The 72,089-nt window shown below is 40.8% G+C and overlaps 1 protein-coding gene across 1 annotated transcript; it reads right to left on the bottom strand.

Moving 5' to 3' along the window:
* Positions 1-31,323: 31,323 nt before the first annotated feature.
* LOC122802123 (calphotin-like) lies at positions 31,324-66,117 on the bottom strand. The gene is made up of 2 exons (XM_044071805.1): positions 64,172-66,117; positions 31,324-31,762 (listed from the first exon to the last, which is right to left on the bottom strand). The coding sequence occupies exons 1-2, from the start codon at positions 66,115-66,117 to the stop codon at positions 31,324-31,326; spliced, it is 2,385 nt and encodes a 794-aa protein (XP_043927740.1).
* Positions 66,118-72,089: the final 5,972 nt, after the last annotated feature.

Raw genomic sequence — 72,089 nt, 5'->3', positions numbered from 1 at the left:
TTGATTGAATTTTCAATATCACTGCATGAGAAATAGCTGATAGTTGGATTGTGCAAGTCAGTGGCTCACTTTTAGTATTTTTTCCCTTTAAGGGGTCCCAAGCCATGGGTGGAGTCAACATTTTTGTGAGTATTATTTTTATATGTTTTAAGTTACACTTTTTAGTCTTGAAATTTCAGAGCAATGAAACTCATTCTGTTGTAACTTTATAAGACATAGAGAAACCCACACTACACTACTTACTTATCTGTGTCTTCCTCCATCCTGTGTCACTGCTTCACTTCTTACAGCCACCATTTTATGCACACCCTGTGATTCATACTTGCAACTATGCACCTTATGCCTGAAAATTACTTTCTTCCTGTTATTTTTCCAGTCGCACATCCTCTTAGTTTATACTTTGATATTCTAATATTTTTCAGGAGCCCCACCTCCCTGTGGTCCATCCCAAGCCTGATCATCCAATGACCTTTGAGGATCCCTCTGTATCATGTTATTAGTACTTATGCAGCATGTGGAATGGTTCTTACATTTCTTACTACTCTGAATCGGAGAGTTTTGCAACTGAGTGAGCACATCACGGCACTCACTCTGGCTAATGCATCTGCATGAGTGAAGGTTTTTGCCTTTAGTGAGGAGTTACATCAGCAGAAACCTCCAGAAACCCTTTGCAAGAAAAAGTAGAGCTGGATGCAGGCCAGTTCATCTTGCATCTGCCTCCACCAGCCAGCTGCACAAGTGGTCTAGGTACATTTCCAAACCCAAGTAGTTAGAAATGTTACAACCTATCTTTCTGTATGTCCATTTCCAAACCAACCCAGTTAATCATAAATGTTACAACGTATTTTTTGGAGGTGCATTTCCAAACCCAAGTAATCAGAAATGTTACAATGCATCTTTTTTTAGGTCCATTTCCAAACCCAAGTAATCAGAAATGTTGCAGCATATCTTTTTGTAGGTCCATTTCTAAACTCAGTTAATTAGAAATGTTCCACCCCTTATCCCCTCCTAACTTACAACAAACTTTCCCCCAAACTTTCCCCCCACCCTACATATCTGAAGAACAGGTCCTCAAAGCCTTGTCCAGGGCAGAAAACACAGCCTCTGTGGGTCCAGATGACATCCTAGGCTGTCTTCTAAACAGGCTAAAACATGATCTAGCATCACCACTAAGTACCCTTTTCAATCATAACCTAACCACAGGCTTTGTTCCTACAGAATGGAGAACAACAGTAGTTATTCCCCTCCACAAAGATGGCCTAGCAACAGACCTGGGGAATTACAGACCCATTAGCTTGAGCAGTCTCATCTGTAAGGCCATGGAATATATCATTATGGACCTCATAAATAAAGACATAGGTAACATCTGAACCCTGGATCCTACCCAATTTGGCTTCATGAAGGACAGATCCTGCCTGTTAAATCTGGTGGATTTCCTTGTAAGTGTGAACAAGGCCATTGACGAGGGCACGTCTGTGCACACACCATACCCTGACCTGGCAAAGGATTTCAACACAATCCCACATTCAGGCATTACCGATTAACTTAACAAACTGAATGTAAACCCCTTCATTGTAAGATGGGCTGCAAAATGATTCACAAACTAGACACACACTATCAAAGTGGGTGACTCCACATCTACCAGCAGACCTGTTACAAGTGGGGTGCCACAGGGGTCAGTGCTGGGCCCCCTACTATTTGATATATACTTCTCAGAAGTTCAGGTCAAAATTAAGGGATTGTGGCTGACCAAGTTTGCAAATGACTGCAAACTAGGTACAGTCATTGAATCCCCAAATGATGTCAGTATACTCCAGGAGGGTCTCACTCAGACCAGTGACCGGTGTGTTAGTCATGGTCTCAAAATAAATGCAAAGAAATGCATCATCATTCCCTTCAGCACAAACAATGTCCCCTCACACTATCCAATCAACAACAATACCCTAAGTACCCATGAAGTGGTAAGGGACCTGGGATCACATGTTGACTGTGACCTTAACTTTAACCACCATGTGTTGAGTGTAGTAAGGAAAGCTTTCTATGTAGCACATTTGATTATTAAAGACATCTCTTCAAGAGCAAAAGAAGTTATAACCCCCTATACTTGACACTTATCCAGCCCATAATTAAGTATAATGCCCGGTTTGGCATGTACTGTAGTAAGCATTTGCAGCAATTAGAGTGACCTCAGAGGTAGAACCGAAGTGGTAAAGTGGTAGCGTTGTTGCCTCACAGCAAGAGGTTCTCCTGTTCGATTCTCGGCTGGAGTGCCTTCTGTGTGGAGTCTGCATGTCCACCCCACGGTCGAGTGGCCTCCAAAAGACATGCGTGAATGGGCATGCCTTTGCTAAAGGTTGGGCATTGGGCTGGCAACTCCGCACCATAAAATCAACTGCCAATCATTAGCAGACTGGAGTTCCACTGTGGCGAACCCTAACCGGGAAAAGCCGAAAAGACAAACAAGAGAGACCTCAGAGGTGTCTAACAGAGAAGATCAAGGGGCTCCAGCATGTGCCTTACACAGAGTGACTAATATCCCTGTCACTATACTCCATGTTATATAGACTTCTTAGGGGAGATTTATGCCTGGCCTACAGAGCAATCCAAGATCCAAACCTAATGAACTTGCTGCATATCCATAAATCAAATGGGACTAGGGCTACCCATGCCAGGGACTTAAATATGGCTTGCAACTTAAATAGGATATGCTGGAGGAACAGATTTATCTCCCAGTAACTGCTGCTTCTTTGGAACAAGCTACCAATTCATGTGAAACAGAGCACCTCTATGACACTGTTCAAGAGGAACCTGGACGAGTAGATGGGGCACTGTAAATTCTTACCGGGAACAACTTCCACAACCTTCCTGGACATGGGCAGCCATTACTAAATGCAATCCTGGATATTGACTAGCATTTCTACGGTATTACATTGGGATGAAATGGCTAGGCTTAAAATGAAATCTAGATCGATGGCCTAGTAATCCTCTATGATCCTATGATCATATGTTACCACATATTTGTTTTGTAGGTCCATTTCTAAACCCAGTTAATCAGAAATGCTACAACATATTGCTTTGTAGGTCCATTTCCATACCAAAGTAATCAGAAATGTTGCAACGTATCTTTTTGTATGGCCATTTCTGAACCCAGTTAATCAGAAATGCTACAACATATTGCTTTGTAGGTCCATTTCCATAACGAATAATCAGAAATGTTGCAACATATCTTTTTGTAGGTCCATTTCTAAACCCAATTAATCAGAAATGTTAAAATATATAATTTTGTAGGTCTATTTCTAAACCCAGCTAATCAGAAATGTTACAATATATCTTTTTGTTTACGTTAGCACATATCTGCTTTTCTGATACTATGTCCCATTTAAAAGATTCTTGCTTCTTTCGGGAATTGATAGGCAATCTGGTACCACCACAGTCATTGTCCTCTTGATGGAGTCATATGGTGTTGGGCCACTATTTCCATTGTTGTCTCTGTGTTCACTGCTCTCTCTCAACACTATACTTACAGAATGTCTTATGTTTTTATACTTTCACAGCCTGCGCCACTGTCCTTCTCCAAACTTACATTTTTCTGCTAAGTTGTGCACCTCTGTCTTATAGTCCAAAGTACTTTCATGTCTCATTAGATGTCTTTAAAGAATTCTAAAACTATTTGCAGTTATCAATAGTTTCAAGGTAAAATCTTTCCATAATTTTTTTATAATTTCTTTGAAAAAAATGGTGACTGACTTTTCACATGGGTTAGGTGGCCCTGTCAGACTACATAATAATCTACAGATAATGGTTCCCATTACATTTAACACCATCAGCACTTTCTTATCCTCTGAAATATCATTTGTCAATAGTGCAGATTCTCTTGTACAATATGAGTTGCCCAATACCCTCTAGCAACCATACAAGCATTCTTATGTCTCACTTGCTCATCAGTTTTAGAAGCATCCACATGTTCAGCTTGTTCAGAATGTTCTGCCACAAGAAATGTAAGATTTATTTATGCACTGGCTTTGAAACAGTTGTCATTGTCTACCTAATTCAGTATTTTATAATGTCTTCACTAAGTTTAAAACATTTCTTACTCCATTTCACTTGTTTAAATAGCCAGTTATCATTTATGTGTCAAATTACATCAGTCTGATGGCAGAAAGAGGCCATGAACTTACTTAATCTGCCCTTTGAGTGTATTTAACACTTTAGTTCACATCCATCCCTCACTTTTCCATCACCTTTTCTCTACCTGTCTCATGTCCTACTGAATTCTGCTGTGGTTTCCCTTCTCTGTCTGCGTAGAAGTACTTCAACGTGTCCTATGCATGGTTCGTTCCACCGCCTTCTCCTGCTGTTTCTTATCAGGTGACACCTTCACACTCCTGAACTGATTTTGTCCAATTATATTATGGTCATATGAGTCTTCTGTTGTCTAGTGACAAAAAAAAATACAGCAGTTCTAGTCTCTGGCCATACTCTTTCCTCTCCCAATACCTTTCGTTTGGCTTTTCCTTGGTCTCTTTGCAGAAAATTTTTGTGTGTTGTCTGCAGAATTGCACTCAGAAGTCAAGATTTGACCTGATCAGCTCTAGTAAAGCAAAAGCATTAGCACTCTGCTTCTGGAGTCTGTTCTCAAAAGATGTACCCCAGCATTTTGTTTGCTGCTTTCATTGCCTTTTTACTTTGCTCCCGTTGTGTCCCATTAGTTTTACTGTCCCCAGTTAAAAAATTGCACAAAGGGATACTCAGCATTTGCTTGCAATAAACCTTAACTACCACCTTTCTGTCCCCATGGCTAGCCCTTCCAAATCCATGTTACCTTTTCTTTACTATAATCTGCTACAATCTATTGCATTATTTCTGTATATAGATGTAGAGTTCTCTATAATTACTGTTGCTTTTTGCCTGTTTGACTGTTACTTATTTTTGAGTTTCTATAGCGGTCTTATCATCTGCAAAGAATAATATTGTGTAAATATTCTCTGTGGTTTACAATTCCTTCTGTGTATTGCTTCATTACTGGTAAAGCTTTTCTTCTGGAAAATGAGTCCTAGTGGAGAACCTGGTTAACAAAATATTATAAATCCTTAGACTCTGCCCACCCACCACTGCTGCACCTATTATAGTATCATCACTGAAGAGGACCATCTTGGTTTCTGTTCCTCTGTTTTCCCTTTCACCTCAACCCTCCATGTCCTTTCCTTCAAACTAGCAGCATGCCAGTTCTTCAGTCTTGGTGTTCTCCTGACACTTCCTGTTTGGTGTTTTCCTGACACTTCCTATTTCCTGTAATTTCTCCTGACACTTCCTGTTTCCTGTAATGTAGCAGTACAGCCAGATTGGCATTAAAAGGATGACAGACCAATGTGCACTGCTACTATCTTCTGGTTTTCTGCAAATGTGTAAAATCTTCTTAAGATTATTTATCAACACTTCTTCTTTTCGGGAGATTAATGTAAGGATAGATGGTGATGCTCCCACCATTGTTGAATTTGTTCTTTGGTATATTCAGTAGTCTAACCAGAAGAATGAATATAGTTATCCTACTTTTGGAGATCTTCCTGGACCTCATGGCTGCAGTTCAGCATTTCTATGCAGGACTGTGAATTTGAGGAGTCATTCTGTTTTTGAGGCTGTTCCTAACTGTTCCTGGTAGTTGTGGTTACAATAATGGAAGTACTTTTCTAGAACTTTGGACACATTGTTTATTATAACATCTGTATCTCCCATTATTTTTATTTTTTTTTGGGGGGGGGGTAGATTTTGCATATCTTTCAAAATGCAGTGGTTACCTGTTTTAATTTTAGTATTTTTTTCTAAAATTTTAAAAGTAATAATCCTGTGAAACATTTCTTGAATCTTTTGTCAAGGAACAAGTCTATAGTTGATTTTATTTTGTCTATTTTTTACATTTTTGGTTATTAATACATTATTCATTATTTAGTTTCCTGTGATTCTGAAAGTGCCTTTTAATAAAGAACTATAATTTATTTATTTATTTATTTAAATTTGTTGACCGGGAGTGTCCGACTGGACGTAGGTCCATTTTCAGCGGAGGCCCGGGGAGAAAAGCTCCACAGTTAAAATAAACAGACAGTAGTTACATTGGATTACATAGCGATTAACAATTTACATAACAATTACTTACAACATATTTACAGATGAAGAACATAGTACATCAGTAGACACCTAGAATCTTTATCTGTGAAGTGCATACCAGACATTAACAAATGTTACAAGAAGAAGAAGTTCTTGCTGTATAATAAGTACTGGCTTATGAGCATCTGAGCTTGCTATAATCAAGGTAGTTAGTGGAGTGGAAAGAAAGGTAGTGGTTGGATGGGGTGGATGATATTAGAGTGGGAGTTGCAAGGGCATAGCCAGCATGCTTTTAGTTGTGCTTTTAGTAAAGTTTTGAAGTGGGTGCATGATGGATAATTAACTTGAACTTGGATGGATCTGCTGAATTCAAGGTAGACCACATTTACTAGTACTTTCAACAAGTTCTTTTGTAGCCCCATCACAAAAGTGGGGTAAGGATCATATAGTGACTTCTATACTGTTTAATGCCATGGGAAATATAAACAGCCCACCTGTTCTTATGTGCATTGTTGATGCTTTCTCCTGCCACTGCTGTTAAACTAATAGCCCTATAACTCTATGGATTTTTGTCCTGTTCTGTACCTTTGTGCAAAGGTACCACACTTTCAGTCTTCCCTTCATCAGGCAGTTCTAAACTGACCAATAAACTCTTCAAGATCTAGTCTGTAGGTCTGCTAGCATAGTGGACAGATTCCTAGGATCCTGGAAGATAGCCCATCAGGTCTTTGCATCTCATTTCTAATTATCACAACCTGCTCCCTGCCCTTCTTCTCCATCACTGTGCGTTGATATGTCCCCTGCTGTTCTCCTGCTCTGATCTTCCTTTCTCTCAGCAGGTCTATATTAAATTAGCAAACGCATAAAAAAGTGAATGCTGATTTATCGACCCCATGTAAGCCAAAGCTTACAATTCGAACACTTAGAACGCAATTTCTTTCCAAGGGAAAACAATCGCTGTTCCACAAAAAAAAAAAAAAACTTTAAAACATTACATAAAGTGGGGGGCTTCACCTCCCCACACCCCCCTACTTAAATATACCAACTCCAAGATCACAATACAGTGATGAAAACGGCAAAGTAATGGAGGCAGCCAAGCAATTTCTTTCCCATTGAAAGAAATCGCTTATACGCCATTTAGCTATTTTGCCATTTCGTGCTTTCAAGTTCAATCAAGATGCATTCGAAAGAATGCGTCTTCGATCATATAATAGGAACCCCCTCTCAGCATGGCACTCCTTTCTTTTTTTTTTTCTTTGTGAAGACCAAAGTAAAGCTTTTATTTAGTATCTATTTTTCACAGTTTTCCTTGTCTATCCAATCCTTGTTTTACAATACAAATACAAATAATCATTTACCCTGCATGGCTCCTCTTACCAGCTTCTCTTTCCCTCATGCCCTCACCTCCTTTGTTACCCCACTGCTACTCCCTCACCTCCTCACTAGGTCCATCTCCAGAATTATAATTAGGTCATCCTGCACCCTGAACAGATCCCCAAACTGGTGCTAAGTTGCGAAGGAACAACAAATAAAGAGTACTTCAGCCACGACTGCAAAAGCAGTACAATTCCTGCATCTTTGCAAATATAGCTATAGATATAGATACAAATATATATATATATATATAGAGAGAGAGAGAGACGGAGGGAGAGGCTTCCTAAATTGGAAGAAAAAGAAGGTCTTCTGCTGTAAAACTGTAGCAAGTTGCTGACTACTAATGTAACAAGCAGCTTGTTACAGTCAAGCTATCACACAGAGAACTTTGGCCAAGACTACAAATGCAGTCTCAGCATGATTACCCCCCCAACAGTTTGTGCCCTGGGTAGCCGCCCCCTTTGCCCTCCTCTAGTTACGCTTCGTCCCTTCTACTTGTACGCCTTTCTTTTGCCCTAGTCACTAACATTACATTATCATGTAAAGGCATTACTTTTTGTTTTCCCTGTTTTGGCCTCTTCCTAAAACTCTTGTTCATAGCACTGAGTATTGCATCCTTGACCCATTTCCATGGCTTATTCATCTCTCACTGTGCTTCAAGTTCTTTAATTCATCTTTAACTCTCTCCCAACAGCTCAGCTTAATCAAACATCCTGAAATCGTGCAACATTATCCTCACACTCTCACTCTTCCTGTCAACTTTAAACCAACAGCAGCACATTCATATTTGGCTAACAGCATCTTCTACACAACATCCCAACCCTCTTCTTCCTTCTTTAAGACAAAACCAGTGTTTATTCTTTTGGTATAATCTTGCATCCGAAGGCTGAGTCCTTTATGATTCAAGATGTCACAATCAAATGTCTCCATGCAGGTTTATATTCACTTAATAAGAAAAAATGTCTCTAATTGCTGCTATGCAACTGAGGAAATAGTTTCCTTTGTCTGAGCACCTGCAGTAAACATGCAACAGTTAATACAGCTTTATATTCTGTAATGTGTGAGTCTTGATTTGGTGTGCTTTATATTCTGTAATGTGTGAGTCTTGATTTGGTGTGCTTTATATTCTGTAATGTGTGAGTCTTGATTTGGTGTGCTTTATATTCTGTAATGTGTGAGTATTGATTTGGTGTGCTTTATATTCTGTAATGTGTGAGTCTTGATTTGGTGTGCTTGCACCATTAGTTATTTTCCAAAATACAACTTTTTGCTCGTTTTGATATTCAGTCATTAAAATGCCCATTTTAGAGCAATATTTACTGCATATCACCATAGAGCTTTTCATTTACACTGTTATGAAAACTGCTGAACACTATTCAGTTTCTTTTAAGATTATTACATGTAATTTTATGTACTTTGATGCACAGTTTAGCTCTCTGGTGAAACGTTGAGACTTGCAACACTGAGCCAAAAATACTGGGAAAAAATCCCAAAAATACAGGAGAACAATGACTAGCGATCATCTCTTTTCTCCATTGAAGTTGTTTTTGCAGGAGCAAGACCCCTTTCCCTCCCGATGTGAGGGAGCAAGCCCCCTAAACTTAAACATACCAGTTACAAGATCACCATACCTCATAGTAAAGGGAATATTGCAAGAAATGGCAGTCTTTGACTTAATATACATAAATCCAATTTTCAATTATTCAATTTCAGAATTCTGGGACTTACAATAAAAAGTCTCAGCATTTCAAGTGGTTGTCCAATAATTTCCTTTACCAATAAACTATTTTGTACTATACATACATACATTCACAGCATATTGATCATTATGACATTCTACTAATATGTTTAATTATAAAAATTCATGCACACCTTTATTAAACATTCATACTCTGTTTATTAAAATCAGTTAGTTGTGTCTCCAAAAGTCACAAAAATGTTTCCAAATGTTCGTTATGTTATACAGAATCAGTTTAGTCCCTGTTTATGTATTTTTTACTCACTTAACTATTTGTTTGACATTTTGAGTGGTATGAAGATATTTTTCCTCACATTGCACACTATTTCACTACCTTTTTCATAAACGTTTAATGTATTTTAAATGTACATTACTCCTGCATTGATGAGCTGACCAAATCATCATATGTTGTGTAGTTGTCGTCAAACTATTTTCACAGTAAAACTTTAATAAATACACAGATGATGATGATGATGATGGCGATGCTACAATGTGTGCCTTTACTCACAAATGCTGTGTTTCACATATGAAGTATCCGATTGGTAAACACTCTTCAGCACTTGCATAGCTGAGTAGACACAACAACGTTGCTTCCTTCTCTCACCGTGTATAAAGCCTGCATATCTATCAGTCATTTTTGATAGATGTGTTAACAACTACCAAAACAACAAAAATACTTGTTGTCTGATTTTTATTTCTGTTAACAAGTTAATGTTTGGTTGTCTTTTTGGATGCTTCAGTGTCAGAACATTTCCACAACATGCCCCAGAAGCAAGTGTGTGTGTGTGTGTGTGTGTGTGTGTGTGTGTGTGTGTGTGTGTGTGTGTGTGTGTGTGTGTGTGTGTGTGTGTGAGAGAGAGAGAGACAGAGAGAGACAGTATTAGTGCATATGTTTATGTGTGCATATGTGTATGCATGTTCATATGTGTGTGTATTTCTATATTTGTATCAAAGGAAGAAGATAAAAGTACCAGCTCTTAAAAAAACACACACACACACACACACACACACACACACACACACACACACAGTGTGGTTTATTGTTGAGCTGTTCTGTTCACCACTTCAAAAATAATCACACACCAGCTTTTTTCCTTCACAGGAAAGTAGTTACTCAGAACTTAAACACATACTTGATGCAAACTAATACATAAAAACACATTTGATGGTTTCAATCATTAATGACAAAACTGCAGAAGAAAGCTATATTGTAAATATGCAGTGTGACATTTAAAACCACATGCTACTGAATATAAAGAAGGCAGGGAAGCACTTTTGCTGAAAATTATGATGAAGCACTTTCTGGAATGTCAGGGACAGCTGTTTTACACAAGCTAGTTAAGTCTTTGTTTCTGAATGATGTGCTCAGCGTACAGAAGGCAGGCTGCCTGTCTTGTGACACTGAACTCTGAGCCGTAACTGGACCTTGCACTCATCAGCTTACTGACAGGAAGGTCTGGAGACAGACTTTGACCCAGGGTTGTGTGAGCTGCCATACAGGGGTTAGAAGCAGAACAACAGCTGCACTCAGCAATGTGAACTTTGTACTTCAACTAGTGCAGTTTAATTGCTATAACAGGGCACTTGTCTTTTACTTATTAACCTGGCTTCCTTGAGCTTCATCAACTGTGTCCTTTGTTCATGGAACCTTAAATCATTTTCCTGATGGCAGGACAATGTGTAAACAGTACTGACCAGAGAGAGAGAGAGAGAGAGTTAGAATGTCAGTCAGATTCTACAGTACACGTACACACACACACACACACACACACACACACACACACACACACACACACACACACACACACATGCGCACGCACACACACAAACACACACACACATATGCTCACAAGCGTATGCAGACACACATATGCCCATGCACACCTACACACAGGTGCTGTTTTTTTATCTGCTACTTAAGCAGCTAAAGCCTTTCTGAGCTTCATTCACTAATTAGACTTGCCAGTGTCAGATATTTCTGAAATGGGGCTGATATACTTTAACTAAGGAAAGACATAGTAGCACACAGCATGAATCATGTACTGTAGAGTCACAAAAACATTTCATCACAATATAAAAGAAGACAGTCACAAGTAATATCCAACCAAAACTACATGCAAGAAGATAAAAGGCATAATGCTGTGCCCAGTATATTAAGGTAGACTATCATCAAAAGGGCGTCTTTATCCCCAGTACATAAAGAGAAAGATGGAATTCTTTCTTTATTTAAAAATGTGAAAGGAGCATACTACACTAATTATCTGAATTGCAGTCAAATATATCAATTACATTTAAAAATCAAAATGCATAGCCTGAACAAAAATAATACAAAAATGAGCATAAGGAACTCATATTCAAAGTCAGCAGAAGTACAATACATAAATGCAAAAAAGTATAAGGAAGAGTGGGACGCACCATAAATGGAGTAAAGAGTTTATTAAATAATAACATTAAAGGGCATGATACAGGAGAAAGAGAGCGCACTACAAAAAAGTTGTATAGTATCCAAGAGTTGTGTACTGTTCAAAGGCAATACTTTTCACAAGTCACATGCTGCTTCTGACTGCGAACTGCACTCTAGTTATATGGTACCAAGGTGTATTCTATGGTTCTAATAGGCATTGACTGCATTGTCAGCACACATCTTCAGAGGATGCTGTAAGACAACAGCACCAGGGTGAATTAGTAAACCAAACAGGCAGAATGACAGGGTGCTGCTTAAGCAAGTCATACCTACAAAACACATATACATGCATGTGCGTATGAGCATACACACCCACTCACAAATGTTTCTGATGTCTCTGTCACACACACACACACACACACACACACACACACACACACACACACACACACACACACACACACACACACACACACATATATAAACACACACACACAAATGTTTCTGCTGTCTCTCTCTCACACAAACACATACACACACACACACACACACACACACACACACACACACACATAAACACACACACACAACCACACACATATAAACACACACACACACACACACACACACACACACACACATGCACACACACATACACACACACATATAAACACACACACTCACACACATATAAACACACACATACACACACAGCACACATATATAAACACACACGCACAAACACACACACACACACACACACACACACACACACACACACACACACACACACACACACACACACACACACACACACACTGGGTCATATGAAACAGGAAGGAGTACACCATCAGTAATGGACAGGTGCTGTTGCCTATGTCTTTGGGTGAGCTAGTGAACAAAAATACAACGTAGTTAGCAGCATCATGTGGCTAAGGTGAAATATGGTGTTGCGATATTTACATGGTGCCCTTTCTGGGTGTGCACTCTCCCTCTCTTTTAAAGTTTGCAGCATCTGGATCCCTCTATTGCATGTCTGACCATCTCCAGTGGCACATTTGTCATTTCAGGTGATGCCACTGATGGAGCTCACCGCCAGCATGGCTGGGTCCTGTTTTTCAATACCAAAACTCTGTCCAAAATATGGTAGACATAGCCCCACAAATAGCCTAGTCTTAAAGTCAGTTCACACAAGGACTAGATATAATCTTTCTCCATTACTAAAGTGTCACAACGCCCCATTTACCCACTCGTCATATGAGGGAGTAAAGTGTAAAGTTTCTTCCTCAGGGAGGAGAGACAAAGAATAGATTCTCATTATTGTTGGAAAAATACATATGAATGTCAAACATGGTTCCAAGTCCTACTCTAGTGTCACTGGCTGTACTTATATTTAGACTTTGCTTTGATTTATCAAAGAAAAGACAAGAGAAGACAGAGTTTACTCTTTATTTTCACCAGTGTTGTGAATTTTCATTCACTGTACATTGTATAGTAGTGTTGCCGTTTTTGCCTGTTTCATATAATATTCACTAACCCCTCTCCTTTTGAGTATTAAGTTTAATTTGCTTGTTTCCCTTAATTTATAAACCTCAACCCCAATGGTCTCCATAGGCTGGATTCAGAAAACGTTGTCACTTCATGCTAAATGAATTTGTGTGATGAGCAGCCAGGCGCACCCTGTGTGTGATTCAGAAAACATAGCTACACAACGTGGTTAGGCCAAGAAGAGTGATCAGACACAGGAAATGCTAATGCCTTAATAATGAAGCTCGATGTATGATAGTGATATAAAACAAGAGGCCGGAGCAGTTCAGAAACTGCTAAATACAGCTCAGTGATGCGGCACTCGCTTTAGATTTGAACTCAGCCATATGTCCATGTTCAGGCGCAGTGCCTAGGAGAAACATGCTGTGGGGCGATGCAGCCATAGTAAATGTATATCTGCAGGAGGCTCTCATTGCAGCCATTTTGTCTGACAGTGCACAGTATCACCCACAGAGGTACAGGTTCAGTCAACCACTATTAATATTTCATGCCCTCCACAACACCAGTATAATGGACTGGTACCATGTGGACAAAAACATTATGCAACAAGCTAGAAATATGTCAGCCACATCTGCAGTCCCATGATAATCTTGAATGACCCGTCTGACTGGATATCAAGGTATGTGCAGCTTTACATATATTAGCTACAGCGACCTTTCAGTGACCTATGGAAGACACAGTGGGGGTACCTCTGGCTTCCACCTCCAGATCAAGAATCTGTTTCTTGATGTCACACTTCAGCATGTAGGGGAGCATATGTGGTTACCACATATCCCAGAGGAGAGAGACAGCACTAAGGGGAAGCTGCATGATATTGCCTATTTCCATGAGGTTCTGGGCACCATAGACTGTACCCACATTGAAATAAAGGCTCCACCCGGTGAATTGGGAAGGAGGTGTGTGAACTGCAAAAGGTTTCACTCCATCAACTGCCAGGTGGTCTGCAATGTCCAGGGTATCATCTATAATGTGTGCACAAGACACCCAGGTAGTTTTCATGACTTCCATATATGGCATGCATGTGACCTGTTACTAGTTCTTACCAGGGATGCCTTCCCACAGAGGTGTCTTGATGGTGATGCCATATATGCCCTGGAACTCAGGTTCATGACACCCATCAGAAATCCATATAAACTGACCAGGGGTACAACCATGCACTACTGCAAATCAGAAACATTATGGAGCATTTTTTGGGTTACTGGAGGTAAGCTGTCATTGCCAAGATTCATCTGGTGGTTACCTGCAGTACAACTCCACCATGTGTGCTAAAATACTGACTGAGTGTATAATGTTATAGTTAGGAAGCAGCTACAGCAGAGTAACCTCTTGTAGGGCCAGCTGTTCCCAGCACAATGGTCAGTGGAAGCTGAGACAGCAAAAGAGTCAGAGCAGGAGCCAGCAACAGGGGATGGCCATGCTAGATGAAGGCGGAGTCAGAGGAGGAGCCAGCAACAGGGGATGGCAATCCTAGATGAAGGCGGAGTCAGAGGAGGAGCCAGCAACAGGGGATGGCCATGCTAGATGAAGGCGGAGCCAGAGGAGCAGCGGATGGCAATCCCAGATGAAGGCGGAGTCAGAAGAGGAGCCAGCAGCAGGGGATGTCCATGCTAGATGAAGGCGGAGTCAGAAGAGGAGCCAGCAGTAGGGGATGGCCATGGTAGTTGAAGGCAGATGCAATACAAAATGACACTAGCAAAGAGACATTGGATTGCACATAGCTTTATAACTTAACTATATAAGAGGTAAGTAGATACACTAGAGTACAAATGATGCATGCAGAAAGACCAGGTTGTGCTTACCCATAGATAGGCTGGCCATGCTGTGCATCAGACATGGGCAACCCAAGTCAGAATGTGTAAGGCAGAGCACAGTTATCATCATTTCCATAGGTGGAGAAGGGAATACAGAAGTGCGTGTCTTTCACAGGGAAGTGTGTGATTCTGAGTGCTGACCTGTTGCAAAAGAAGATGCACTTCTATGGGAACTGTCAGAACAGATAAGGGGGGGTTAATGTTGAGAAGGGGCTAGGTGAGTGCATGTGTGGGATGGGCAGAGGACTATGGTGGCATATGTGTGTATAGGCAGTCACACAGCCTCAGCGGTTGTTGCAGCAATGTAGCTCAGCTACTGGACAGGTTCAGGGCATGCATGGTAGAGGGTTCCACGTACCATGCACACCCTCGCTTATAAGAGCTACCTCTACCAACAGCTGTACTGGCTATACCATGACCTTGGCTACATGCTGCTGTGCTAAGTGACCTTGACCGATGTCTGAAAGGAGATGTGTCAGCATGACAACAGCCATGACCACAGGGATGCCCTTTGTTGGAAGTACACATCTCCACAACAGATGTTGCTGTGGAATTTTTACCATAGCTGGCACAGGATTTTGTTCATTCATGGCCGTGTTGGCTAACACCTGCGGATGTAGCAGATGACTGACCATGAGGACATCTCCTCAGCCCTGCCAGATGACACACTGAAAACAATGCATAATCCTATGCGTGATTCAGTCTATTCAATGATCACACAAGCAGGAGATGAACTCCCTTAGGTCATCACCCACATCCTACATCACTTTTACTATCTCTGCCGTGGTTTGCTGGGAACTAGCCTGAGCCACTATGATGTCTCTGCACCTACTTAGGTTGTGGCCACAAACACATCAGCCTCAGTGGGGAGGGTGGTAACCGCATCTCCAGTGAACACCATTACTACCACCACTACCCTGTATGATCCTCTCTGCCCATGATTGCTAGGGAAAAAAATTAAATATCTATCTACTGGAATACAGCACAATCCCCTGATTTGTAACATTTTTGTATGTTGCATATTTGTAAGTATAGAAAATGTGCTTATCCTTTGTGTAGGGGATGCAGTAGTCATAATCTCTGTGTTGAAAACACAACTTGCACCTCCAACTGTTCCAGGTCATCCCCATCATCATTATCAGAGGCTATAGATCCTTCAACATCAGATGGAGACAATTCCTCAATGCTGGTGTTGGATAAAGAATCAGTGTAAATATAGTTAGGAATCAGTTACAGCATGGTATTCTCCTGCAAATATCCAGAGTAAGTTTGACCCAGTAGAACAACTACACATGCGACTGATATCTTTACAACTGTAAACATGAAAAAAAACTAATACCCTGGCTCATACCTTGTGCAGATAAATAAATAAATAATGTACCTCCACTGGACCAGGAATCAAGGAGCCTCAATCCTCACCACTGGCGACAGTGGGGGATATTCACTGAGAGGATGACAGGTACACATACCATATTTTCATATGCAGCTCTCTGCATCAAGTGCAGTTTTGCTTAAGACCACACAGAGACCACAGTCAGTCTGGGGTTAGTTTCTCCCTCTTTCTTCAGATCCCCAGTAAGGGTCGCCAATGGCACAGCTATAGACCTGAGATCCCAGATGAGCAGTCAAGCCGAGTCCCCCAGCACTCTCTCTGTCCAGCCAGTGCTTCATGTTCCTACCCAAGTAACTGACACACACACTCTTGGAGATTTGTTTTACACACACACACACACACACACACACACACACACACACACACACACACACACACACACACACACACATGCACCTGGAAAAGGCTGGCTATGTCCCCTTCTGCCCAGACTATAAGGTAGTTACCACTGCCATCAGAACCTCTTATCAGCTACTTTGAGCCCTTTAAAAAGGCTGTCCAATTTTAGTGTGTAATATTAATACTAGTACAAATGGCAGTTTGACCAAGAGCAAGGCTGTTAGGAGTGACCCACACAGTGTCACCAAATAAATATGCAAGTACTCTCAAAACTTAAATATCTCTACAAACATCAGCCACAATGAAAGATTTAAATATATTTAATAATAAATAATAAAAGAACGATACAATACTAAATATATATTCATAGGGTTCCCCTTTATAATCTCGAAATACTGAAATATCGAATTTCAGTATCCTGAGACCATAAAGGCAAAACTTCAAAATAGCAAAAGTGCATGATCGCAAATCAGGATATCTCGAATTTGTGATTATGCATTTATGCTATGTGATGGGTAGTGTTTGGCTGGGATGGTGTTCGGTGTACTGAGTGAATTTATGTGCAATTTCAGGTAAGTGAGTGTATGTGAGTGTGTTTGTAAGTTATATGTGTGGGTTAGGGTAGACAGGTGAAAGTATGAGTGTGTAAATGTTGGATGTGTTGGTCTTTGTATATGTGTGATGTGTGTGTGTGTGTGTGTGTGTGTGTGTGTGTGTGTGTGTGTGTGTGTGTGTATGTGTGTGTGTGTGTGTGTGCATGAGGAACTGTAGAATGTTTGAGTGAGAGTTTGCTGTCTTTGTTTCTTTGTGCAATCTCAGAGTTAGTATATATAAGTAGGGGGTGGGGGGTGCAGCTTCCCACATGGGGGGTGCAGGGGGGCTTGCCCCCCTGCTTATCTGTAGTGTAGGGTTGTTTAGTTTTTATAGTGTGGGTAGAATGGTGTATGTGTTGTGTGATATATGCTGTTTGTATGTTCGTGGTTTTGTGTTTCGCGGTTTTGGGTTTCGGGATTTTTGATTGTTCTCCTTTATGGTCTCGGGATACTGAAATTCGATATTTCAGTATTTCAAGATTATAAAGGGGAACCATTCACAGTGATGTCAAAGCTCAAAGCCACAGGAAATATTTAAAACAACATTGCAGGACAGTCTGAAATAAATAAAGAAAAATAACTAAACTAAACTTCACTATATTCCTGACTGTATCAAAGAGAATTTTACTGTTCCCTAGAAACTTACTTCATTAGAACAAGGCAGATGTGGTGAATGGATCTTGTTGTTGTCAGGTCCAAGACACAATGCAGAATGCTTTGTCTCACTAAGAGACTTCTCAAAATAATATCTAAAATATTACTGCTGGGATAGCTTGCAGAATGACATCACTTCTTGTCATCTGACCCTAGTTCTCAGGCCAAAATCTCCATTGCTGAAGCTGGCAGTATTTAGCATCTACCGGTTAAAATATACAGACAAGGGCTTCTCCTCAGATCTCTGGTAGATGCTGGAAGTATCTCCTTTCATCACACCCTTGTGTGCCTGTCTATCATAAGTCACACAGATTTAATGATGTTTAGAGAGACTATGAGGTAAGGAGGACCTGCAGATGTCAATATAATGAACTAGGACTATACACATTGGGCATTTGCAGTTAAAAGTCTCTGGGGCCACCCCAGGTCTGACCCAACACCCATCACCACATTGTGGGACTCTGTGGAGTTCATACTGCTTTTAGAGAGGGCAGACACTCCACTGTCTCTATAACATGTGGTTCTGTTGATGACCCTACATTCCCATGCCAGGGCTTCTACTCTGCAGGTGTCACTTCAGACCATATTTGTGACCCTGTGCCAGACCATATCATACCTGCAGCCTTGTGCCAGACCATTTCATACTTCCAGCCCTGCCTACTCATCACATTCACATTGATGGCAACCTTAGCCCAGGCAGGGTCTCAGTAGGGCTGGTTGTCAGCATGGATGTCAAACAGCTGCCAGTCATAGAGGTGGGACCTGGAGTGCCACCTTCTTCTCAGCATCTGGTAATTTGAGCTTACAGATGGATGTCAATTATCCAGCATATGTAGCAGTTTTTCTCCTGAGTGTCTGATATTTTAGACATTGCTCTGTTAGCATGGAAAAACAGTGGGATTAGCAGCCTTGTTCCTTCATGGACATTACGATTCCTTACACACTACATTCTAGTAATTTATTTCTATTTATATATTTATCCTTTGTTGACCAGGTTAGTCATTAGCAGTCTCTTTTCAAGGGATCTGAGGTGGTATTTATACTACTGTACTAAGCTATTTACTATGCTGTATTTGTGCCCGAGCAGTATTTATACTACTGTACTAAGCTATTTACTATGCTGTATTTGTGCCAGAGCAGTATTTATACTACTGTACTAAGCTATTTACTATGCTGTATTTGTGCCCGAGCAGTACTTATACTACTGTACTAAGCTATTTACTATGCTGTATTTGTGCCCGAGCAGTATTTATACTACTGTACTAAGCTATTTACTATGCTGTATTTGTGCCCGAGCAGGTTTATACTACTGTACTAAGCTAAGCTATTTATGTGTATTTGTGCCAATAGTATATTATATTATCACCTACTATTTAATATGCTGTATTTGTGCCCGAGCAGTACTTATACTACTATACTAAGCTATTTACTATGCTGTATTTGTGCCCGAACAGTATTTATACTACTGTACTAAGCTATTTACTATGCTGTATTTGTGCCCGAGCAGTATTTATACTACTGTACTAAGCTATTTATTATGCAGTATTTGTGCCCGAGCAGTATTTATACTACTGTACTAAGCTATTTATTATGCAGTATTTGTACCCAAGCAGTATTTATACTACTGTACTAAGCTATTTATTATGCAGTATTTGTGCCCAAGCAGTATTTATACTACTGTACTAAGCTATTTACTATGCTGTATTTGTGCCCGAGCAGTACTTATACTACTGTACTAAGCTATTTACTATGCTGTATTTGTGCCCGAGCAGTATTTATACTACTGTACTAAGCTATTTATTCTGCTGTATTTCTGCCCGAGCAGTATTTATACTACTGTACTAAGCTATTTATTATGCAGTATTTGTGCCCAAGCAGTATTTATACTACTGTACTAAGCTATTTACTATGCTGTATTTGTGCCCGAGCAGTTCTTATACTACTGTACTAAGCTATTTATTCTGCTGTATTTGTGCCCGAGCAGTATTTATACTACTGTACTAAGCTATTTATTATGCTGTATTTGTGCCCCAGCAGTATTTATACTACTGTACTAAGCTATTTACTATGCTGTATTGGTGCCTTAGCGTAAGATATCTGTATCTGCATTTTTTAAGTAAATTCCAGGCATGTAAGGTATATTGAGCACATATTCTCAACAAAACAGGCACATAACTGCAACTGAACAACTGCAATTGTCCATTACAATATCCGTGATAACAATGTTGTGGTAAGTTAAATATGTGTAAAGCGCACATTACTGCAGGACTATTGAACACAGCTCTCAGTATGAGCTCTGTATGGCTACCATCTACCTTAACAATCCTGCATGTTACTATATTCAGTACATTGGCAACATACCCCTGCATACACTTTCAGAAGTGCACACATTTAGAAGTACTGACAAACTGACATCCATTATAGGCCTTGGAGTAAAACGAAGACCAAAAGTTACAAGTGTACAAAGAAACGGATGTGTAAAAATGTGGCACTTACCTTATTTAAGCAAATATCTCATTGAGAGGGAACATTTTTCAAAAGTACCCTTAGCTGGATTCAAACTCTGCTTACAGAAATGTTCTTCCATACTGCGATGAGGCTTCATGCTTCTAGTTGTACTTACATCATGTGGATTCACTCATTTAGGAGCAATGATTACAGAATTTAGGGCTCATTGCATTATTGCTTCTTAATTACTTACTTTTCACAATGAGCAAACCAGATTGAAATCATGATGGTTTCTACAAAATGCCATGCACACACCCAAGCACCTGCAGGCAGCTCTGGGCCCATGCACTCAGCTGACTATTTTAGGGGTGTGAAAACTGTCATCCTGAATTTAGCCATCTTTAGAGGGAGACACTTTACAGCACACATTTATATCAACATAAATAGGTATGGAGGACTGCCACATTTCACACCTAAAACTGCTATTAGAACCATAAAAATATAGTACCTATATTTTCACAGTTTGCCTTTCATACAACAAATGACTTGCCCATCATTGCATGGTATGGTAGATAGGACATGTGTGAACTTCTTGGGCACCATTTTTTATTATTTTTCCTGAGATCCTTCTAGGAGAGACATTATGGCTAGAAGAGGTAACCGTAGTGCTCCTTTCAGAGCACAGAGGTTTTGTGAGAAGGAATCTATGATATTTCTTTAACTCCACCATAAAAATTACAGACAACTGCTTATGTAGGAGAGTTGTACAGGACCTCAGTATAAAGGTGAAGACTAGAATAGCTTAGCCATGGCTGTTGCATGCAATAAGAGGAAGAAATTGCTGTCTAAGAGTAAGAGGGAGCAAGCCCTAAACTGGAAACACTCCATCTTCAGCTTAAATAAGCAAATAAGACTCCTTGTGAAGTCCTCCAAAGCAAACTATGACTTCAAATTAGCTTCCTGAATTAAGGACCACCATAAGGCATTCTTTAGATACATCCGTAACCTAAAAGGAAAGGCCCAGATTTGTGCCGAACTGGTAGTTAATGATACCACATATACTAAGCCGGTGGACATTGCTAACCTGTTGGCTGACAGGTTCTGTGAAAACCTCAATCCCCTGTCCCTGTCATACATACCCCATGACATCCCTGCCACCTGCCCCCTACCTTGTATCTCTAAAGAGCAGGTCATGAAGGCCCTCTCTAACATCTATGGGACCTGATAACATCCCAGGCTGTCTCCTACATGTGCTCCAACAAGAATTGGTAACACCACTGGGTACTCATTTCAATCATAGTCTAAGCACCAGCTTCACCCCGGCTTAATGGAAAACAGCCACAATCATTAATTTTCATAAGGATGGTGCTTCTACTGACCCCAAGAACTATAGACCTATTAGTCTGACTAGCCTTATCTGTAAGGCCATGGAGCGAATCATCATGGATCTCATCAACAAATATATAAGAAATCTCCAAACACTTGACCCTTCTCAGTTTGGTTTTCTCAAAGGGAGATCATAGCTTTTAAACCTGGTGGACTTCTTCAAGACAGTCACCAATACCCTGGACAAGGGGAAATCTGTGCATACAACCTACCTAGACTTAGCCAAGAAGTTTGATACGATCGCCCACTCAGGCATCACTGACAAACTCACCCAGCTAGGTATCAACCCTTATATCATTAGATGGGCCACTAACTGTCTCACTGATAGAACACAGTCAAAATAGGGGAATTCACCTCCAACAGCAGACCTGTAACCAGTGGTGCTCCACAGGGATCAGTCCTGGGACCTCTGCTGTTTGGAAACTATTTCTCTGAAGTACAAGCAAAAACTAAACATCTGTGGCTGACAAACTTTGCTGATAACTACAAACTGGGAGAGGTCATAGAATCTCCAAATGATGTCTACATCCTACAAGAGGGTCTTATAGAAACAAATGATTGGTGCCAAAGTCATGGCCTTAAACTCAATGCAAAAAAATGTATTATCATTCCTTTTGATAAGTGCGATGTTCCTGATAACTACCACATCAACAGCAACACCTTAAGTACGCACTCAGTGGTGAGACCTGGGCAGACAGGTTGACAGCAACCTTACCTTTGACCATCATGTCACCACAATGGTATGAAGGGCATTCTATATTGCTCATCTCATAAGTAAGGGCATTGCTTCCAGAAAAAAAGGAGTTATAACCTCCTTGTACTTTTCCCTCATCAGGCCAATAATTGAGTACAACGCCCCTTTTGGTATGTACCTTTCCAAGCACCTGCATCAATTGGAGAGACCACAAAGGTTCCTCACAAGGAAAATTCAAGGTGTCCAGCATCTGTCCTATGTGGATCGACTGAAATCACTGTCACTTTATCTGTGTCATACAGACTACTCAGAGGCGACCTCTGCCTTGCATACAAGGCAATCTCGGACCTGCTTTACTGGGAATGGCATAAAGACAATGCCGGACCTTGCTTTACTGGGAATGCTGCATCTTCGTAAGTCAAATGGTACAAGGGTTACTCACTCTAAAGACCTTAACTTGATATATGATATTAATAGAACCTGCTGATTTGTCTCCCAGAGGTTACCACAACTCCCACTTCATGTGAAACAAAACACCTCATTGGACCCATTCAAACTCAGTCTGAATTATTGGATGGGTGACCGTAAATTCACCCCTGGGGTTCCACCTGTGTCCTTCTTCGATAGGGGCAATAAGTGATGATCATAGAAATAAGGGTAGAACTTGGCTAGGCTTGTAAGGGCCTAGGGCCATTAGCCTAGTGACTTCATATGAGCCTATGATTTGACATTCCATGCAGAGGGAACAGTGCTGTCACCATTATGGTGACAAAGTGATAAAGTCTTTACCTCCTTGGCCAAAGGCAAGGTGAATCCCAAGAGTGGGCAGCACCTATGTACTGTCAGTACACCTGTCTTAGGTACACCTTTAACATGCCACTGCATCCCATACACTAATATGACATTATATGCTCTTTTTATGTCTATTGCCTCTGCAGAAAATCAAAAGGAATAGGCAGATGCACTGGAGCAGAGTGGGGCTCCTAACAGACTAATGGAGTGAGTATACATGCTGTCATTAAAATGCTTAACTTTTGATAGTGACAGCATTAGACGATAATTAATAAACCAGTGCTTTATTGCTAATTACTAGCATAGATCAAAAGTAATTAGTATGACTGTGGAATGGCAGAAGTGTTTCCTTACACCTCCTCTTTTTTAATTTCTCCAAATCTTTTGGGTTTGTAATACCATAATGGGAATGGGCCCCATTCCTAAGTCAACGTATGATCAAAGTTCATGAAATTAGCATTATTTCAATCTTTGATATCAGCCAGAAGTGCTCTTCTCAGCACCCACAATGTGGCCAATAATGACCCCTTCTGCAATTCGTACAGAGTTACATTTATCAGTAAGATATCTAAATACAATCATGGAGTCTTTTTTTATAAGACCCGTTGCTCCTACTACTACTGGAACTGCCCGTGTAGCTTTCTTCCACATGGCTCTCATTTCTGCCTGCAAATCCTAATATCTTATGACTTAGTGTCTGCCTGTACACAAGACACTGTAGTCACTGGGTGTAGTGATTTCAGTGATCAATGCTACTTTTGTCTGGTTTTCTCACATCTATCTTTTAAACTATTGGTAATGGGTGGTCCTGTGTGATGTAGACAATTATTTCCTATGAGGCTTTGTGGCTCATGTTTTTACTGTTTTTCAGCTACTTCAATATTATAATGTTTGCACAATCCCCAGTACAACAGTCTTGCCACATTATTATACCTTTCAGTATACAGTCCTTCTGCCATTAGTATGTCACAGCCAGCAACAAGGTATGCAACTGTTTCCAATTCTGTTTTACAAAACCTACATTTGTCTGTTTCTCCCACATGTTCAATGGACTTTGTAAACCAACGTGTACGTAGTCCATTATCTTGGACCACCAATATTAACCTTTCATCTTTTAGTCTGACTTTGCCTCTCCTTAACCATTCCTGCATTTCATCCTGCTCAACATGAGGTTTTTCCAGAAGTTTTCTATACTTGCAACTATAGTTATGCAATTTCCACATTTCTTGCCTTCTCATCTGGTCCTTCACCTTATATTCTTTCTTTTGTTTTTGGCACATTCATTTGCTGCCTGATTTTTATCTACATCTGTTTTGATTTCCATTCCTGCTTGAAGTTGATATTTATTTATTTTTTTTATTTTATTTTACATTTGTTGACTGGGCTGGTCCAACTGGATTCATGTCCATTTTCAGCAGAGGCCCGGGAAGAAAAGCTCCAAGTGAGGTTCAAAAAACATTGAGCATTAATCATTAAAAGCATTTAACAGTAAAAAAAGTTATACGTATAGTTCAGAGAAGAAAAAGTGTTTTTTTTACAGTGTCTACAATAAGCAAAAATAAGAACATCAAATGGAAAAAAGCAAATTTGAATTTAGTAGTAAGTTTTTGATAAGATTTGAAGCAAGATAAGTGAGAGTTCTAGGAGCAGAATGGTATCTAGTCAGGGTTAGAGCAGGGGCAGAGCCAGTGAGTTAGGAGATGAGTTCAGGGGCAGAGCCAGTGAGTTAGGAGGTGAGTTCAGGGGCAGAGCCAGTGAGTTAGGAGGTGAGTTCAGGGGCAGAGTCAGTGAGTTAGGAGGTGAGTTCAGGGGCAGAGTCAGTGAGTTAGGAGGTGAGTTCAGGGGCAGAGCCAGTGAGTTAGGAGGTGAGTTCAGGGGCAGAGCCAGTGAGTTAGGAGGTGAGTTCAGGGGCAGAGTCAGTGAGTTAGGAGGTGAGTTCAGGGGCAGAGTCAGTGAGTTAGGAGGTGAGTTCAGGGGCAGAGTCAGTGAGTTAGGAGGCGAGTTCAGGGGCAGAGTCAGTGAGTTAGGAGGTGAGTTCAGGGGCAGAGCCGGTGAGTTAGGAGGTGAGTTCAGGGGCAGAGCCAGTGAGTTAGGAGGTGAGTTCAGGGGCAGAGCCAGTGAGTTAGGAGGGGAGTTCAGGGGCAGAGCCAATGAGTTAGGAGGGGAGTTCAGGGGCAGAGTCAGTGAGGTAGGAGGTGAGTTCAGGGGCAGAGCCAGTGAGTTAGGAGGTGAGTTCAGGGGCAGGGCCGGTGAGTTAGGAGGTGAGTTCAGGGGCAGAGCCAGTGAGTTAGGAGGTGAGTTCAGGGGCAGAGCCAGTGAGTTAGGAGGGGAGTTCAGGGGCAGAGCCAATGAGTTAGGAGGGGAGTTCAGGGGCAGAGTCAGTGAGGTAGGAGGTGAGTTCAGGGGCAGAGCCAGTGAGTTAGGAGGTGAGTTCAGGGGCAGAGTCAGTGAGTTAGGAGGTGAGTTCAGGGGCAGAGTCAGTGAGTTAGGAGGCGAGTTCAGGGGCAGAGTCAGTGAGGTAGGAGGTGAGTTCAGGGGCAGAGCCAGTGAGTTAGGAGGTGAGTTCAGGGGCAGGGCCGGTGAGTTAGGAGGTGAGTTCAGGGGCAGAGCCGGTGAGTTAGGAGGTGAGTTCTGAGTTGGGATTTGAAGCTGGGAAGAGTGGAGAGAGCAGTGAGGCTGGAAGGAAGGGAGTTCCAGGATTTTCCAATTGTGTTGGAAAACAAGGAATCGCCTGCTAAGTTGTTGGATTTACAGGTAGATATTAGAAGTTTGTTAGAGGAATACAGACTTTTGAGATTACAATAAGGGCTAATGAGAGTTGTGAGTATAGGGGTGCTGGTGGGTTTGTAGAGGATTTTATGGGCTAAAGAGAGCTGGTGAAATAAGATGAGATTTTGCAGTTCTAGCCATCCCAGTTGTTTTAAGTTTAGGCAGTGGTGAGTTCTAAAGGTAGAGCCAGAGGCAAATCTGGCAATACTGTTGTAGGCAACAGTTAGTTTGGAGAGGTTAGTTTTCGACAGATATGTATAGATGGGGGAGGCGTACAGTAGGGTAGAAATCAAATGGGTACGTGCTATGGAAGTTCTGGCAAGTGGTGTAAGAAATGGTTTAATTTTAAACAAGGAGCCTAGTTTTCTGTTGACTAGTTTTATTGTGTTGTTAATGTGCAAGTCAAAGCATAGGTTGTTGTCTATCTCTACTCCGTGGTGCTTGGTGGAGGGGTCAGGAGATATGTAGGTGCCATTATTAGAGAAGACAGAGAAATTGAGTGGAGAAGATTTTCGGGTGGGGGAGAAAAGTAATAATTTGATTTTCTTTGGGTTTAAGATTAAGCATCTGTTTAAGAACCATTTTTCAACATTTTGGAAAGTCTGTTGGGTAACAGAGTGTAATTCAGAGGGGGATGTGGCAGAACAAATCAAAATAGAATCATCAACATATTGTATACAGGTAGCAGAGGACAGACTGGTATGTAGGTCATTGATGAAGATTGAGAACAGAAGGGAGCCCAGTATTGATCCTTGGGGGACTCCTAGGGTAATAGGTAGTAGGTTGGATAAGCTGTTTTCCCAGCGCACTGCCTGTTGTCTGTTAAGAAGATATGATTTGAACCATTTTATTGCACTAGAGTCAAGAGCAAAAGTTTTAAGTATAAAATAGTATCTGGTGGTTGACCATATCAAAAGCTTTGGATAGGTCAATAAAGAGAGCAGAGGTTAGTATGTTATTGTTCCGGTTTTTGTTGATACAGTCAGTAAAAGAAAGAAGGGCTGAGGTGGTGCTGTGGTAAGGCCTGAAGCCATGTTGACAGTCGGATAGTAGGTTGTGGTTTAATAGGTGCTTAAGAAGTTGTTTTTGGATGCATTTCTTCATGATTTTAGCTAAGGGGGACAGTAAGGCTATGGGACGGTAGTTTGAGAGTTCTGTAGAGATCCCTCCTTTATGCAGGGGAATGATATGTGAAATTTTCCAAAGTGAAGGAATGCAGCCTTCTACAATGGTTCTGTTAATCAGGATGGAAATGGGATAGGCTAATGGACTGGCTGCAATTTTTAGATACTGAGCTGGTAAAAGATCAGCAGAAGGTGAGGAGATTTTAAGTTTGTGGAGGAAAGAATGAATAAGTGAAGTGGGTACAGGTTGCAGTTGAAAGGTGGGAATAGAAGTGTTAGTAGAGAGGGACTGAGAGGAGGTATTAGGGGCTAGTTGGTTAGCTAAAGACTGGACAGTTTCAGTGAAGAAGGTATTGAAGGCATCAGCAGTTTGTTTTGGGTTGTTTTTGGAAGTGCCTAGGGGGTGTGGGGTGTCATTGTGGCCAGGCTTTAGGAGAGAGTTTATGCCTGCCCAGAACTTTTGTGGATTATGTTGGTTAGCTTGTTGTAGATGGCAGTAGTAGTTTCACTTTTGTGGGTTTTGTTGGTTGGTTTGTTGTAAATGGCAGTAGTAGTTTCACTTTTGTGGGTTTTGTTGGTTAGCTTGTTGTAAATGGCAGTAGCAGTTTCACTTTTGTCGGTTTTGTTGGTTGGTTTGCTGTAAATGGCAGTAGTAGTTTACATTTGCGGATTATGTTGGTTAGTTTGCTGTAAATGGCAGTAGTAGTTTCACTTTTGTGGGTTTTGTTGGTTAGCTTGTTGTAAATGGCAGTAGTAGTTTCACTTTTGTGGGTTTTGTTGGTTGGTTTGCTGTAAATGGCAGTAGTAGTTTCACTTTTGCGAATTATGTTGGTTGGTTTGCTGTATATGGCAGTAGTAGTTTCACTTTTGCGAATTATGTTGGTTGGTTTGCTGTAAATGGCAGTAGTAGTTTCACTTTTGTGGATTATGTTGGTTAGCTTGTTGTAGATGGCAGTAGTAGTTTCACTTTTGTGGGTTTTGTTGGTTGGTTTGTTGTAGATGGCAGTAGTAGTTTAACTTTTGCGAATTATGTTGGTTGGTTTGCTGTAAATGGCAGTAGTAGTTTCACTTTTGTGGATTATGTTGGTTAGCTTGTTGTAGATGGCAGTAGTAGTTTCACTTTTGTGGGTTTTGTTGGTTGGTTTGCTGTAAATGGCAGTAGTCGTTTCACTTTTGCGGATTATGTTGGTTGGTTTGCTGTAAATGGCAGTAGTAGTTTCACTTTTGTGGGTTTTGTTGGTTGGTTTGCTGTAAATGGCAGTAGTCATTTCACTTTTGTGGGTTTTGTTGGTTAGCTTGTTGTAGATGGCAGTAGTAGTTTCACTTTTGTGGGTTTTGTTGGTTAGCTTGTTGTAAATGGCAGTAGTAGTTTCACTTTTGCAGATTATGTTGCTTGGTTTGTTGTAAATGGCAGTAGTAGTTTCACTTTTGTGGATTATGTTGGTTGGCTTGTTGTAAATAGCAGTAGTAGTTTCACTTTTGTGAATTATGTTGGTTGGTTTGTTGTAGATGGCAGTAGTAGTTTCACTTTTGTGGGTTTTGTTGGTTAGATTGTTGTAGATGGCAGTAGTAGTTTCACTTTTGTGGGTTTTGCTGGTTAGATTGTTGTAGATGGCAGTAGTAGTTTCACTTTTGTGGGTTTTGTTGGTAAACTTGTTGTAGATGGCAGTAGTAGTTTCACTTTTGCGGATTATGTTGGTTAGCTTGTTGTATATGGCTGTAGTAGTTTCACTTTTGCGAATTATGTTGGTTGGTTTGCTGTAAATGGCAGTAGTAGTTTCACTTTTGTGGGTTTTGTTGGTTGGTTTGTTGTAAATGGCAGTAGTAGTTTCACTTTTGTGGGTTTTGTTGTTTGGTTTGCTGTAGATGGCAGTAGTAGTTTCACTTTTATGGGTTTTGTTGGTTAGCTTGTTGTAGATGGCAGTAGTAGTTTCACTTTTGTGGGTTTTGTTGGTAAGCTTGTTGTAGATGGCAGTAGTAGTTTCACTTTTGCGGATTATGTTGGTTAGCTTGTTGTATATGGCAGTAGTAGTTTCACTTTTGTGGGTTTTGTTGGTTGGTTTGCTGTAAATGGCAGTAGTTTCACTTTTGCAGATTATGTTGGTTGGTTTGCTGTAAATGGCAGTAGTAGTTTCACTTTTGTGGGTTTTGTTGGTTGGTTTGCTGTAAATGGCAGTAGTAGTTTCACTTTTGTGGGTTTTGTTGGTTGGTTTGCTGTAAATGGCAGTAGTAGTTTCACTTTTGTGGGTTTTGTTGGTTAGCTTGTTGTAGATGGCAGTAGTAGTTTCACTTTTGTGGGTTTTGTTGGTTAGCTTGTTGTAAATGGCAGTAGTAGTTTCACTTTTGCGGATTATGTTGGTTAGCTTGTTGTATATGGCAGTAGTAGTTTCACTTTTGTGGGTTTTGTTGGTTGGTTTGCTGTAAATGGCAGTAGTCGTTTCACTTTTGCGGATTATGTTGGTTAGTTTGCTGTAAATGGCAGTAGTAGTTTCACTTTTGCGGATTATGTTGGTTGGTTTGCTGTAAATAGCAGTAGTAGTTTCACTTTTGTGGATTATGTTGGTTGGTTTGTTGTAAATGGCAGTAGTCATTTCACTTTTGCGGATTATGTTGGTTAGTTTGCTGTAAATGGCAGTAGTAGTTTCACTTTTGCGGATTATGTTGGTTAGTTTGCTGTAAATGGCAGTAGTCGTTTCACTTTTCGGATTATGTTGGTTGGTTTGCTGTAAATAGCAGTAGTAGTTTCACTTTTGCGGATTATGTTGGTTGGTTTGCTGTAAATGGCAGTAGTAGTTTCACTTTTGTGGGTTTTGGTTAGCTTGTAGATGGCAGTAGTAGTTTCACTTTTGCAGATGATGTTGTTTGGTTTGTTGTAAATGACAGTGATAGTTTCACTTTTGCGGATTATGTTGGTTTGCTGTAAATGGCAGTAGTAGTTTAACTTTTGCAGATTATGTTGGTTGGTTTGTTGTATATGGCAGTAGTAGTTTCACTTTTGCGGATTATGTTGGTTGGTTTGCTGTAAATGGCAGTAGTAGTTTCACTTTTGCGGATTATGTTGGTTGGTTTGCTGTAAATGGCAGTAGTAGTTTCACTTTTGTGGGTTTTGTTGTTTGGTTTGTTGTAGATGGCAGTAGTAGTTTCACTTTTGTGGGTTTTGTTGGTTAGCTTGTTGTAGATGGCAGTAGTAGTTTCACTTTTGTGGGTTTTGTTGGTTAGCTTGTTGTAAATGGCAGTAGTAGTTTCACTTTTGCGGATTATGTTGGTTAGCTTGTTGTAAATGGCAGTAGTAGTTTCACTTTTGTGGGTTTTGTTGGTTGGTTTGCTGTAAATGGCAGTAGTAGTTTCACTTTTGTGGATTATGTTGGTTAGTTTGCTGTAAATGGCAGTAGTAGTTTCACTTTTGCGGATTATGTTGGTTGGTTTGCTGTAAATGGCAGTAGTAGTTTCACTTTTGCGGATTATGTTGGTTAGTTTGCTGTAAATGGCAGTAGTAATTTCACTTTTGTGGGTTTTGTTGGTTAGCTTGTTGTATATGGCAGTAGTAGTTTCACTTTTGCGGATTATGTTGGCTGGTTTGCTGTAAATGGCAGTAGTAGTTTCACTTTTGCGGATTATGTTGGTTGGTTTGCTGTAAATGGCAGTAGTAGTTTCACTTTTGTGGATTATGTTGGTTAGCTTGTTGTAGATGGCAGTAGTAGTTTCACTTTTGCGGATTATGTTGGTTAGTTTGCTGTAAATAGCAGTAGTAGTTTCACTTTTGTGGATTATGTTGGTTGGTTTGTTGTAAATGGCAGTAGTCATTTCACTTTTGCGGATCATGTTGGTTAGTTTGCTGTAAATGGCAGTAGTAGTTTCACTTTTGCGGATTATGTTGGTTAGTTTGCTGTAAATGGCAGTAGTCGTTTCACTTTTGCGGATTATGTTGGTTGGTTTGCTGTAAATAGCAGTAGTAGTTTCACTTTTGCGGATTATGTTGGTTGGTTTGCTGTAAATGGCAGTAGTAGTTTCACTTTTGTGGGTTTTGTTGGTTAGCTTGTAGATGGCAGTAGTAGTTTCACTTTTGCAGATGATGTTGTTTGGTTTGTTGTAAATGACAGTTATAGTTTCACTTTTGCGGATTATGTTGGTTTGCTGTAAATGGCAGTAGTAGTTTAACTTTTGCAGATTATGTTGGTTGGTTTGTTGTATATGGCAGTAGTAGTTTCACTTTTGCGGATTATGTTGGTTGGTTTGCTGTAAATGGCAGTAGTCGTTTCACTTTTGCGGATTATTTTGGTTGGTTTGCTGTAAATGGCAGTAGTCGTTTCACTTTTGTGGATTATGTTGGTTAGTTTGCTGTAAATGGCAGTAGTCGTTTCACTTTTGTGGATTATGTTGGTTAGTTTGCTGTAAATGGCAGTAGTAGTTTCACTTTTGCGGATTATGTTGGTTGGTTTGCTGTAAATGGCAGTAGTAGTTTCACTTTTGCGGATTATGTTGGTTAGTTTGCTGTAAATGGCAGTAGTAGTTTCACTTTTGTGGGTTTTGTTGGTTAGCTTATTGTATATGGCAGTAGTAGTTTCACTTTTGCGGATTATGTTGGTTAGTTTGCTGTAAATGGCAGTAGTAGTTTCACTTTCGTGGATTATGTTGGTTAGCTTGTTGTAGATGGCAGTAGTAGTTTCACTTTTGTGGGTTTTGTTGGTTAGCTTGTTGTAAATGGCAGTAGTAGTTTCACTTTTGTGGGTTTTGTTGGTTGGTTTGCTGTAAATGGCAGTAGTAGTTTCACTTTTGCAGATTATGTTGGTTGGTTTGGCTTGTTGTAAATGGCAGTAGTAGTTTCACTTTTGTGGGTTTTGTTGGTTGGTTTGCTGTAAATGGCAGTAGTAGTTTCACTTTTGTGGGTTTTGTTGGTTGGTTTGCTGTAAATGGCAGTAGTAGTTTCACTTTTGCGGATTATGTTGGTTGGTTTGCTGTAAATGGCAGTAGTAGTTTCACTTTTGTGGGTTTTGTTGGTTGGTTTGCTGTAAATGGCAGTAGTAGTTTCACTTTTGTGGGTTTTGTTGGTTAGCTTGTTGTAGATGGCAGTAGTAGTTTCACTTTTGTGGGTTTTGTTGGTTAGCTTGTTGTAAATGGCAGTAGTAGTTTCACTTTTGCAGATTATGTTGGTTGGTTTTTTGTAAATGGCAGTAGTAGTTTCACTTTTGCGGATTATGTTGGTTGGCTTGTTGTAAATAGCAGTAGTAGTTTCACTTTTGCGAATTATGTTGGTTGGTTTGTTGTAGATGGCAGTAGTAGTTTCACTTTTGTGGGTTTTGTTGGTTAGATTGTTGTAGATGGCAGTAGTAGTTTCACTTTTGTGGGTTTTGTTGGTTAAATTGTTGTAGATGGCAGTAGTAGTTTCACTTTTGTGGGTTTTGTTGGTAAGCTTGTTGTAGATGGCAGTAGTAGTTTCACTTTTGCGGATTATGTTGGTTAGCTTGTTGTATATGGCAGTAGTAGTTTCACTTTTGCGAATTATGTTGGTTGGTTTGCTGTAAATGGCAGTAGTAGTTTCACTTTTGTGGGTTTTGTTGGTTGGTTTGTTGTAAATGGCAGTAGTAGTTTCACTTTTGTGGGTTTTGTTGTTTGGTTTGCTGTAGATGGCAGTAGTAGTTTCACTTTTATGGGTTTTGCTGGTTAGCTTGTTGTAGATGGCAGTAGTAGTTTCACTTTTGTGGGTTTTGTTGGTAAGCTTGTTGTAGATGGCAGTAGTAGTTTCACTTTTGCGGATTATGTTGGTTAGCTTGTTGTATATGGCAGTAGTAGTTTCACTTTTGTGGGTTTTGTTGGTTGGTTTGCTGTAAATGGCAGTAGTCGTTTCACTTTTGCGGATTATGTTGGTTGGTTTGCTGTAAATGGCAGTAGTAGTTTCACTTTTGTGGGTTTTATTGGTTGGTTTGCTGTAAATGGCAGTAGTAGTTTCACTTTTGTGGGTTTTGTTGTTTGGTTTGTTGTAGATGGCAGTAGTAGTTTCACTTTTGTGGGTTTTGTTGGTTAGCTTGTTGTAGATGGCAGTAGTAGTTTCACTTTTGTGGGTTTTGTTGGTTAGCTTGTTGTAAATGGCAGTAGTAGTTTCACTTTTGCGGATTATGTTGGTTAGCTTGTTGTAAATGGCAGTAGTAGTTTCACTTTTGTGGGTTTTGTTGGTTGGTTTGCTGTAAATGGCAGTAGTAGTTTCACTTTTGCGGATTATGTTGGTTAGTTTGCTGTAAATGGCAGTAGTAGTTTCACTTTTGCGGATTATGTTGGTTGGTTTGCTGTAAATAGCAGTAGTAGTTTCACTTTTGTGGATTATGTTGGTTGGTTTGTTGTAAATGGCAGTAGTCATTTCACTTTTGCGGATTATGTTGGTTAGTTTGCTGTAAATGGCAGTAGTAGTTTCACTTTTGCGGATTATGTTGGTTAGTTTGCTGTAAATGTCAGTAGTCGTTTCACTTTTGCGGATTATGTTGGTTGGTTTGCTGTAAATAGCAGTAGTAGTTTCACTTTTGCGGATTATGTTGGTTGGTTTGCTGTAAATGGCAGTAGTAGTTTCACTTTTGTGGGTTTTGTTGGTTAGCTTGTAGATGGCAGTAGTAGTTTCACTTTTGCAGATGATGTTGTTTGGTTTGCTGTAAATGACAGTGATAGTTTCACTTTTGCGGATTATGTTGGTTTGCTGTAAATGGCAGTAGTAGTTTAACTTTTGCAGATTATGTTGGTTGGTTTGTTGTATATGGCAGTAGTAGTTTCACTTTTGCGGATTATGTTGGTTGGTTTGCTGTAAATGGCAGTAGTTGTTTCACTTTTGCGGATTATGTTGGTTGGTTTGCTGTAAATGGCAGTAGTAGTTTCACTTTTGTGGGTTTTGTTGTTTGGTTTGCTGTAAATGGCAGTAGTAGTTTCACTTTTGTGGGTTTTGTTGGTTAGCTTGTTGTAGATGGCAGTAGTAGTTTCACTTTTGTGGGTTTTGTTGGTTAGCTTGTTGTAAATGGCAGTAGTAGTTTCACTTTTGCGGATTATGTTGGTTAGCTTGTTGTATATGGCAGTAGTAGTTCCACTTTTGTGGGTTTTGTTGGTTGGTTTGCTGTAAATGGCAGTAGTCGTTTCACTTTTGTGGATTATGTTGGTTAGTTTGCTGTAAATGGCAGTAGTAGTTTCACTTTTGCGGATTATGTTGGTTGGTTTGCTGTAAATGGCAGTAGTAGTTTCACTTTTGCGGATTATGTTGGTTAGTTTGCTGTAAATGGCAGTAGTAGTTTCACTTTTGTGGGTTTTGTTGGTTAGCTTGTTGTATATGGCAGTAGTAGTTTCACTTTTGCGGATTATGTTGGCTGGTTTGCTGTAAATGGCAGTAGTAGTTTCACTTTTGCGGATTATGTTGGTTGGTTTGCTGTAAATGGCAGTAGTAGTTTCACTTTTGTGGATTATGTTGGTTAGCTTGTTGTAGATGGCAGTAGTAGTTTCACTTTTGCGGATTATGTTGGTTAGTTTGCTGTAAATAGCAGTAGTAGTTTCACTTTTGTGGATTATGTTGGTTGGTTTGTTGTAAATGGCAGTAGTCATTTCACTTTTGCGGATTATGTTGGTTAGTTTGCTGTAAATGGCAGTAGTAGTTTCACTTTTGCGGATTATGTTGGTTAGTTTGCTGTAAATGGCAGTAGTCGTTTCACTTTTGCGGATTATGTTGGTTGCTTTGCTGTAAATAGCAGTAGTAGTTTCACTTTTGCGGATTATGTTGGTTGGTTTGCTGTAAATGGCAGTAGTAGTTTCACTTTTGTGGGTTTTGTTGGTTAGCTTGTAGATGGCAGTAGTAGTTTCACTTTTGCAGATGATGTTGTTTGGTTTGTTGTAAATGACAGTGATAGTTTCACTTTTGCGGATTATGTTGGTTTGCTGTAAATGGCAGTAGTAGTTTAACTTTTGCAGATTATGTTGGTTGGTTTGTTGTATATGGCAGTAGTAGTTTCACTTTTGCGGATTATGTTGGTTGGTTTGCTGTAAATGGCAGTAGTCGTTTCACTTTTGCGGATTATGTTGGTTGGTTTGCTGTAAATGGCAGTAGTCGTTTCACTTTTGTGGATTATGTTGGTTAGTTTGCTGTAAATGGCAGTAGTAGTTTCACTTTTGTGGATTATGTTGGTTAGTTTGCTGTAAATGGCAGTAGTAGTTTCACTTTTGCGGATTATGTTGGTTGGTTTGCTGTAAATGGCAGTAGTAGTTTCACTTTTGCGGATTATGTTGGTTGGTTTGCTGTAAATGGCAGTAGTAGTTTCACTTTTGTGGGTTTTGTTGGTTAGCTTGTTGTAGATGGCAGTAGTAGTTTCACTTTTGTGGGTTTTGTTGGTTAGCTTGTTGTAGATGGCAGTAGTAGTTTCACTTTTGTGGGTTTTGTTGGTTAGCTTGTTGTATATGGCAGTAGTAGTTTCACTTTTGCAGATTATGTTGGTTAGTTTGCTGTAAATGGCAGTAGTAGTTTCACTTTTGTGGATTATGTTGGTTAGCTTGTTGTAGATGGCAGTAGTAGTTTCACTTTTGTGGGTTTTGTTGGTTAGCTTGTTGTAAATGGCAGTAGTAGTTTCACTTTTGTGGGTTTTGTTGGTTAGTTTGCTGTAGATGGCAGTAGTAGTTTCACTTTTGCGGATTATGTTGGTTGGTTTGGTTTGCTGTAAATGGCAGTAGTAGTTTCACTTTTGTGGGTTATGTTGATTGGTTTGTTGTAAATGGCAGTAGTAGTTTCACTTTTGCAGATTATGTTGGTTGGTTTGTTGTATATGGCAGTAGTAGTTTCACTTTTGCGGATTATGTTGGTTGGTTTGCTGTAAATGGCAGTAGTAGTTTCACTTTTGTGGATTATGTTGGTTAGCTTGTTGTAGATGGCAGTAGTAGTTTCACTTTTGCGGATTATGTTGGTTGGTTTGCTGTAAATGGCAGTAGTAGTTTCACTTTTGTGGGTTTTGTTGGTTAGCTTGTAGATGGCAGTAGTAGTTTCACTTTTGCAGATGGTGTTGTTTGGTTTGTTGTAAATGACAGTGATAGTTTCACTTTTGCGGATTATGTTGTTTTGCTGTAAATGGCAGTAGTAGTTTAACTTTTGCGGATTATGTTGGTTAGCTTGTTGTAAATGGCAGTAGTAGTTTCTTTTATCCAGTAGTACAGCATTTTTAGTGAAGTTTCTTATTTGTCTAAAGTTAAGATGGTCAGAGGGATCTTTTGTGCTACGAAATTTGGTTCAGAGTTTTTTTTTCAGGAGAATTTTATCCCTTGTATCTTTTGAGAGCCAAGGGGGAGGTTTTGATTTAATTCTAATAGATCTTAAGGGAGCGTGAGAGTCTAGGATAGAAAGGAATCTGGAATTGAAGTAAGTTACAGGTTCATCCAGTGGCAGTTGTTTATGAGGAGACCAGTTGCATGCATTTAGTTCTGTAAGGAAGCTTTCAGGGTTAAAGTTTTTATTTGATCTGACCATTTTCTAGTTGGTTAGGTTAGTGGAGGTAGTTTTATGTCTGATTAGATAAGTGAGTGCATGGTCACTTAAATCATCGGATAGTGTCCCTACTGTATAAGTTTGGGAGTGACTATTTATTATTTATATGCTTCTGCTACACTAAGCAGGGAAGTCATCTTAGATTTATTCTCATGTTTCAAAATTTTCTCTGTGTTTGGATCTTGTGAAGTCAGCAGATATGTATGTAGTCTCATGATTGCAGATCTATAAATGTAATCAGTTTCAAGGAGGCCCATGCCTCCTTCGGAACAAGGAATATATAATCTTGGACTGATTTTTATAAATCATTTGATGAGCATGAAGCAGTATTCTTGTTTTACTTTCTAATCTATCCAACACCTTTTGGGGCCAGTCAGTCACTCAAAAACTGTAAGTTAGGACAGGAAGAGCAAATTGGTTTATAGCTTGAACTTTGTTCCTAGATGTCAACGCTATTTTCAGGATTAATTTAAATATTTCTTACTGAATTTTATTTGCATTTGTTCATGTTTTATTGACTCTTCGTCATTTCCCGGATATTTATACACTCTCTTGCTCAAGTTCTTTTATATCATATTATTGTCCCAAACTGATGTTTTCTTGGTGCTGCAGTTTTCCTGCTTTAAAGGTTGCTTTTGCACATTTATCAAGACCAAATGACAATCTTATATCATCTGAAAAAGTTGTGACTACTTGCAGTTGTGCTTTTAGTTCCTCATCTGTTGAGCTATACAGTCTTAAATGATCGACACAGAGAAGATGAGAAGTGTTTACATTTTGTTGCATTCTGGGAGCCAAGTTATAGCCATGACCTAATCTGTTAAGTAGACAGCTTAATGGGTTAAGGGCAAGGCAAAAGAGCAGTGGTGACAGAGAATCACCCTGGAATATCTCCTTCTGGATTTTTATCCCTGGAATAATAATGTCCTTTATCATGGCTTAACTGCAAAGTGGTTTGCCACTGTTTCACGGTCTCTGTGATGTAGTTTATCAGTGTAGGATGTATTTTATACATTTATAAGCACTCTTTTATCCATGAATGTGGGATACTGTCAAATGCTTTTTTGTAGTCTATCCATGCTATACTTAGATTCTTCCCTTTTTTCCAGTTCTCCACTATGATTTTATTTAACAACAAATGATCCTTTATTCCAGATGACTTTCTTTTATTACCCTTTTGTTCTATTGCCATAATTGAGTTTTCTTCTAAATGACTATAGACTCTGTTGGCATCAATTCCGGTGTATAGTTTATATGTCGTCAGAAGGCAAGTTACTGGTCTATAGTTTTTAGGGTAGCTTGCACGTTCACTCTTAAGTAGGAGCATTGTTTTTCCTGTTATTAGTCAGGTTGGTGTCTGTTCGGGGTATGCATATAAATAGTTCTTACTCATGGCTAAATCTTATAGGTTCATAGGTTCATAGGTGTGTACTATGTTAATGGACCTGGGACTTTTACAAGCCTAGCCATAGGATTACACTGGCATAGTGCCACCCGACCTTAGTTCCCAGTGCCTCTGTTGAGTAGAGCCACTGGTGTTATTCCTGGGGTTAATTTTCTGTTTCCCATCCAGTCATCAAGATTTCTCTTGAAGAGGGTCAGTGAGGTGCTCTGCTTGACATGTATGGGAAGTCTGTTCCATAGCATGGCCAGTCTCTGGGTTATGAACCTGTCCCTCCAGCATGTTCTGTTAATTGTGGTAATGAGATTGAGGTTTCTGGAGCGTGTGGTACGGAGGGACTGGGATTTCTTTAGATGTAGCATTTCTATCAGAACTGGGTCAGACATGGCTTTGTACGTCAAGCAGAGATTGCCTCTAAGTAGGCAATATGACACAGAGAATAGTTGGAGTTTTTTGAGTCTGTCCATATAGGACAAGTGTTTAAGGCCTAGGATCCTCTTTCTGAGGTACTTTTGTGGCCTCTCCAGTTGTTGCAGGTGTCTAGTGAGGTACATGCCAAATGGGGCATTGTACTCGATGATTGCCCAATGAGGGAAGAGTAGAGGGAGACAATGACCTCTTTCTTCCTGGATGCAAAACCCTTAGTAATGAGATGTGCCACATAGAAGGGCTTTCTGACCACAGTGGCAATGTGATGATCAAATCATCTTCATGTAAAGATGTTAATACTTTTAGCCAGAAGTTAGGTACTGCATCTGGGCCTGGGATTTTGTAATTAGAGGCTTTTATTAACTTTAGTTCAATCTCTTTGGCTGTTACTTCATCCCATTTCATATCCTGTACATTTGAACTTATTATTCTTTCTTTTACTTCTATCCATTTAGCATCTTTGTTATATTCTACAGGATCTTCATAGATACTTCTCCAAAAGGTATCTATTTCTTCCTTTTTGGTGGTCTTACAATTCCTTTTACCTTGTTTCCCAATTCTCTATAAAATTTTTCTGATCATCAATAAATTGCTTATTTTATAGTTTTCTTTTATATTTATCTGTGTATCTTCTAAGTTTTTCTGCCTGTGCTGATATTTTTAGTTTATTATTTGCAATAGTGCATGATAAATCCTGTTCTGTTATAATACTAAGCATTGCTTTCATCACATCTATCTTTCTGAGTATTTTTGTTGATCTGTTCCCTCTTTTATACTCTTCTAACAGTGACACTTTTTGTTTTAATTGCCTTATAGTTTTCTTTATTCGACAGCTCCATGATGGCATTCGATTTTTCCACGTCCTTTCCCTTACTACCCTGTGATCTCGTGGTAGGACTTTATCTGTTATTAATTTGGCTGCACAGTAATGTATCCTATTTACTTCTGTTATGTCGCATGAATCGCTATTGACAGTTCTAATTACTGTGTTCATTTGTTTTATCAAATGTCTGACTTTTGGGGTTTTATTGATATTCAGCAATCTATTTCTTTCATTGATCTTAATATGCCTATCCGTCTCTATTAAATCAAGCAACTCTTCTCTTAGATCATTTTCTTCTAAACTGAGAGCACATTCTTTGTTCACCATTTCCTGCAGACATTCTATAGAAAGTTCCAGAACTTCTTCTTGTGCCACGTTCTCTTCAGCTTCACTCTGTGTCATCCATTGCTCTTTCATATGGGAACTCACTGGCCTATCACTCCATGATATTGACTGTGTCGGAGTTGCCACAGTTTCCTGTTCTTTCCCTTGATGTATAGCTCCAACTGAACCTTTGTACTGGTTTCCTGTGGAGGCCCCAAATTATCTTCATATGTCAACTGATTAGATGCTTCCTGCTCCACTGGTTTCTCCTTAATTTCAGTGCCCATTGCTCTATCCTGTTGTGATGTTATCTGAGTTAAATTTTCTACACTAAATCCTTCACTTCACAGGTAATCCATAACCTCACTTTCTGTTTCTTTAACTTCTCCATCACTAGTCCTCTTTTCTACTTTTCCTCTTTGTTTTCTTATTTTTGTTTTGCGAACATTTCCATATCCAGATGTCTCCTTCTGTATAAGTGGACTAGTGGATCTACATACTACATGTCTTTGTTCTCACACTGAAGAAGATGTTAATGGGTTCAGTTCCACCTCCCCTCCCTCCCATCATGTTAAGATCATGAAAAACATTTGTTGTATATTTTTCTGGCCAGTAGTATCAGTGCAGCAGTACAGTGTCCACCACTGTTAGTTTGCTGGACATTTCACAACTTACTGTAGGAATGGCTGTCCTGTGGCTGACATCTGTGTTTGAAATATGTATGTTTGAGCATCATGTTTACTTTGTACACAGCATTGTTTATAGCAACCATAGGCACACATTTGTCTTGTTAAATAGTCCCAGCCATGTATCTTTTGATTTTCTATTTGTAATACTGCACATCAGGCTGGCTTTTGTTTTTGGTCTCCCCTGTACATACGAAGGTGCTGTATAGCACACATTCACATCAGTATAAATAGGGATAGAGGACTGCCAGATATCACAACTTAATCTGCTATTACAACCATAAAAATACAGTACCTGTATTTTCAGTTTACTATTCATAGCTCTATCTAGATATAGATAGGTAGGTAGATAGATAGATAGATAGATAGATAGATAGATAGACAGACAGAGAGATAGATAGATATATCTATACACACACACACACACACACACACACACACACACACACACACACACACACACACACACACACACACACACACACACACACACACACACACAAAACACGCACACACACACCTGTCTAGCTATATGGCTTCTGATCTCCATGGTTATTTAATGCTTTGGAAAGTGTATTCTCTTTAACTGTTTCAATATCAGTTCAATAGCAGTTATAATGCAACTCTCATTGCATTTGGACTTCTCTTCCCCCACCTTCTTTGTCACTTTCCTTTCTCTACCACTCATTTTTGGTTTATTTCTTTTGTTTCTCATTTGTTTTACTATTATACGCAGCACCACAGTAACCCCATCCCAAGGGAAAGGCCCATTGTAATGTAGGTACAAAATATTGCCATTACTTTGACACATAGTATTTGTTGGGAGAATGACTTTCTTTGACCATACAAGACATCAGCCATGCAATGTCCACTGATGTACATCATGTGCACCAACAGATAAAGTATAACAGATGGAGGATGGGCGTCAGTGAACTAACAAAGTATAACACATGGAGGATGGGCGTCAGTGAACTAAAAGTATAACACATGGAGCTTGGGCGTCAGTGAACTAAGAAAGTATAACACATGGAGGATGGGCGTCAGTGAACTAACAAAGTATAACACATGGAGGATGGGCGTCAGTGAACTAACAAAGTATAACACATGGAGCTTGGGCGTCAGTGAACTAACAAAGTATAACACATGGAGGATGGATGTGAGTGAACTAACAAAGTATAACACATGGAGCTTGGGCATCAGTGAACTAACAAAGTATAACACATGGAGCCTGGGCGTCAGTGAACTAACAAAGTATAACACATGGAGGATGGGCGTCAGTGAACTAACAAAGTATAACACATGGAGGATGGGCGTCAGTGAACTAACAAAGTATAACACATGGAGCTTGGGCGTCAGTGAACTAACAAAGTATAACACATGGAGGATGGGTGTCAGTGAACTAACAAAGTATAACACATGGAGGATGGGCGTCAGTGAACTAACAAAGTATAACACATGGAGCTTGGGCGTCAGTGAACTAACAAAGTATAACACATGGAGGATGGGCGTCAGTGAATTAACAAAGTATAACACATGGAGCTTGGGCGTCAGTGAACTAACAAAGTATAACACATGGAGCTTGGGTGTCAGTGAACTAACAAAGTATAACACATGGAGGATGGGCGTCAGTGAACTAACAAAGTATAACACATGGAGGATGGGTGTCAGTGAACTAACAAAGTATAACACATGGAGGATGGGTGTCAGTGAACTAACAAAGTATAACACATGGAGGATGGGCGTCAGTGAACTAACAAAGTATAACACATGGAGGTTGGGTGTCAGTGAAGTAATGAAGTGTTACACATGGGGGTTGGGCATTAGTGAAGTAACAAAGTATAACACATGGAGGATGGGCGTCAGTGAACTAACAAAGTATAACACATGGAGGATGGGTGCCAGTGAACTAACAAAGTATAACACATGGAGGTTGGGTGTCAGTGAAATAATGAAGTGCTACACATGGAAGTTGGGCATTAGTGAAGTAACAAAGTATAACCAATGGACATTAGGCATTAGTGAAGTAATATAGTATAACACATGGCTGTTGGGTGTCAGTGAAGTAATGAAGTATAGCACATGGAGGTTGGGTATCAGTAAGTAGTGAATTAAACACATAGAGGTTGAGCATAAGTGAAGTAACAAAGTATAGTAAAGTATAACACATGGATGTTAAGCAACAGTGAAGTAATTAACTATATAACACACGGCTGTTGAGTATCAGTAAAACAACAAAATCTAACACGTGTAGATCAGATATTGGTAAAGTGATGAAACATAACACATGGAGGTCAGGCATCAATAAAGTGGTGAGGTGAAGTAAAGAAAGTGAAGGTCAGGCATTGCTGTGAAGTATAGCACATGGATGTTGGGCATTAGTGAAGTAACACAGAATAGCACATGGGGGTTGGCCATGAGTGATGTAATGAAGTATTACACATGGAGGTCAAGCATCAGTGAAATAACAAAGTATAACATATGGATATTAGGCATCAGTGAAGCAATGAAGTATAACGGGTCATATCAGTACCTGAAAACTCCATCTTTTCAAACACCTAAACATCGATACCTAGGAAGCAAATCTGAAAAGCACGAATGGCCACTTCCACAAATTTTTTCACAGGGAAAAAATTTGCTTGGCCGTTAATGGGAATTTGCCCTTTTCTCCAATGTAGAGCAATCTCGGAGTTTGAATATTTAGTTAGAGTGTGTGTGGGGGGCACAGCCCCCCACATATGGGGATGTGGGGGCAAAGCCCCCCACTTGGTTAGGGTTTGAAAGTATGTTTTTCTGTTGGTCGGCCAAGTGAATTTTTTCCCTGTGAAAAAATTCACAGCAGTGGCTGTTCGGTCATTTCGGATTTTGCTCATTAGGTGTCGATGTTTAGGTGTTCAAAGAGATGGTGTTTTATTGTTATAATATAGACCCAAGTATAGCACATGGAGGTTGGGCATTAGTGAGGTAATGAAGTATAACACATGGAAGTTGGGCATTAGTAAAGTAACAAAGTATAACATATGGAGGTTGGGCATTAGTGAATTAATGAAGTATAACACATGGAGGTTGGGCATTAGTAAAGTAACTAAGTATAGCTCATGGAGGTTGGGCATTAGTGAAGTAATGTAGTATTACACATGGAAGTTGGGCATTAGTGATGTAACAAAGTATAGCACATGGAGTTTGGGCATTAGTGAAATAATATAGCATAGCACATGGAGGTTGGCATTAGTGAAGTAATGAAGTGTTACACATGGAGGTTGGCATTAGTGAAGTAATGAAGTGTTACACATGGAGGTTGGCATTAGTGTAGTAACAAAGTATAACACATGGAGGCTGGGCATTAGTGAAGTAATGAAGCATGACACATGGAGGTTGGGCATTTCTGAAGTGACAAAGTATAACGTATGAAGGTTGGGCATTAGTGAGGTAATGAAGTATAATGCATGGAGGTTGGGCATTAGTGAAGTAATGAAGTATAACACATGGAAGTTGGGCATTAGTGAAGTAACAAACTATAACACATGAAGGTTGGGCATTAGTGAAGTAATGAAATATAACACATCGAGGTTAGGCATTAGTGAAGTAATGTATATCGCATGGAAGTTGGCATTAGTGAAGTAACAAAGTATAACACGTGCAGGTTGGGCATTAGTGAAGCAATGAAGTATAACACATGGAGGTTGAGCATTAGTGAAATAACAAAGTATAACACATGTAGGCTGGGCATTAGTGAAGTAATGAAGTGCAACACATGGAGGTTGGGCATTAGTGAAGTAACCAAGTGTAACATATGGAAGTTGGGCATTAGTGAGGTAATGAAGTATGCATGGAAGTTGGGCATTACTGAAGTAATGAAGTATAACACATGGAGGTGGGGCATTAGTGAAGTAACACAATATACCTATGGAGGTTGGGTATTAGTGAGGTAATGAAGTATAATGCATAGAGGTTGGGCATTAGTGAGGCAATAAAGTTTAACACATGGAGGTGGGGAATTAGTGAAGTAATGAAGTATAATACATGGAAATTGGGCATTAGTGAAGTAACAAAGTATAACATGTGGATGTTGAGTATTAGTGAAGTAATGAAGTAAAACACATCGAGGGTGGGCATTAGTGAAGTAATGAAGTATAACACATGGAGGTGGGACATTAGTGAAGTAACAAAGTATAACCTATGGAAGTTGGGCATTAGTGAGGTAATGAAGTATAACTCATGGAGGTTGGGCATTAGTGAAGCAGTGAAGTATAACACATGGAAGTGGGGGATTTGTGAAGTAATGAAGTATAACCCATGGAGGTGGGGCATTAGGGAAGTAACAAAGTATAACCTATAGACGTTGGGCATTAGTGAGGTAATGAAGTATAATAAATGGAGGTTGGGCATTAGTGAAGCAATGAAGTATAATACATGGAGGTGGGGCATTAGTGAAGTAATGAAGTATAACCCATGGAGGTGGGGCATTAATAAAGTAACAAAGTATAACCTATGGAAGTTGGGCATTAGTGAGGTAATGAAGTATAACACATGGAGGTTGGGCATTAGTGAAGCAATGAAGTATAACACATGGAGGTTGGGCATTAGTGAGGTAATGAAATATAATGCATGGATGTTGGGCATTAATGAAGTAATGAAGTATAACACATGGAGGCTGGGCATTAGTGAAGTAATGAAGTATAACACATGGAGGTTGGGCATTAGTGAATAATGAAGTATAACACATGGAGGTTGGGCATTAGTGAAGTAATGAAGTATGACACATGGAGGATGAGCATTAGTGAAATAAAGTATAACACATGGAGGCTGGGCATTAGTGAAGTAATGAAGTATAACACATGGAGGTTGGGCATTAGTGAAGTAACAAAGTATAACTTATGGAGGTTGGGCATTAATGAAGTAACAAAGTATAATACGAGGAGGGCGGGAATTAGTGAATAATAAAGTATGACACATGGAGGTTGGGCATTAGTGAAGCAACAAACTATAACACATGAAGGTTGGACATTAGTGAAGTAATGGAGTATAACACATGGAGGTTAGGCATTAGTGAAGTAATGCATATCACATGGAAGTTGGCATTAGTGAAGTAACAAAGTATAACACATGTAGGCTGGGCATTAGTGAAGTAATGAAGTGTAACACATGGAGGTTGGGCATTAGTGAAGTAACAAAGTATAACATATGGAAGTTGGGCATTAGTGAGGTAATGAAGTATGCATTGAGGTTGGGCATAAGTGAAGTAATGAAGTATAACACATGGAGGTTGGGCATTAGTGAAGTAACAAAGTGTAACATGTGAAGGTTAGGCATTAGTGAAGTAATGAAGTATAACACATGGAGGTGGGGCATTAGTGAAATAACAAAGTATAACAGATGGAGGCTGGGTATTAGTGAGGTAATGAAGTATAACACATGGAGGCTGGGCATTAGTGAATTAATGAAGTATAGCACATGGAGGTTGGGCATTAGTCTAGTAATGAAGTCTAACACATGGAGGTTGGGTATTAGTAAAGTAAAGTATAGCACGTGGAGGTTGGGCATTAGTGAAGTAATGAAGTATAACACATGGAGGTGGGGCATAAGTGAAATAACAAAGTATAACACATGAAGGCTGGGCTTTAGTGAAGTAATGAAGTATAACACATGGAAGTTGGGCATTAGTGAAGCAATGAAGTATAGCAAATGGAGGTTAGAGGTTGGGCATTAGTCTAGTAATGAAGTCTAACACATGGAGGTTGGATATCAGTGAAGTAACAAGGTATATCAAGTGGAGGTCAGACATTGGTGAAGAGATAAAGTATATTATGTGAAGGCTTGACATTAGTAAAGTGATAAGTATAGTGCATGGCAGTGGGTATTAGTGAAGTACTGAAGTATAACACAAAGAATGTGGGCACTGGTGAAGTGATTTAGTATAATGTGTGGATGTTCAGCACTAGAATAGTGGTTCACTTCTGGACTGGGACATATGCATGTTGCGCACAACAGAGTAGCACATTGTAACACACTGGGTAGCCATTTACACTGTACACCACCTGCTGCAGGCTTACCATCATAAAGCCCAGTCACAAACTCTGATGGCCAGTTGTGTGTGGCTTTTGCTGTGAACATAGGCAATGAGTGAAGGCATTGGAAAGGGGGAGGTGAGACTACAGGGACTCCCTGAACTATCCAAAATGTGCCATGCTGTTAATGTGTATGCAGCTTATAGGTTCCAAATACTGTAGAGCCATATTAGTGCTCATCTGCATAGGGTACAAGACATGTTTACCTGTAATCACCTATATAGGTGTAGGACATGTCTACCTGCGAGCACTGTTACCCCTCTGGTGACTGTGCACATCTTAGCTCTGACTGTTTTCATGATACCACTCATGTCACAGGTCCCCAGTAAGAATGCAGGGTATGACATGTAAGCAACATACAACATGCTAGCCTCTGGCTATGCAGTCAGGTGAGCAGGTAAGGATTTATAGTCGTCTATATGTCAGCCTTCATTACCATTCTTAACATGCCTGATGTGTCATGGTGAGCTGCTGCAATGATATATTATCTTGCACGTCATTTATAATGGATGTTGGGGAAACTCTTGCTGGCCATGATGTTTTCTCATCATGGCCTTCATACTTCCACATGCATCTTTACCTGGGCAGAAACATTAACATTGTTGGGGCCTAACTAATGCTGGCTGGATGCCTTTCATAAGACATACCTCAGTCTATTCAGCAGAACTGGCCATCCAAAATTGAGCTACTTAGTCATGTGCAACACACATGCCTGTCATGTTTCAATGCTTCCTACTGTGGCATGCAGTCAGTTAGTGTACTTAGTCATGTGCAACACACATGCCTGTCATGTTGCAGTACTTCCTACTGTTGCATGCAGTCAGTTACTGCACGTAGTCATGTGTAACACACATGCCTGTCATGCTACAATGCTTCCTACTGTGGCATGTAGTCAGTCAGTGTACTTAGTCATGTGCAACACACATGCCTGTCATGTTACAGTGTTTCCTACTGTGGCATGCAGTCAGTTAATGTACTTAGTCATGTGCAACACACATGCCTGTCATATTACAGTGCTTTCTACTGTGGCATGCAGTCAGTTAGGGTACTTAGTCATGTGCAACACACATGCCTGTCATGCTACAGTGTTTCCTACTGTGGCATGCATTCAGTTAGTGTACTTAGTCATGTGCAGCATACATGCCTGTCATGCTACAGTGTTTCCTACTGTGGCATGCATTCAGTTAGTGTACTTAGTCATGTGCAGCATACATGCCTGTCATGTTGCAGTGTTTCCTACTGTGGCATGCAGTCAGTTAGTGTACAATCCACATATGGTCATCTGTGTGCAGATACATGCTCATGACTGAAGAAGAGATTAGCATATGTCCCAGTTATATATGCATGGGTGCTGGCACCTTTTACACATAGTTCATAGGTAGTTTCTAGTTATATGGCCCTGAAACCATGGAGGAGCCTAGCCCAGTTTCTTAAATGCCCCAGAGCACTGCCTGATTAAGTGACGTGCTCAGAGGGACATAGTAGTCAAATGAAGAGTGCTGCAATCAAACACTGGACTACAAGAAACATGTGATTAACACCACACAGAGCCAATCCTCTGTGTTAATATCAAGGTAGTTTTACACCACACAGAGCCAATCCTCTGTGTTAATATCAAGGTAGTTTTACACCACACAGAGCCAGTCCTCTGTGTTAATATCAAGGTAGTTTTACACCACACAGAGCCAATCCTCTGTGTTAATATCAAGGTAGTTTTACACCACACAGAGCCAATCCTCTGTGTTAATATCAAGGTAGTTTTCATGTGGAAACTTGAGAGTGTTAAGAGTGTAACATGCAGTAACCAGATGCTGAGAAAGTACTGTATAAGCAAAATTATTGTAGGTTCTGGTTATATATGCAAGTAATTCTGAACTTGCTTACTGATGGCACATGTCAGTGTGTTCTAGCTGTTAATAATGTGCTTCTGTTGTGTTCAAAAATTGACAAAGCTATTAGCTGGATGTGGAAGGTGAAATTCATTGACAAAAAGAATGCAGTGTTCCTCAATGCATCTTGGGAGGATAGGACATTGTTTCCTTCATAAAGTGTTTGGCCAACAAGCTTGTGAAATGTGTACACAGTGGTCTGGCACAACTGGTTTTGTTGCACTGCTACCATGAAAACAAAGCCAAGCAAAAAATGAAGCCATGAGATATATGAATGCAGTAGCCGGACTATGCAGGTAGCCTGGCTGCCATAAAACTAATAATTAGGCAATGTTAGTGGTCTGTTACCTGAAGTGTCCATCAGAGTTATTAAAGGCAGCTTGGAGATTGGTGCTGCATGGCAGATAGGTGTGTTTTCACTGACAATCTATCAGCTCTATGCATGGAGGCATAGCCCGGCCCTAGGCATAGGGTAACTAGGCAGCTGTCTAGGGCGCCGCTTTAGCAGGGGCACTTTTCTAGTAATCTGGATGATGTAGGTAGACCAGAATGGGGGCAACTGGTGGTTGGGGGCTGTGGAGACCTTTTGCCTAGGGCACCAGTTAATCAAAGGCTGGTCCTGTGGAGGCCATGTGATTCGCTATTAGATCTCAGTGTACACATATATACATGTGCCGCTTTCACTACTTTAGATGCAAAGGCAGAATGTGCTGCCAAATAGGATACAGCATGAACTTTAGATAATTTCTGGCCACACTGATGTCATACGGGATATGCATCAGGGGTCTGCAATGCTTACAGATCATCCATTTTCCACTAATGTTTACACAACCACTAAAGTAGTATATATTTTTTCTGTTTTCACCAAACAGATGACTGTGCATCATGTGCACAACCATGTCTGCTGAGTTACATAACGAGCTTGGATGAGGACATACAGTACATGCTGGCATACTGATGTTGTGCCAGCCAGACATTGGGTGAGATCATGCAGGTCTAACTATATATCGGCATGTAGGACTGATGACTAAAGGTGCTACATGTCTTGACAGAATCTACTACATGCATCAGCCACAGCCATGTGATAGCAGATGATGTCAGTAGGAAAGTGACACCCAGAGATTGTAGTACATGAGAAAATACACAGTACGAGGGCAATGCATGTTATACAGAGAAATGTGTTGCCAATGGTAGACATTGCTACAACCAGGCAGATGCTGACAGACACACACACACACACACACACACACACACACACACACACACACACACACACACACACACACACACACACACACACACACACACACACCAAGCCGTGGACATTGGGTGTAGATGCATAGTTCATACACCCAGAGATCTGCTCTCTTACTAAGTGACAGTAGTGCTGTTTCCTTCTTCGCCACTGCACATCATGAGTTACATCCCACGTCCTGACTATGGGTAATACTACTGGCCCTGTGCTATAAGGTACTGGCCTAGCCGGTGGTCATACGCGAGACATTATTCCAAGACACGAGTTGACAAATCATGCACTGGCATGCAATGAATGGGATACCTATAGACAAAAGCATGTTGACGACCACAGGCATAATGCTGTTCTGGCCACATGCAGACATGCATTTCCATCACTCAGTGACTGCTTCAGGAAGTACATGGTCTGACAAACTCCCTGGCTACACTGTTGAAGGACGTTGTGGCAATCTGCAGTTGGGTCACCTTTATGACCTAGACCCTGTGACCTTGTTACTGCTATACACTGGTATCATTTCAGAAACACAGAATAAGGAGAGTGGGATGTCCATCTCCTGCTGCACATGCCACATCAGCACACAAGCCCTTTGATGCAAACTCTGAGATGAAAGTTAGTGGTACACTAAGTTCAGGTTCAGGCACAATGAAATCATTTATCTATTTGTCTATCCATCTATCTATCTATCTATCTATCTATCTATCTATCTATCTATCTATCTATCTGTCTGTCTGTCTGTCTATCTATCTATCTATCTATCTATCTATCTATCTGTCTGTCTGTCTGTCTGTCTGTCTGTCTGTCTATCCATCCATCCATCCATCTATCTATCTATCTATCTATCTATCTATCTATCTATCTATCTATCTATCTATCTGTCTATCCATCCATCCATCCATCTATCTATCCATCCATCCATCCATCCATCCATCTATCTATCTTAGGTGCTCATCTGAACCATAGCAAATAGATAAATCATGTTTTACATGGCTTTTCTGTTTGCAGAATATACTGCTTCATACAGTATCGACCATTACATGGATGAAAATGCACAGAATGGTGCAGACATGCATGCAAGCAGATGTACAGCACATGTGTGGCCCTGTGCATATAGCTTTTCAGTTAGTATGTCTCTAAGTCAGTGTGAGGGTCTTGATGTGGTTTTACTTCCAGTTGTCTCCTGGCTGGTGATGCAGCTCTGCCACAGAGTCCCATGAATCCTTTTTTATCTGTAGGATGTCCTGGTGTGGGAGGCAATCTTGCTTCTACAACTGTGTCATCCATCTTATTGTGTAGCACACATCATATTATAACCATGACACACAGAGGTTCAGAGATGTATAGGTACATAGTAGGCTAATGACCACCAGGGCCTTTATAAGCCTAGCCGTACAATCCAACCCATTTGTATCCCTGTGTATTATGGGTGTTTATTAGGAGGGTATGTGTTAGTCAGGAAGTTTATAAATGTTATGGGTAGGGGGGATTGCCAATTTGGGCATTGTTACTGTCTACCTCTTTTTAACAGAGACATGGAGACCAGACCTGTGGTGAATTTCAGATTTCCCATTCATTGATCAAGGTTTCACTTTAATAGGTTTAGGGATGGATTCTGGGAAGCCTGTTTAAAAGCATGGGATCCTCTGAGACACATATTTGTCTTGACAACATGCCATATTTATGTTGAAAGCAAAATTTAAATCCTTGGATCTAGTGGTTTGGATGCTGTGCATTTTGTGGATGTGTGGACATGTTAGTGGTCATACTGTACAGCCCCACAAGGAGACTTCAAGCACTGAAACTGCATCATAACACTGACAAGGACATGTTTAAAGATACTTTAGGTTGTCTAGTATGTCCTGTTTTGTGAATTCCTTGTTTGGGTTGCATGCCTCAGTATGTACACAGGTGGCCGTAGTCATAAGGTATATGTTACCCTATTACATCCAACTGGTGCTCTGGTGACATGTTATCTGTTGTGAACATGTCCTGTGAGGCACACTCCAACCTCATGTGGGTATTATGAGCATTTGACAAGTGCTGGGTACACACATTCATGATTTTAAGATGGTTACTTACAACCTGTACACTGACAGACCACAACCTTAGGTGACTGAAATGGACAGAAGGTCCATCCTCCAGGGCAGCAGGTCCATCCCCCATGGCAGAAGCATAGATGCAATCAATGTGACCAGTCATGATGGGGACATCTGCAGTTTTTCAAAGTGCAAACATCACAGGAGTTCTCTCGGGAATATTCTAAGGCATCAAGGCAAATAACTCTGTATCAGGGATCAGACAGTCCAGAAACTGCTGCAATATCTGATTCCTGTGGCTTGTGAAATATCTGCTGCATCTCCACCATGATGCAGAAGGTTTCAGTGTCCAGGATGCTGACTGCTATCATAATGTCAGGTACGATGGACTTCCACATGGCCACACTAGTCACATTGTTATCAAGCGTGATAGTGATCATGTGATACTGATTCGATCAATGTTAGGAGGTAAGAGCAGTGTACTGTGACCAGGTGTCATATCATTGCTGTCCGACTCACTGACATATTCATCATCAGGTCAGAAGCAAGGGTTTACAACTTCTGCAGTCATCTTCACAATGATAGAAGGTGAATCTTGACACTGTTAGAAGTTACACAACTAATTCTTACCTAGTAAATTTATTGCTACGTTTCAGAATTATTTCAAAATCTGTCCTATATGCCTGCATATGGATGCCTACACATTCATTATCATGTGCACTGCTGATCTGTTTTCTTACTTGTGTACTATAATCTTACACTTCATAAAGCTTTTAACTGAATTAAATGTTAGTATATGCATTGCCACTGTATATCAGTAATATTCAATGTGCACCATATTTCTGAATATTATACACAAAAAGCACTTAAAGGAAACCACAACCTAAAAATATTAGGTCTATATTACTTTGTTGAAAGCTTAATTGAGCGAATCGCTAATCGTCAAACTCAAATCATTGAAAGCTCAATTAAGCGACTGGCTGTTTTAGCCAAACATTTCCTAGGGAAAAAAACTAGTAGGGCAGCTACTGACTGGAACAAATACAATAAAATTTAAAACCCTGCAAAGTGTTGGGCTTCTCCCCCCACACCCCCCTAACTATATATACCAACTCCGAGATTGCACTGCAATGGAGAAAAGGGCGAAGTACCAATGATGGCCAACCACATCCTTTCTCTAGGACAATTTTCACTGTGACAATCATTTGCTTAATTGAGCTTTCACTGAATTGGGTTTGATGATATAGACCCAAAATATCACAATTATTGAAAGGCTCCCCTAACTGTAAAATACAAAGAGGGAGATCAAAGTACATTACTTATAAAAATGTAATAGAACAAAACAAGCAAGTCAAGAGAGCAATGACACTCACATTGACTTGAGCATGAAATGCTGAAAAAAGACGACAACGGATAACCCCTCTTCCTTAATGTCAGTAGTATACCTTTTAAAAGGCTTTTAAAAGAAAGTATCCCAGCTCAAAACAATGTCAAAGGTATAAGATCCCTTAACAACACGTATAAATGAAACATTAGAATCATTGCAGCATAAAAAATGTAAAGTTGTGCCAAGTGTTCTTCCTACCCTTTCTCAAATTAATTTAGCTATCAGAGTTAAAACGTCAGCACAAAGAAAGGAGGGAACGTGAACCTCTCATGCAAACCGTATAATCTGCAGTGTCTGGTATTTAACTCACACCAGAAAACTCAACACAGGAAAGTGCCCTTCCTCAAAAGAAATGGCTTTTCAGTATTGTCCATTTATCCCACCCCTTTTAAGGCAAAGGCTGGGTGATGAGGTCCCCTATCCACAATTACGTAGAAGAAATTTGTATTTGTTAAATAAAATCTTCTTCATTAAACTTAACAAAACAGCATATTAGTCAAAAAAGGAAGAGAGACAAGAAGTGCCGCAAGTAGCTGTCAAGTGATTGCAAACGTCAAACATGAACACATACAGCATGAATTAACTGAATCATATATCGCTTACGAAACGGGAGGCACTGAGATTATATGCAGCTTATGAAACAGGAGGAACTGATCATGAAAAACTTCTCCAAAGCTGACTTTGGACACCTAAAAACAGAGGTGGCTAACTTCACGGCACCCATGCCAATGGGAAATGGATGACTGCAGAATCATACACCAATGCACTGTACGAACACGTACATAAATGCATGGAACTAGCTATACCCAACAGAACCAAGATGCTCTCCTCCAAAAAAAGGAAGCCAGTCTGGTGGTCCCCTGCCATTAATAAACTCTACAAAAGAAGGAGGAAACTGTTGCAGAAAAAGGTGAAGTCCCAAGACTGGAAAAATTCCCTTATTAGCCTCAACAAAAAGTTGAGATCCCTCAACAAAACCTCTAAAGACAGCTATGAAGGCAGAATTGCAGCATACAGTAAAAACAGCCACAAAGCCTTCTATATTTATATCAGGAATCTCCATGGCAATACCCAGATTTGCTCTGAGCTGCTGCACAATGGTACCTCCTATACTGAGCCAACAGATATTGCCAACATACTGGACAACAGATTCAGTGCCAACTTTACCCCCCTTTCCCCCTTAAAGGACCAATCTCAATACCAGAAGAATGCCAGGCACCCAACATTACTGGAGCACAGGTTAAAGCTGCATTGTCTAAGGCCAAGAATACAGCTTCCATGGGATCCAACAATATCCCAGGCTGTGTTCTACATGAATTACAAAGTGAACTGGCACCACATCTGTGTGCTCTGTTCAATCACAGCCTCACCTCAGGCTTTGTCCCTACTGAATGGAGCACTGCTTCAGTCATCCCTCTCCATAAAGGAGGAGTGACAACAGACCCTGGAAATTATTGCCCCATTAGCCTGATGAGTCTGATATGTAAAGCTATGGAGTGCATCAGTATGGACCTACTTTACAAGGATATAGGGAACCTCCAAACTGTAGATCCCACACAATTTGGCTTTGTGAAAGGTAGGTTATGCCTGCTCAACCTGGTTGACTTCTTTGAGTCAGTCACCAAAGTGGTGGATGAAAGTAAGGCAGTTCATACAGCCTACCTTGATCTGGCCAAGGCATTTGATACCATTCCTCACTCAGGAATTATTGATAAAATATAACACGCTGGACTTGTAGAAATGCAATTTTAATAAAACAAAGCTTTCGGGAACACAAATCCCTTCATCAGTGTATAAAAAAACAATGTCAAAACTTCCATTTAAATACTAAAGCAAGCAAAACCACATGGTATAAGTTCCCCAATTAGAATACAGACATAATTAAAACCAATCAACACATCAAAGAGCAACTAATACAGAGTTAAAATGCACTTAATAGCAACTTACTTAAGAGACATTAGCTTTAACCTCAAAACTGGTTTTAATGTAACTATTGTGTTTAAACCAGGAGAAGAATCACCGTTCAAATGCAAGATCCATTCATACTCCATCAGTTCTAACTTATTATGGTCACCTGTTATATTTTCTCCCAAAGTTTGCATCACTCTGAACCTATATGTATGCTCTGGACCACGACCTAAAACATGCTTAGCGAGGGGATTGGTTAATACTTTCCTTCTAATATCTGAATGATGCTCAATAATACGGTCCCTTAACCTCCTAGTTGACTTCCCTACATAGAAGGAGGGACAAGAAGAACAAGTCACTAGATATACTATGAAAGTTGTGTTGCATGTAGCAGAGGACTTGAACAAATATTTCTTTTTAGTTACTGGGTGAATAAACTCACTCTCCTGACTTATAAACTTGGAGCTAGAACAATTTAGACATGGAACAGTTCCTTTCTTATTAAAATTTACATGGGGAATAGTTAAACTTCATATCCCTGTAACATAGACGTTGTTTAAAATTCCTTCAATTCCTAAAAACAAATTTGGGTCTATTACTGTTATACTTATCTGTCCCTGACATTGCTTGTAGTATAACCCAATTCTTAGCAATGATATCCATTACAGCATGTGAAGTTCTGCTATAGCTCATAATGTACCTAAGCTCTAAGTTCATAGGTGCATAGGTTCATAGGTAGGTACTAGGCTATCTGCCCGGAGGCATTTATAAGCCTAGCCAGAATGTGTTGACTTTTTCCACCCCCTTAGATTAGTTTCCTGTGCCTCTGTCCAGAAGAGCCACTGAATTGATCCCCGGGATAAACTTTCTGTTTCCCATCCACTTGTCAAGGTTTCTCTTGAAGAGTGCTAGTGAGGAGCTCTGCCTAATGTATATTGGAATCTTGTTCCAAAGCATGGGAAGTCTCTGGGACAGGAATCTATCCCTCCAGCACGTCCTATTTATTGTTGTGGTGAGGTTCAGATCCCTAGAGCATGTGGCTCGAGCGGAGAAGGTTTTTTTTAGGTGGAGCATGTCCATTAATTCTGGGTTAGACATGGCCTTGTATGTCAGGCAGAGATCACCTCTGAGCAGGCAGTATGCAAGCGAGTACAGCTGGAGTTTCTTAAGTCGAGCTGCATAGGGCATCTGTTTGAGGCCAGTGATCCTCTTGGTGAGGTACTTAGGTGGTCTTTCCAGCTGTTGCAGGTCTCTTGTAAGGTACATCCCAAATGGGACGTTGTACTCTATGATGGGTCTGATGAGTGATGAGTAAAGGGGCACAGTGACCTCTTTTGATCTGGATACAAACCCTTTTGTGATTAGGTGGGCCAAAGGATTTTCTAACCACTTTGGCAATGTGATTATCAAAGGAGAGATTACTGTCTACTTGGATCCCCAGATCCCTTATTACGTTTTCCGTATTTAGGGGGCTACCACCTATGTGGTAGTTTGTGGGTACTTTGTTATTTCCAAAGGGAATAACTATGCACTTTTTGGCATTTAGCTTGAGGACATGATTTTGACACCAGGTATCCGTCTCAGTGAGACCCTTTTGGAGGATGTCTGTGTCAGCTGGTGAGTCAATTATAGACCCTAGTTTGCAGTCGTCTGCAAACTTGGTCAGCCATAGTCCTCCTGTGCTTGTCTGTACCTCTGAGAAGTATATGCCAAACAGGAGGGGTCCTAGGACTGAGCCCTGGGGGATGCCACTTGTAACCGGTTTAGAGTCAGACCTAGCTCCAGCAACTCTCACCATGTGGGTTCTGTCCATGAGCCAACTGGCAACCCATCTTGTGACATAGGGGTTTATGTTCAGGCTGGTGAGCTTGTCTATAATACCAGAATGGGGAATGGTGTTGAAGGCCTTTGCGAGATCTAGGTAGGCTGTGTGTACCACCTTTCCTTGTCTATAGCCTTGGTAACTGTCTCAAAGAAGTCCACCAGGTTTAGGAGGCACGATCTGCCCTTAACAAAGCCAAACTGGGTAGAGTCCAGTGTTTGGAGGTTCCCAGTGTCTCTGTTAATGAGTTCCATGATGATGCGCTCCATAGCCTTGCAGACCAAGCTAGTCAGGCTTATAGGGTGATAGTTCCCGGGGTCTGTTGTTGCTCCACCTTTGTGGAGCAGAATAACCATTGCTGTGCACCTCTCTATTTGTACTTAGCCTGTGGAGAGGCTGAGTTTGAACAGTGTACTTAGGTGAGGGGTAAGTTTATCTTTGAGCTCGTGTAGGACGCTACTGGCTATATTGTTCCCATCTATTGAATTCAAGAAGTAAGGTTTAGCACTATTGTCTCTTTCACCTAAACCTTCTCGTTTTATGTTTTCCAAAAGACACTCATCATAGCCCCTTATTTTAAAATCAGACATCTCATTCATTTGACAAAGGCATCACTCCATGTCAGTATTATTCCTACTAACTCTTAAAAGTTGACCTTTTACAAGTCCCCTAAATATATGCCCCTGTGCATGCTCTTCCAATGTAGGTACCTATTCACCTGCTCATCTTTTTTGTAGATTGTAGTATCAATCCTATTCCCATTCTTAATCAAGGAAACATCTAAGAACTGGATATTGTCCTTAGAGAAGTTCATCTTAAATTTCAAAAAATTTGTCGTGGTGTCTATGTAAGACACAAACTTAAGCAATTCCTGTTCGTTGCCATCCCATATTAAAAAGGCATCGTCCACAAACCTCTTAAAGAATGTAATCTTGTTATAATACCATAAATCATTATTAAAGATAAATTCAGATTCCCATCTACTCAGGGCTAGATTTGCATAGGTGTTGGCTACAGATGTCCCCATAGCTACCCCTGAGGTCTGATGGAAAAGTTGTTTATCAAACAAGAAAACATTAGTCATAAGGATGATGTCTAGCAACTTGCAGATAGTTTCTATCTGTCTTGGGATATGTCTCCCATACCTAACCATACTCTCACGTACTGCCTCTATTCCATATTCATGAGGGATGACAGTAAAAATGGAACCAATATCTAAGGTGACAAAGATAAAGTCTTTCTCGCACTTCTCGTATTCAATAGATGGGAACAACATAGCCAGTAGTCAGCAAAATTTACAGCTTAGGTATGTTATGAGCTATAGCAGAGCTTCACACGCTGTAATGGATATTATTGACAAGAATTGGGTCATAGTACAAGCAATGCCAGAGATAGATAAATGTATCAGTAATAGCCCCTAATTTGCTTTTAGGAATTGTAGGAATTTAAAACAACGTCTCTGTTACAAGGATATGAAATTAACTATTCCCCATGTAAAGTTTAATAAGAAAGGAACTGTTCCATGTCTAAATTGTTCTAGCTCCAAGTTTATAAGTCAGGAGAGTGAGTTTATTCACCCAGTAACCAAAAAGAAATATTTGTTCAAGTCCTCTGCTACATGCAACACAACTTTCATAGTATATCTAGTGACTTGTTCTTCTCCCTCCTTCTATGTAGGGAAGTCAACTAGGAGGTTAAGGGAACGTATTATCGAGCATCATTCAGATATTAGAAGGAAAGTATTAACCAATTCCCTCGCTGAGCATGTTTTAGGTAGTGGTCCAGAGCATACATATAGGTTCAGAGTGATGAAAACTTTGGGAGAAAATATAACAGGTGACCATAATAACAAGTTAGAATTGATGGAGTATGAATGGATCTTGTGTTTGAACAGTGATTCTTCTCCTGGTTTAAACACAATGGCTACATTAAAATCAGTTTTGAGGTTAAAGCAAATGTCTCTTAAGTAAGTTGCTATTAAGTGCACTTTAACTCTGTATTAATTGCTCTTTGATGTGTTGATTGTTTTTAATTATGTCTGTATTCTAATTGGGGGGCCTATACCATGTGGTTTTGCTTGCTTTAGTATTTAAATTGAAGTTTTGACATTTTTTTTATACACTGATGAAGGGATTTGTGTTCCCGAAAGCTCTGTTTTATTAAAATAGTGTTTCTACAAGTCCAGCGTGTTATTTTGTATCTGAACTGCTTGCTGTGCTTAGATTTATTGGCTGTAGATCTCTTGTGCAGGAATTATTGATAAACTCAGGAAACTAGGCATCAACCCTTATATTGTTAGGTGGGTTGCAATTGGCTCACAGATAGAACCCACAGTATGAAAGTTGTGGACTCCAAGTTAGACTGACCAGTCACGAGTGGAGTACCACAGGGATCGGTCCAAGGTCCTCTCCTATTTGGCATCTACTTCTCAGAAGTCCATGCCAACATGTAGGGACTCTGGCTCACCAAATTCACAGATGACCGCAAGCTGGGAGCCATTATTAACTCCCCAAGTGATGCAGACATCCTACAGAAAGGCCTCACTGAGACAGATGACTGGTGTTGAAACCATGGCCTTAAGCTTAATGCCAAAAAATGCGTCATCATCCCCTTTGGGAAAAACTCAGTTTCCACTAATTACCACATCGATGGGAGCCCACTGAACACTGAAGGTGTTATAATAATCTGGGGACACAGATTGACAGCAATCTCTCCTTCGACTACCACATTGCCACTGTGGTCAGAAAGTCCTTCCTAGTGGCACATCTCATTACCAAGGGTTTTGCATCCAGGAAGAAAGACATCATCATTTCTCTCTACTCTTACCTCGTTAGACCAATCATAGAGTATAATGCCCCATTTGGCATGCACCTCACTAGACACCTGCAACAGCTGGAGAGGCCACAAAAGTACCTCATTAAGAGGATCCTAGGCCTTAAACACATGTCCTACATGGACAGACTCAAAAAAAATCCAGCTATTCTTTGTCTCATATCGTCTACTAAGAGGTGATCTCTGCTTGACTTACAAAGCCATGTCTGACCTAGCTCTGTTAGAAATGCTACATCTAAAGAAATCCCAATCCATCCACACCAGACACTCCAGAGACCTCAACCTCATTACCACAATCAACAGAACATGCTGCAGGGACAGGTTCATAACCCAGAGACTGCCCATGCTCTGGAATGGACTTCCCATACATATCAAGCAGAGCACCTCACTAGCCTTCTTCAAGAGAAATCTTGATGAGTGGATTGGAAATAGAAAGTTCACCCCGGGGATCATTCCAGTGCCTCTACTTGATAGAGGCACTGGGAACTAATGATGGGCGGCACAATGCCAGGGCACTTCTATGGTCTAGGCTTATAAAGGCCCCAGGGCAATTAGCCTAGTATACACCTATGAACCTATGAATGCATAGCTTTTGAAACAGGAGGCAATTACATCATATATAGCTTATGAAACACCAGGCACTGACTTCATATATAGCTTATGAAACAGGAGGCCATGACATCATATATACATATATAGTGTATGAAACAGGAAGAAGTGATGTAAGGATGGAATGGGTGTCGAACCCCTTGAAGGCACCAGAAGAGGCAGCAGCCTGAGTAGAATGAGCCCTGACAGCAGCAGACAGAGACTTGCCATGAAAAGAATAACAAAAGGAAATGGCCTTAGAAATCCAGCAGGAAATTGTTTGCTTAGAAACAGCCCAACCCAAAGACCTGTGATGAAAGGAAACAAAAAGCTGATCAGACTTATGAACAATCCAAGTTTTATCCAAATAATACTTGAGCTGTCTGTGCAAATCAAAGGTATGCAGGACCCTCTCAGTACCAGCCTAAGAAGACTGGAAAAAGGAAGGAAGTTGTACTGACTGATTTATGGGTAACTCATTCATCTCCTTGGGCAAAAAAGAAGGGACACCCTGTGGCTGTGAAAAACCAAAAAAGGAGGAATGGTCATAAGGGCCTGCAGCTCAGAAATCCCCCGTGCAGTAGTAAAAGCCAGCGACAAAATGGTCTTCCAGGTACAATGCTGCAAAGAAGCAGAATCTGCAAGCTCAAAAGGAACCTGAGTCAATTTCTCCAAAACAAAATTAAGGTGTCAAGGAGGAGGAATAGGCTTTCTTCGAGGCTTAATATGCAGGACACCTTTAAGAAATTGTTTGACCTCAAAACAAGAAGTCAAAGAGGAGTCAAGGGCAGACATGCAGAAATGGCTGACAAATGGGCCTTCACGGAAGGATAGGCCAAGCCACACTGGAGCAACTCACACAAATAACAGAGGACTAAATGGACTCGCGCTGAAAAAAGGATCCTAGTTACGAGCATGACACCAGACCAAAATCTCTTCCATTTGGACATATAACATTTTCTGGTTGAGGGTTTCCTTGCCTCCTGTAAAACCCAGAGCATGTCCTCAGAAAAAAGGTGCTGGAAATGGATTAAAACCCTATCACCCACAATGTCAATTACAAAGTGGACAGGTTGGGATGGATGAGAGACCCCTTGTTCTGTGTGAGGAGATCGAACCGGTGAGGTAACATGTGATGATTGCTCCTGGTCAGATGCATTAAGAGGGGGAACCAGTACTGTTGTGGCCAAAAGGGAGTCACTAGCAAGATTTTTGGGGAGTCTAGCTGAATCTTCTGCAGGACTCATGGAGGTAGAGGAAGAGGAGGGGAAAGCATAAAGACACCTCTCCTTCTGTGGAAATGATAGGTCATCCATCTTTCAGGCCAGATGGCATGGCACTCTGGAACAGAAGTGAGGAAGCTGTCTGTTCAGAGGGGAGGCAAAAAGATCTACCTGAGGAATACTCCATCGATGGATAATGTCCAGAAACACATTTCTGAGAAGCATCCATTTGTGAGCCTTGTTTTGAACCTGCTCAGAGAGTCAGCCAGAAGAATGTGCTCTGAATGAATGTATACTGCCTGAAGAGTTAACAGATGACTGACAGCCACTTCCCAAGCCTGAAGTGCCATCCTGCAGAGGAGATAAGATTTCATGCTCCCCTACGTGTTGACATACCACATCATTGTAGTGTTGTCTGTTTACACCTTAAAGGGGCCTGGAGAGAACATGGGGTGAAAAGCTTGAAGGACCAGAATCAGAGCCCTCATCTCTTTGATGTGATATGGTCTGAGTGCTGATGTGGAGGCCAAAAACCCTGAACTTTCAGGCAACCCAGAGATGCCCCCACCCCAGGTCTCAGGCATCAGTGAACAGATTTTCAGAAGGGACAGGAGGCTGAAAGGGCCTGCCTGAGTTTAGAGTGAACTGTAGAATCTACCACTCAAATTCCTTACTGAGACAGGGAAGGAGAGGAACCCTGAAAGTCAGAGGGTAACAACGTTGCAGCCAAACTGACTTGAGGTACCATTGAAGCTTCCATAGTTGCAGTCTGGCAAGAGGGAGCATTGAAATAGAAGAGGCCATGAATCCCAGAACCTGAAGAAACTCTCTGGCTGGCATGGCCATCAGGGGAAGAAGCGACTGAAAGAAGGCTGTCAATGACAAAACCTTTGGAGGTGGAAGAGACGCCACCATAGGCACTGTCTGAAGCTTGCAACCCCGATATACATGATCCTGACAAGGAGTCAGGACAGACTTTTGGAAGTTGATAGTGAACCCCAAGACTTTTAAGAAGAGAGATAGTGAACTGCAGATCTTGCAACAATCGACTGGAAGAAGGCACCGGAAGCAACACGTTGTCTAGATAAGGAAAAATCTGAATGCCTTGGAACCTACAGAAAGCAATCACAGGAGCTAGGCATTTTGTGAATACCCTTGGGGCAGCAGAGAGGCCAAAGGGCAAAGCAGAGAACTGAAAATGAGAGGAAGATACAGAGAAGCATAAAACTTTTCTGAAGAGAGGGTGAATATGGATATAAATGTAAGCATCTTTCAGATCCAAATAAAAAAAATAAAAATAAAAAAACAGAAAAACTAGTAGTCTTAAGTCTTCATTGATGAGCTCAGTCACAATAATTCCTCTGGAACCTAGAGCTAGGAGAGACAAAAATATGTCTCTGGAACCTAGAGCTAGGAGAGACAAAAACATGTCTCTGGAACCTAGAGCTAGGAGAGACAAAAACATGTCTCTGGAACCTAGAGCTAGGAGAGACAAAAACATGTCTCTGGAATCTAGAGCTAGGAGAGACAAAAACATGTCTCTGGAACCTAGAGCCAGGAGAGACAAAAACATGTCTCTGGAACCTAGAGCTAGGAGAGACAAAAATATGTCTCTGGAACCTAGAGCTAGGAGAGACAAAAACATGTCTCTGGAATCTAGAGCTAGGAGAGACAAAAACATGTCTCTGGAACCTAGAGCTAGGAGAGACAAAAACATGTCTCTGGAACCTAGAGCTAGGAGAGACAAAAACATGTCTCTGGAATCTAGAGCTAGGAGAGACAAAAACATGTCTCTGGAATCTAGAGCTAGGAGAGACAAAAACATGTCTCTGGAACCTAGAGCTAGGAGAGACAAAAATATGTCTCTGGAACCTAGAGCTAGGAGAGACAAAAACATGTTTAAGGCCTTGTAAGGCTTTGCCTTTCTACTGAAGAGACTTAAAGTAGTCAGCAGCATCAGATCCAAAAATATGAGAATTATCCAAAGGAGCATCCAGCAACTTGGCCTTAATAGCCTCAGGAAGACACTGGAGATGAAGCCAAGAATAACGCCTCATGATGGACCCCAAAGCTGCAGCCCTAGAAGAGGCATCAGGAGCATCATAGCTACCCTTAATAGGGTGGAGAGCCACTTCAGACGCAGAACGCAAAAACAGATAAGGCACAGGATCTGCCATCAGAATCAAGGAGGGCAGAGATAACCTGACAAGCCAAAACAATCAAGGCCAGAGCATACCTGGGCATGTGGGTCTGATAATTAATAGCCCTAGAGGCCAAAGTAGAAGCAGTGTAAACTTTCTTGCCAATCCTCTCTATTGCCTTGCTATTGCTATCCTTATCAGAAGGCAAGAGTTTGGAAGAGGGCAAAAGTTTAGAAGGTTTGTCAGAAGAGACTGACCCTACAGCAGGATCAGCAGAAGGGCATTTAGGATCATAGGTTACTAGGCTATCGACCTGGAGGCCATTTCAAGCCTAGCCATTTCATCCCAATGTAATACCATAAATACTCTAGTCAATACCCAGGATTGTATTTAGTAATGTTTGCCCATGTCCAGGAGGGGTGTGTGCACTTTCCACGGTAAGAATTTATTGTACCCATCCACTCAACCAGGTTCCTTTTGAACAGTGTCATAGAGGTGTTCTGCTTCACATGAATTACAGGTCTATTCCAAAGACGTGGCAGTCACTGGGAGACAAGTCTGTCCTCAGGAACCTTATAGAGCTTATCAGGTTTCTTAGGAGGTCTATTCCAAAGAAGTGGCAGTCACTGGGAGACAAATCTGTCCTCAGGAACCTTATAGAGCCTATCAGGTTTCTTAGGAGCAGGAGGCTGAGAATCAGGATACCTGGAAGCAGCAAGGAAAGTACCTAACAAGGCAGCCGACACTTGAGGAAGTGCCGAAGGTTTAGGAGCACCCACCTGTAGTAACACATGAGGAAGTGCTGAAGGTTTAGGAGCACCCACCTGTAGTAACACATGAGGAAGTGCTGAAGGTTTAGGAGCATCCACCTGTAGTAAGACATGAGGAAGTGCTGAAGGTTTAGGAGTACCCACCTGTAGTAACACAGGAGGAAATGCTGAAGGTTTAGGAGCACCCACCTGTAGTAACACATGAGGAAGTGCTGAAGGTTTAGGAGCACCCACCTGTAGTAACACAGGAGGAAGTGCTGAAGGTTTAGGAGCACCCACCTGTAGTAACACATGAGGAAGTGCTGAAGGTTTAGGAGCACCCACCTGTAGTAACACAGGAGGAAGTGCTGAAGGTTTAGGAGCACCCACCTGTAGTAACACATTAGGAAGTGCTGAAGGTTTAGGAGCACCCACCTGTAGTAACACAGGAGGAAGTGCTGAAGGTTTAGGAGCACCCACCTGTTGTAACACAGGAGGAAGTGCTGAAGGTTTAGGAGCACCCACCTGTAGTAACACATGAGGAAGTGCTGAAGGTTTAGGAGCACCCACCTGTAGTAACACATGAGGAAGTGCTGACGGTTTAGGAGCACCCACCTGTAGTAACACAGGAGGAAGTGCCAAAGGTTTAGGAGCACCCACCTGTAGTAACACATGAGGAAGTGCTGATGGTTTAGGAGCACCCACCTGTAGTAACACATGAGGAAGTGCTGAAGGTTTAGGAGCACCCACCTGTAGTAACACATGAGGAACTGCTGAAGGTTTAGGAGCACCCACCTGTAGTAACACATGAGGAAGTGCTGAAGGTTTAGGAGCACCCACCTGTAGTAACACAGGAGGAAGTGCCGAAGGTTTAGGAGCACCCACCTGTAGTAACACATGAGGAAGTGCTGATGGTTTAGGAGCACCCACCTGTAGTAACACATGAGGAAGTGCTGAAGGTTTAGGAGCACCCACCTGTAGTAACACATGAGGAAGTGCTGATGGTTTAGGAGCACCCACCTGTAGTAACACATGAGGAAGTGCTGAAGGTTTAGGAGCACCCACCTGTAGTAACACATGAGGAACTGCTGAAGGTTTAGGAGCACCCACCTGTAGTAACACATGAGGAAGTGCTGAAGGTTTAGGAGCACCCACCTGTAGTAACACATGAGGAAGTGCTGATGGTTTAGGAGCACCCACCTGTAGTAACACATGAGGAAGTGCTGATGCTTTAGGAGCACCCACCAGTAGTAACACATGAGGAAGTGCTGAAGGTTTAGGAGCACCCACCTGTAGTAACACATGAGGAAGTGCTGATGGTTTAGGAGCACCCACCTGTAGTAACACATGAGGAAGTGCTGATGGTTTAGGAGCACCCACCTGTAGTAACACATGAGGAAGTGCTGAAGGTTTAGGAGCACCCACCTGTAGTAACACATGAGGAAGTGCCGAAGGTTTAGGAGCACCCACCTGTAGTAACACATGAGGAAGTGCTGAAGGTTTAGGAGCACCCACCTGTAGTAACACATGAGGAAGTGCCGAAGGTTTAGGAGCACCCACCTGTAGTAACACATGAGGAAGTGCTGAAGGTTTAGGAGCATCCACCTGTAGTAACACATGAGGAAGTGCTGATGGTTTAGGAGCATCCACCTGTAGTAACACAGGAGGAAGTGCCGAAGGTTTAGGAGCACCCACCTGTAGTAACACATGAGGAACTGCCGAAGGTTTAGGAGCACCCACCTGTAGTAACACATGAGGAAGTGCTGAAGGTTTAGGAGCATCCACCTGTCGTAACACATGAGGAAGTGCTGATGGTTTAGGAGCACCCACGTGAAGCAACTTATAATATCTTCTCTGAATATCAGACACTTCAGAAGTATCCCACTTAAAGAATTCCATCATCCTAGCAATTGTGTCCCAAAAGGACAATTCCTCTACATGAGACTCAGGGTTAACAGACTTTTTGTCATCAGAATAGAATTACGTGACTGTTTTGTGTAGCTCTGAAGAAGTTCATTAAATATTTGAATAAAAGCGCTTAGCTCTGCAAAACTGGTTCTCTTATTGTGTGTTCTTTTGAAGAAAAGGTCAGTTGAACAGATATCAGACTCTTGCATTTAAACTTAAAATATTTTTATTGTGTGTATTTTTGAAGAAAAGGCCAGTTGAACAGCTACTAGACTCTGATACTTAAACTTAAAAGTCCTGTTACTGTGACAGTATTGTGCTGTTACAGCAATTTCTTTGACTTTTGTTCATTTTTTAAGCATTTCTCTGGGCTTTTGTGAAGTTTATTGAAGCAACCAAGGAAGCACAACGGAGAAAGAGGATGTGACTATTGGGTAACCCTTGATAAAGCAAATATACCCATCAGACAAAATTGGGCCGAGGGGGTTGGCATAGCAGTAGCGGACACCAAGAAATGAATTCACTGGGAAGCCCATATAACTGCAGCAGCTTCAGAAGAAAAGGCCAATGGACTGCATTGAAGGTGGTCTTAAAGTCCAAGAGTAATGTTATCACTGTAGAGTTTGTAGTCTGACAACATTTCTGTAGATTAAGTCAAATCCTAACAGCATCCAGGCCTCCAATAATTCACTTTTAATGAAGCCTAAATAGTTAGAATCCATTTGAGACCACTTATCATAATGGCTAAGGTCTTCGCCTACAATGTACACGGTACAACGTTCAATCCTGATTTCTGGCCAATGGCTGTTTGGAGTTTGCATGTTCTCCCTGTGTCTCTGTAGGGTTAATCACAACTCTGAAAAGCATGCTGAGTGTTTCCATTGAAACTCACCAAAGAATGGAGCTGTGAGCAGCAGCACAGACTCTATATGGTGCCCTATAGAGGGAAGAGTTGTACAGACCAAAAGCTTTGAACATTTACTGTGCTGCACAGTATCTTCATGATAGAAGAATATGGATCATAAACTGCTTACAGTGACAGGGCTAGTCACTCAATGACATAAAGTATGTCTCTAGGTGATTTTGTCATGTTGACTAATGTCACCAAATGGACATGGATATTTGCCACTGATAAGTAGGTTGATGAAAAAGCTTGCTCCAAAGTACACTAGGGAACAATGCTAACAGTGGGAGGGTGCATGTGCCCCTATTGGCCAGTGTGTGCCAAACACAAATCCCACTAACCATAGCCTGAACTACTGGCTGGCTGATGTCAAGTTGCAAAGTTTGGATTACCTGGCATAGCTCTGTTGAGCAAAAACTGGATGGAAAACCAATCAACCTGCGGAATATGAACTAAGAATTGCTACACTTAGTGTAGATTCACTGACAGGATGCAGCTTAGAACTGGATGAGATGATGAGAAGGAGGAGGCTGGGCATCCTATGTATCCAGGAGACAAGCTGGAAGGGCAGTGCAGCAAAGCCACTTGACTTGGGATCCAGAGTATACTACTCAGGAGGAGGACAGGCTAGAAAAGGTGTGGAAACTGTGGTGAGGGAGTGGTTTCACAGGATAGTGAAGGACATCATCAGAATTAGTGACAAACTAATGACAAGCAGACTCCAGCCTAATGACAGGGCAGTATTCATAATCTCATCCTGTGCCCCACAGCAGGGTTGTGATAGTGAGCAAGAGTGCATTCAAACAGGAGCTGCAGAACCTACTAGATAAAACACGACAACGTGAATTGGTGTTAATAATGGGTGACTTGAATGCACATATCAGGACAGACAGAACAGGATATGAGGACTGCCTGGATCCGCATGGGTGGGGCAACAGGAATAATGACGGAGAGGCCATTCTAGACGTCTGTCTGGAAAACGATACGATAGTAGTCAACACATGATTCAGAAAGAGAGACACAGTCACATGATCACATAAAAGAGTGGCCAACATGCGACTGAGGCAAAAGTCCTCCTAGTAAGGAAAGGCCCCTGGGGTAGAATCAGGGATTGCAAATTCACCCCAAGTGCAACAGCTGGCCCTTAGCATAAACAACTGGTTGCCACAATCAGCTGAAAGCAGTGGTTAGAGAAGGCTCTAAGGTCAATAGAGACCAGGCTGAAGACCTGGAAGTTGACTGGAGAGAAAGTACAACAGTTCAAGGAATTACTCAGGGCTCTAGCACCCCAAGAAGAGGGGGAGGAAATAGGTAGAGTTGAAGAAGAATGGTGGTGCCTCAAAACATCATGTGTTAAGACTACAGAACAGATATGAGGCCAAGCCAGGTATGGAATTAAGGTAAATAAGGAAAGCTGGTGTTGGAATACAGAAGTCCAGGAAATCATCAAAAGAAAGTAGGTGTGTAGAAAAAAGTGGCAGATATAAAAGATGGACCAGGCTAAGAAGGAGTACTGGTTGTCTAACAAAGAAGTTAAAAAAGGAGTTGCAATAACAAAGAATAGGGCATCAGAGGCCCCCTACCAGCTTCTGGAAAGTAAGTCAGTAAATGATACAAAGAAACAGTGCCAGGTTGCAAGGCTAAGACAGAAAGATAAAGAAGATAGTCAGACACCCTTCATAAGTGATGCCAGAAACAACCTGTTCACCAGTCCACAGGACATCAAAAGCAGATGGAAGGGGTACTTCAAGCAGTTTCTGAATGAATGAAAATGCCACAGCAGCTGTAGTGCCCCAGACACAGCTGACAGTGAGAGAAGAGGTTGTAAAGCAGCAAGCTCAGAAGAGGTGACAGCAGATATGATAAAGCTGCTGGGTGAGACAGGGGAGAAATGGCTCCTGAGGGTACTCCTAGTGCTGTGGAGAGAAAGGCATATCCCAGATGACTGGAGAATAATATACTCGTGCCAGTGTACAAGAACAAAGGGGACATCCACAACTGTGGACAGTACAGAAGTATCAAACTCCTGTCACATTGCATGAAAGTTCTGGAAAGGGTAATTGATAAACAAATATGCAAAGTAGTCGAAAGTAAGATGGGAGATGAGCAGTTCAGATTCAGATCAGGATGTAGCACAACTGATCCGATGTTTGCAGGGAAGAAGCTGGAGATGGGAAAATAGTCCAACTGAACATTCCTAGAGTTGGAGAAAGCTTATAACAAGGTCTCCAGAAAGCAGATTTGAGCAATCATGTGGTGGTTCAAAGTCCCAGAAGCATTTGTAGAATTAGTACAAGCTATGTAGCAGGACTCAATGCCTCAAGTATGAACAGTGTTCAGTCTCACAAAAGGGTTCGCAGTGGGAGTGGGTGTGTACCAAAATTGAACTCTGAGCCCAGTGCTGTTCATACTGGTGATGGACTACATTAGTAGGTAGGAGGAGACAGATTCACAAAGCTGCTGTATGCAGACGATGTGGCATTACAGGCAGACCCTGAGTAAGAACTTTAGCAATGGATAAGGGAATGGAATGCAAAACTGAAGGCACACAGGATAAAACTGAGTACAGATAAGATAGTTGTAATGGCAGCAGATGGTGGACTTGAGAAGACGCTGAGAACTGAGATAGAGGAGAAAATAGTGGAAGAGGTTAACAGCTTCAAGTATCTGGGAGGGGTGGTTGAGGAGAAAGAAAGTCTGAATGAGGATGTCAAAGCTAGAATCAGAAGGAATGCTGCCAACTGGCACAGAATGTCAGGTGTAGTTTATGCCAAAGAAACTAAAAAGTAATGTGTTCAAAATAGTAGTGTGACCAATACTACTGTATGGTACAGACACCTGGGGAATAAAGGTAAAGCAGTTGAGGAAGCTAGAAGTGATGGAGATAAAGTGCCTGAGATGGGTGGTAGATTGCATACTATGGTAGAGACAAAGACATTATGGCATAAAAGCATAAACCAAAGAAGCTCCAGTTGCAGAAAAGGTCAAACAGAACAGATTATGGTGGTTCAGGCACATGTGCAGAAAAGCAGAAGACAATCTGGTGAAGATGATTTGGGAGAGGAAGAAGATAAGAGGAAATGAGAGCGTCCAGCAAAGAGGTGGAGAGATTGTGTGAGAAAAGACCTGCAACAGTCAGATACGAGTGCCAAAGAAGGCAGGAGCATGACACTGAATAGCAAGAGATGGTGACAGTTGATGTGACAACACGACTTCATGCAGAAAGTGTGAAGAAGTGGGTTGATGATGACAATGGTTGGAATTCACCACTTTTGGCACAATCTTCTCCAAGTGCTGGGAGAGGATCATTGAACATATTTTGATACCTGTTGACAGTAATGATATGAGTCTATAGTTATATGGGCACAGGGGATCTTTGCCTTGTTTGAGGAGCAGTATCACTTTCACCCTATTCATGGCAAGTGGGAACACCAGGCAACCATGACCTATTGGTATAAGGCAAGGGGGGTACCAAGAAGTTTCTGGAACGACTTATGAAAAAACATCAAGTTCATGTACCTTACCTCCAGGTAAGCTGTCAATTTCCTCCTTGGTCTTGCTCAGACATAGAGGTCTAGACAAATCTAAGGTTTGGTAAGAAAATTGAGGTAAAAAGATACCAGCCCTAAGAGCATAATCAGACAATAGGTCAGAGAAATAAGATCAATGCTGACCACATTTCTTTGTGGACAAGAAGCCTTTTGATCCGAGGAATTGAGGTAATAGTGTCTCCCTCAACATTTATCAATGCCAGAGTGAATAATTCCACTCATCTTCCATCACATTTCTGTGCAAAGATTTATTAGAAGTGACACCCATTGCCTAATTAAAAATCTTTATTTCTTCCCTCCTATCATAAATGTAATGAAACTGAAGTTGTTTACAATATTTTTTGCAAGAGTGAATCTCCTGAAGAAGGTCCTTTTTGTTAAAACTCTTCTTTTTGAGATTAGCTTCTAAATTCAGTCTTGCACTTAATGATTTTCAGTTGTCTGTCCCAAGCCTTGCTAAAGTCTTTTTTCAACTTCTGAGTAAATACCCCACATTTGGGAAGAAAAAGTTCCCATGCAACAACAATATTGCAGTCAAAAGAGACAGTGGTACTCCATAACTCACATATCTCCTTCTCAAATCTAGTAAGAACTTCCCTATTTCTTAGCATTAATTGGTCAAAATTCCATTGACATGCAAGTGGACCATAAGTATTAAACCTAAGAAGTTTAATCATTGTATGATCAGACAATGCCTCTGAAATAATGGAGGTCTACAAAATTCCCCTGTACTAATGAGGTGTTTACTAGCCAAAAATCAATTCTATTAGTAATGTCCAAAGTGTAAAAAGTAAAGTTATGTGTATCGGGGTAAAAAGCTCTACAAACATCTACAAGCTGAAACTCATCATTCAAATAATTAATCTTCCTTTTGACACAAAGACGACACCTTTTCTCAAATGGAATTCTGCCCATAATGGAGTTTATGACCCCATTAAAATCACCTCCTACAAAGAGCTAATGAGATGACTCATGCGATTTCTTAACAGCCAATCTAAAATGAATCCACAAAGCAGTGTCACCCTCATTAGGCCAGTAAAAATTAGCTAAAGAAGAATGTCATACCCTTCCACTGAACAAAGGTTTTGGATTCCTGCTTATATTTAATCTTGGTTTCTTGCAAACAAATAACCCACACCTTACGATCCTTAAGGGCATTGAGAATGGCCCATGTTTTTAAGGGAGTGGATATACCTTTAACATTCCAAGACAGAAAGTCACTGGCCTTCCCAAAGGCCACCTGATAATAAAGAAGATGCAAGATCGTGAAGCACTTTTTTCAGTTCCTGGAATGGGTTAGGGTCCTCCAATCTGAGAGTGAACATCTGAAAAAAAAGTCACTAGGAATACTTAAAACTGAGGTAGGAAAGAAGATAATGAAAGACTAAAAAGGCACTATACTCATTAACAACATCCTAAAGGGAAAATAAAGGAAGCGGGGAACTCCATGCAGGATCCACAGCTCCACCAGATTAACTGATGAGCCCTGCTCCCTTTTTCCACAAGGCAAA

Source organism: Protopterus annectens, chromosome 5.part0 (assembly GCF_019279795.1).
Source record: "Protopterus annectens isolate FY-2018-M chromosome 5.part0, PAN1.0, whole genome shotgun sequence".
NCBI lineage: Eukaryota > Metazoa > Chordata > Ceratodontiformes > Protopteridae > Protopterus > Protopterus annectens.
This window is presented reverse-complemented; position numbering and strand designations above follow the sequence as displayed.

Bases quoted from the DNA above. Each gene is read 5' to 3' on its own strand.
- LOC122802123 (XM_044071805.1), bottom strand. From the start codon at position 66,117: ATGATGGAATTCTTTAAGTGGGATACTTCTGAAGTGTCTGATATTCAG. The intron at 31,763-64,171 runs GTATCCTGATTC...TGCCATTTACAG, and splicing joins ACTTTCCTTGCTGCTTCCAG to CAAACTAACCAACATAATCC.